Here is a 72,089-nt window from a genome sequence, read left to right on the forward strand (position 1 = left end):
GAGTCTTACTGCCTGACTGATACTGCCTGACTGACAGACTGACTCACTGACTGACTGATACTGACTGACTGACTCACTGACTGACCGAGACTGACTGACTAACTGCCTGACTGACTGAGACTGGACTGACTGACTGACTGACTGACTGACTGACTAACTGACTGACAGAGACTGACTGACTGACTGCTTGACTCTCTGACTGGCTATTTCACTGACTGACTGAATGACTAAATGACTGACTGACACTGACTGACTGACTGCTTGACTACCTGACTGACTGCTTGACTGACTAACTGACTGGACAGGACTGACCGACTGACTGACTGACAGACTGACTGAATAAGGCTGACTGACTGACTGACTGACAGACTGACTGAATAAGGCTGACCGACTGACTGAATAAGGCTGACCGACTGACTGACTGCCTGACTGACTGGCTGACTGAATGACTGACTGACTGACTGACCGAGACTGAATGACTGACTGACTGAGACTGGACTGGACTGACTGACTGACTGACTGAGACTGACTGACTGCTTTAGTGACTAACTGACTGCACAGGACTGACCGACTGACTGACTGACTGACTGCCTGACTGACTGACTGACTGAATGACTGACTGACTGAGACTAAATGACTGACTGCTTGACTGCCTGGCTGAAGGACTAACTGACTGACTGAGTGACTGACTGACTGGACTGACTGACTGAGACTGAGTGACTGAGTGCTTGACTGATTGACTGTCAGACTGACTGACTGACTTCGCAAAAGGGAAAAATAAAAAAAAAAGAATTATAAAATTAGAAAGAAATATTTGCATTTAAGATTTCCTTTCCGGCCGGGACTCGAACCCAGTACCACGCGCTAGGAACCCAACGGTCTAGCCATTAGGCTATCGGAGCTCTGTCGATGGAAGTCTTAAATATAATAAAAACAAAAAATGCACCTTGGTAATTATTGATTCAAACACTTTGAAATTTACAGGTCGAATAATTAAACTGACTCAGAATTTTTCTCCCTACATAAATAATCAATATTCGCTAAAGAGAAAAATTAAAAAAAAAGAAGAAGAAATTTCAAATTAGAAACTAAAAGTATACATTGAAGATTTTCGTTCAGGCTGGGACTCGAACCCAGGGCCACTCGCTTGGAAGCCTAACACTCTAGCCATTAGTCTATGGGAGCTCTGTCGGTGGGAGTTTTAAATATAATAAAAACAAAAAATGCACCTTGGTAATTGTTTATTTAAACACTTTGAAATCTTCGTGTCGAAAAATTAAACTGACTCAGAATTTTCTTCCCTACATAAATAATCAATAATTGCAAAGAAAAGAAATTGAAAAAAAAAAGAATTTTCAAATTAGAAAAGAAATATATACATTGAAGATATTCGCTCCGGCTGGGACTCGAACCCAGGCCACTCGCTTGGAAGACCAGCGGTCTAGCCATTAGGCTATCGGAGTTCTGTCGAGCGGAGTCTTACTGCCTGACTGATACTGCCTGACTGACAGACTGACTCACTGACTGACTGATACTGACTGACTGACTCACTGACTGACCGAGACTGACTGACTAACTGCCTGACTGACTGAGACTGGACTGACTGACTGACTGACTGACTGACGGACTAACTGACTGACTGAGACTGACTGACTGACTGCTTGACTCTCTGACTGGCTATTTCACTGACTGACTGAATGACTAAATGACTGACTGACACTGACTGACTGACTGCTTGACTACCTGACTGACTGCTTGACTGACTAACTGACTGGGCAAGACTGACCGACTGACTGACTGACAGACTGACTGAATAAGGATGACTGACAGACTGACTGAATAAGGCTGACTGACTGACTGACTGACAGACTGACTGAATAAGGCTGACCGACTGACTGACTGCCTGACTGACTGAATGACTGAATGACTGACTGACTGACTGACCGAGACTGACTGACTGACTGACTGAGACTGGACTGGACTGACTGACTGACTGACTGAGACTGACTGACTGCTTTAGTGACTAACTGACTGCACAGGACTGACCGACTGACTGACTGACTGACGGACTGCCTGACTGACTGACTGACTGAATGACTGACTGACTGAGACTAAATGACTGACTGCTTGACTGACAGGCTGAAGGACTAACTGACTGACTGAGTGACTGACTGACTGGACTGACTGACTGAGACTGAATGACTGAGTGCTTGACTGATTGACTGTCAGACTGACTGACTGACTTCGCAAAAGGGAAAAATAAAAAAAAAGAATTATAAAATTAGAAAAAAATATTTGCATTTAAGATTTCCTTTCCGGCCGGGACTCGAACCCAGTACCACGCGCTATGAACCCAACGGTCTAGCCATTAGGCTATCGGAGCTCTGTCGATGGAAGTCTTAAATATAATAAAAACAAAAAATGCACCTTGGTAATTATTGATTCAAACACTTTGAAATTTACAGGTCGAATAATTAAACTGACTCAGAATTTTTCTCCCTACATAAATAATCAATATTCGCAAAAGAGAAAAATTAAAAAAAAAAGAAGAAGAAATTTCAAATTAGAAACTAAAAGTATACATTGAAGATTTTCGTTCAGGCTGGGACTCGAACCCAGGGCCACTCGCTTGGAAGCCTAACACTCTAGCCATTAGTCTATGGGAGCTCTGTCGGTGGGAGTTTTAAATATAATAAAAACAAAAAATGCACCTTGGTAATTGTTTATTTAAACACTTTGAAATCTTCGTGTCGAAAAATTAAACTGACTCAGAATTTTCTTCCCTACATAAATAATCAATAATTGCAAAGGAAAGAAATTGAAAAAAAATAAGAATTTTCAAATTAGAAAAGAAATATATACATTGAAGATATTCGCTCCGGCTGGGACTCGAACCCAGGCCACTCGCTTGGAAGACCAGCGGTCTAGCCATTAGGCTATCGGAGTTCTGTCGAGCGGAGTCTTACTGCCTGACTGATACTGCCTGACTGACAGACTGACTCACTGACTGACTGATACTGACTGACTGACTCACTGACTGACCGAGACTGACTGACTAACTGCCTGACTGACTGAGACTGGACTGACTGACTGACTGACAGACTGACTGACTAACTGACTGACTGAGACTGACTGACTGACTGCTTGACTCTCTGACTGGCTATTTCACTGACTGACTGAGACTGGACTGACTGACTGACTGACAGACTGACTGACTAACTGACTGACTGAGACTGACTGACTGACTGCTTGACTCTCTGACTGGCTATTTCACTGACTGACTGAATGACTAAATGACTGACTGACACTGATTGACTGACTGCTTGACTACCTGACTGACTGCTTGACTGACTAACTGACTGGACAGGACTGACCGACTGACTGACTGACAGACTGACTGAATAAGGCTGACTGACTGACTGACTGACAGACTGACTGAATAAGGCTGACCGACTGACTGAATAAGGCTGACCGACTGACTGACTGCCTGACTGACTGACTGACTGAATGACTGACTGACTGACTGACCGAGACTGACTGACTGACTGACTGAGACTGGACTGGACTGACTGACTGACTGACTGACTGAGACTGACTGACTGCTTTAGTGACTAACTGACTGCACAGGACTGACCGACTGACTGACTGACTGACTGCCTGACTGACTGACTGACTGAATGACTGACTGACTGAGACTAAATGACTGACTGCTTGACTGACTGGCTGACGGACTAACTGACTGACTGAGTGACTGACTGACTGGACTGACTGACTGAGACTGAATGACTGAGTGCTTGACTGATTGACTGTCAGACTGACTGACTGACTTCGCAAAAGGGAAAAATAAAAAAAAAAGAATTATAAAATTAGAAAAAAATATTTGCATTTAAGATTTCCTTTCCGGCCGGGACTCGAACCCAGTACCACGCGCTAGGAACCCAACGGTCTAGCCATTAGGCTATCGGAGCTCTGTCGATGGAAGTCTTAAATATAATAAAAACAAAAAATGCACCTTGGTAATTATTGATTCAAACACTTTGAAATTTACAGGTCGAATAATTAAACTGACTCAGAATTTTTCTCCCTACATAAATAATCAATATTCGCAAAAGAGAAAAATTAAAAAAAAGAAGAAGAAATTTCAAATTAGAAACTAAAAGTATACATTGAAGATTTTCGTTCAGGCTGGGACTCGAACCCAGGGCCACTCGCTTGGAAGCCTAACACTCTAGCCATTAGTCTATGGGAGCTCTGTCGGTGGGAGTTTTAAATATAATAAAAACAAAAAATGCACCTTGGTAATTGTTTATTTAAACACTTTGAAATCTTTATGTCGAAAAATTAAACTGACTCAGAATTTTCTTCCCTACATAAATAATCAATAATTGCAAAGGAAAGAAATTGAAAAAAAAAGAATTTTCAAATTAGAAAAGAAATATATACATTGAAGATATTCGCTCCGGCTGGGACTCGAACCCAGGCCACTCGCTTGGAAGACCAGCGGTCTAGCCATTAGGCTATCGGAGTTCTGTCGAGCGGAGTCTTACTGCCTGACTGATACTGCCTGACTGACAGACTGACTCACTGACTGACTGATACTGACTGACTGACTCACTGACTGACCGAGACTGACTGACTAACTGCCTGACTGACTGAGACTGGACTGACTGACTGACTGACTGACTGACTGACTAACTGACTGACAGAGACTGACTGACTGACTGCTTGACTCTCTGACTGGCTATTTCACTGACTGACTGAATGACTAAATGACTGACTGACACTGACTGACTGACTGCTTGACTACCTGACTGACTGCTTGACTGACTAACTGACTGGACAGGACTGACCGACTGACTGACTGACAGACTGACTGAATAAGGCTGACTGACTGACTGACTGACAGACTGACTGAATAAGGCTGACCGACTGACTGAATAAGGCTGACCGACTGACTGACTGCCTGACTGACTGGCTGACTGAATGACTGACTGACTGACTGACCGAGACTGAATGACTGACTGACTGAGACTGGACTGGACTGACTGACTGACTGACTGAGACTGACTGACTGCTTTAGTGACTAACTGACTGCACAGGACTGACCGACTGACTGACTGACTGACTGCCTGACTGACTGACTGACTGAATGACTGACTGACTGAGACTAAATGACTGACTGCTTGACTGCCTGGCTGAAGGACTAACTGACTGACTGAGTGACTGACTGACTGGACTGACTGACTGAGACTGAGTGACTGAGTGCTTGACTGATTGACTGTCAGACTGACTGACTGACTTCGCAAAAGGGAAAAATAAAAAAAAAAGAATTATAAAATTAGAAAGAAATATTTGCATTTAAGATTTCCTTTCCGGCCGGGACTCGAACCCAGTACCACGCGCTAGGAACCCAACGGTCTAGCCATTAGGCTATCGGAGCTCTGTCGATGGAAGTCTTAAATATAATAAAAACAAAAAATGCACCTTGGTAATTATTGATTCAAACACTTTGAAATTTACAGGTCGAATAATTAAACTGACTCAGAATTTTTCTCCCTACATAAATAATCAATATTCGCAAAAGAGAAAAATTAAAAAAAAAGAAGAAGAAATTTCAAATTAGAAACTAAAAGTATACATTGAAGATTTTCGTTCAGGCTGGGACTCGAACCCAGGGCCACTCGCTTGGAAGCCTAACACTCTAGCCATTAGTCTATGGGAGCTCTGTCGGTGGGAGTTTTAAATATAATAAAAACAAAAAATGCACCTTGGTAATTGTTTATTTAAACACTTTGAAATCTTTATGTCGAAAAATTAAACTGACTCAGAATTTTCTTCCCTACATAAATAATCAATAATTGCAAAGGAAAGAAATTGAAAAAAAAAGAATTTTCAAATTAGAAAAGAAATATATACATTGAAGATATTCGCTCCGGCTGGGACTCGAACCCAGGCCACTCGCTTGGAAGACCAGCGGTCTAGCCATTAGGCTATCGGAGTTCTGTCGAGCGGAGTCTTACTGCCTGACTGATACTGCCTGACTGACAGACTGACTCACTGACTGACTGATACTGACTGACTGACTCACTGACTGACCGAGACTGACTGACTAACTGCCTGACTGACTGAGACTGGACTGACTGACTGACTGACTGACTGACTGACTAACTGACTGACAGAGACTGACTGACTGACTGCTTGACTCTCTGACTGGCTATTTCACTGACTGACTGAATGACTAAATGACTGACTGACACTGACTGACTGACTGCTTGACTACCTGACTGACTGCTTGACTGACTAACTGACTGGACAGGACTGACCGACTGACTGACTGACAGACTGACTGAATAAGGCTGACTGACTGACTGACTGACAGACTGACTGAATAAGGCTGACCGACTGACTGAATAAGGCTGACCGACTGACTGACTGCCTGACTGACTGGCTGACTGAATGACTGACTGACTGACTGACCGAGACTGAATGACTGACTGACTGAGACTGGACTGGACTGACTGACTGACTGACTGAGACTGACTGACTGCTTTAGTGACTAACTGACTGCACAGGACTGACCGACTGACTGACTGACTGACTGCCTGACTGACTGACTGACTGAATGACTGACTGACTGAGACTAAATGACTGACTGCTTGACTGCCTGGCTGAAGGACTAACTGACTGACTGAGTGACTGACTGACTGGACTGACTGACTGAGACTGAGTGACTGAGTGCTTGACTGATTGACTGTCAGACTGACTGACTGACTTCGCAAAAGGGAAAAATAAAAAAAAAAGAATTATAAAATTAGAAAGAAATATTTGCATTTAAGATTTCCTTTCCGGCCGGGACTCGAACCCAGTACCACGCGCTAGGAACCCAACGGTCTAGCCATTAGGCTATCGGAGCTCTGTCGATGGAAGTCTTAAATATAATAAAAACAAAAAATGCACCTTGGTAATTATTGATTCAAACACTTTGAAATTTACAGGTCGAATAATTAAACTGACTCAGAATTTTTCTCCCTACATAAATAATCAATATTCGCAAAAGAGAAAAATTAAAAAAAAAGAAGAAGAAATTTCAAATTAGAAACTAAAAGTATACATTGAAGATTTTCGTTCAGGCTGGGACTCGAACCCAGGGCCACTCGCTTGGAAGCCTAACACTCTAGCCATTAGTCTATGGGAGCTCTGTCGGTGGGAGTTTTAAATATAATAAAAACAAAAAATGCACCTTGGTAATTGTTTATTTAAACACTTTGAAATCTTCGTGTCGAAAAATTAAACTGACTCAGAATTTTCTTCCCTACATAAATAATCAATAATTGCAAAGAAAAGAAATTGAAAAAAAAAAGAATTTTCAAATTAGAAAAGAAATATATACATTGAAGATATTCGCTCCGGCTGGGACTCGAACCCAGGCCACTCGCTTGGAAGACCAGCGGTCTAGCCATTAGGCTATCGGAGTTCTGTCGAGCGGAGTCTTACTGCCTGACTGATACTGCCTGACTGACAGACTGACTCACTGACTGACTGATACTGACTGACTGACTCACTGACTGACCGAGACTGACTGACTAACTGCCTGACTGACTGAGACTGGACTGACTGACTGACTGACTGACTGACGGACTAACTGACTGACTGAGACTGACTGACTGACTGCTTGACTCTCTGACTGGCTATTTCACTGACTGACTGAATGACTAAATGACTGACTGACACTGACTGACTGACTGCTTGACTGACTAACTGACTGGACAGGACTGACCGACTGACTGACTGACAGACTGACTGAATAAGGATGACTGACAGACTGACTGAATAAGGCTGACTGACTGACTGACTGACAGACTGACTGAATAAGGCTGACCGACTGACTGACTGCCTGACTGACTGACTGACTGAATGACTGACTGACTGACTGACCGAGACTGACTGACTGACTGACTGAGACTGGACTGGACTGACTGACTGACTGACTGACTGAGACTGACTGACTGCTTTAGTGAATAACTGACTGCCCAGGACTGACCGACTGACTGACTGACTGACTGCCTGCCTGACTGACTGACTGAATGACTGACTGACTGAGACTAAATGACCGACTGCTTGACTGACTGGCTGAAGGACTAACTGACTGACTGAGTGACTGACTGACTGGACTGACTGACTGACAGACTGACTCACTGACTGACTGATACTGACTGACTGACTCACTGACTGACCGAGACTGACTGACTAACTGCCTGACTGACTGAGACTGGACTGACTGACTGACTGACTGACTGACTGACTAACTGACTGACTGAGACTGACTGACTGACTTCTTGACTCTCTGACTGGCTATTTCACTGACTGACTGAATGACTAAATGACTGACTGACACTGACTGACTGACTGCTTGACTACCTGACTGACTGCTTGACTGACTAACTGACTGGACAGGACAGACCGACTGACTGACTGACAGACTGACTGAATAAGGATGACTGACAGACTGACTGAATAAGGCTGACTGACTGACTGACTGACAGACTGACTGAATAAGGCTGACCGAATGACTGACTGCCTGACTGACTGACTGACTGACTGAATGACTGACTGACTGACCGAGACTGACTGACTGACTGACTGAGACTGGACTGGACTGACTGACTGACTGCTTTAGTGACTAACTGACTGCACAGGACTGACCGACTGACTGACTGACTGACTGCCTGACTGACTGACTGACTGAATGACTGACTGACTGAGACTAAATGACTGACTGCTTGACTGACTGGCTGAAGGACTAACTGACTGACTGAGTGACTGACTGACTGGACTGACTGACTGAGACTGAATGACTGAGTGCTTGACTGATTGACTGTCAGACTGACTGACTGACTTCGCAAAAGGGAAAAATAAAAAAAAAAGAATTATAAAATTAGAAAAAAATATTTGCATTTAAGATTTCCTTTCCGGCCGGGACTCGAACCCAGTACCACGTGCTAGGAACCCAACGGTCTAGCCATTAGGCTATCGGAGCTCTGTCGATGGAAGTCTTAAATATAATAAAAACAAAAAAATGCACCTTGGTAATTATTGATTCAAACACTTTGAAATTTACAGGTCGAATAATTAAACTGACTCAGAATTTTTCTCCCTACATAAATAATCAATATTCGCAAAAGAGAAAAATTAAAAAAAAAAGAAGAAGAAATTTCAAATTAGAAACTAAAAGTATACATTGAAGATTTTCGTTCAGGCTGGGACTCGAACCCAGGGCCACTCGCTTGGAAGCCTAACACTCTAGCCATTAGTCTATGGGAGCTCTGTCGGTGGGAGTTTTAAATATAATAAAAACAAAAAATGCACCTTGGTAATTGTTTATTTAAACACTTTGAAATCTTCGTGTCGAAAAATTAAACTGACTCAGAATTTTCTTCCCTACATAAATAATCAATAATTGCAAAGGAAAGAAATTGAAAAAAAAAAGAATTTTCAAATTAGAAAAGAAATATATACATTGAAGATATTCGCTCCGGCTGGGACTCGAACCCAGGCCACTCGCTTGGAAGACCAGCGGTCTAGCCATTAGGCTATCGGAGTTCTGTCGAGCGGAGTCTTACTGCCTGACTGATACTGCCTGACTGACAGACTGACTCACTGACTGACTGATACTGACTGACTGACTCACTGACTGACCGAGACTGACTGACTAACTGCCTGACTGACTGAGACTGGACTGACTGACTGACTGACTGACTGACTGACTGACTAACTGACTGACTGAGACTGACTGACTGACTTCTTGACTCTCTGACTGGCTATTTCACTGACTGACTGAATGACTAAATGACTGACTGACACTGACTGACTGACTGCTTGACTACCTGACTGACTGCTTGACTGACTAACTGACTGGACAGGACAGACCGACTGACTGACTGACAGACTGACTGAATAAGGATGACTGACAGACTGACTGAATAAGGCTGACTGACTGACTGACTGACAGACTGACTGAATAAGGCTGACCGAATGACTGACTGCCTGACTGACTGACTGACTGACTGAATGACTGACTGACTGACCGAGACTGACTGACTGACTGACTGAGACTGGACTGGACTGACTGACTGACTGCTTTAGTGACTAACTGACTGCACAGGACTGACCGACTGACTGACTGACTGACTGCCTGACTGACTGACTGACTGAATGACTGACTGACTGAGACTAAATGACTGACTGCTTGACTGACTGGCTGAAGGACTAACTGACTGACTGAGTGACTGACTGACTGGACTGACTGACTGAGACTGAATGACTGAGTGCTTGACTGATTGACTGTCAGACTGACTGACTGACTTCGCAAAAGGGAAAAATAAAAAAAAAAGAATTATAAAATTAGAAAAAAATATTTGCATTTAAGATTTCCTTTCCGGCCGGGACTCGAACCCAGTACCACGTGCTAGGAACCCAACGGTCTAGCCATTAGGCTATCGGAGCTCTGTCGATGGAAGTCTTAAATATAATAAAAACAAAAAAATGCACCTTGGTAATTATTGATTCAAACACTTTGAAATTTACAGGTCGAATAATTAAACTGACTCAGAATTTTTCTCCCTACATAAATAATCAATATTCGCAAAAGAGAAAAATTAAAAAAAAAAAGAAGAAGAAATTTCAAATTAGAAACTAAAAGTATACATTGAAGATTTTCGTTCAGGCTGGGACTCGAACCCAGGGCCACTCGCTTGGAAGCCTAACACTCTAGCCATTAGTCTATGGGAGCTCTGTCGGTGGGAGTTTTAAATATAATAAAAACAAAAAATGCACCTTGGTAATTGTTTATTTAAACACTTTGAAATCTTCGTGTCGAAAAATTAAACTGACTCAGAATTTTCTTCCCTACATAAATAATCAATAATTGCAAAGGAAAGAAATTGAAAAAAAAAAGAATTTTCAAATTAGAAAAGAAATATATACATTGAAGATATTCGCTCCGGCTGGGACTCGAACCCAGGCCACTCGCTTGGAAGACCAGCGGTCTAGCCATTAGGCTATCGGAGTTCTGTCGAGCGGAGTCTTACTGCCTGACTGATACTGCCTGACTGACAGACTGACTCACTGACTGACTGATACTGACTGACTGACTCACTGACTGACCGAGACTGACTGACTAACTGCCTGACTGACTGAGACTGGACTGACTGACTGACTGACTGACTGACTGACTAACTGACTGACTGAGACTGACTGACTGACTGCTTGACTCTCTGACTGGCTATTTCACTGACTGACTGAATGACTAAATGACTGACTGACACTGACTGACTGACTGCTTGACTACCTGACTGACTGCTTGACTGACTAACTGACTGGACAGGACTGACCGACTGACTGACTGACAGACTGACTGAATAAGGATGACTGACAGACTGACTGAATAAGGCTGACTGACTGACTGACTGACAGACTGACTGAATAAGGCTGACCGACTGACTGACTGCCTGACTGACTGAATGACTGAATGACTGACTGACTGACTGACCGAGACTGACTGACTGACTGACTGAGACTGGACTGGACTGACTGACTGACTGACTGACTGAGACTGACTGACTGCTTTAGTGACTAACTGACTGCACAGGACTAACCGACTGACTGACTGACTGCCTGACTGACTGACTGACTGAATGACTGACTGACTGAGACTAAATGACTGACTGCTTGACTGACTGGCTGAAGGACTAACTGACTGACTGAGTGACTGACTGACTGGACTGACTGACTGAGACTGAATGACTGAGTGCTTGACTGATTGACTGTCAGACTGACTGACTGACTTCGCAAAAGGGAAAAATAAAAAAAAAGAATTATAAAATTAGAAAAAAATATTTGCATTTAAGATTTCCTTTCCGGCCGGGACTCGAACCCAGTACCACGTGCTAGGAACCCAACAGTCTAGCCATTAGGCTATCGGAGCTCTGTCGATGGAAGTCTTAAATATAATAAAAACAAAAAAATGCACCTTGGTAATTATTGATTCAAACACTTTGAAATTTACAGGTCGAATAATTAAACTGACTCAGAATTTTTCTCCCTACATAAATAATCAATATTCGCAAAAGAGAAAAATTAAAAAAAAAAGAAGAAGAAATTTCAAATTAGAAACTAAAAGTATACATTGAAGATTTTCGTTCAGGCTGGGACTCGAACCCAGGGCCACTCGCTTGGAAGCCTAACACTCTAGCCATTAGTCTATGGGAGCTCTGTCGGTGGGAGTTTTAAATATAATAAAAACAAAAAATGCACCTTGGTAATTGTTTATTTAAACACTTTGAAATCTTCGTGTCGAAAAATTAAACTGACTAAGAATTTTCTTCCCTACATAAATAATCAATAATTGCAAAGGAAAGAAATTGAAAAAAAAAAGAATTTTCAAATTAGAAAAGAAATATTTACATTGAAGATATTCGCTCCGGCTGGGACTCGAACCCAGGCCACTCGCTTGGAAGACCAGCGGTCTAGCCATTAGGCTATCGGAGTTCTGTCGAGCGGAGTCTTACTGCCTGACTGATACTGCCTGACTGACAGACTGACTCACTGACTGACTGATACTGACTGACTGACTCACTGACTGACCGAGACTGACTGACTAACTGCCTGACTGACTGAGACTGGACTGACTGACTGACTGACTGACTGACTGACTAACTGACTGACTGAGACTGACTGACTGACTGCTTGACTCTCTGACTGGCTATTTCACTGACTGACTGAATGACTAAATGACTGACTGACACTGACTGACTGACTGCTTGACTACCTGACTGACTGCTTGACTGACTAACTGACTGGACAGGACTGACCGACTGACTGACTGACAGACTGACTGAATAAGGATGACTGACAGACTGACTGAATAAGGCTGACTGACTGACTGACTGACAGACTGACTGAATAAGGCTGACCGACTGACTGACTGCCTGACTGACTGAATGACTGAATGACTGACTGACTGACTGACCGAGACTGACTGACTGACTGACTGAGACTGGACTGGACTGACTGACTGACCGACTGACTGACTGACTGACTGACTGCCTGACTGACTGACTGACTGAATGACTGACTGACTGAGACTAAATGACTGACTGCTTGACTGACAGGCTGAAGGACTAACTGACTGACTGAGTGACTGACTGACTGGACTGACTGACTGAGACTGAATGACTGAGTGCTTGACTGATTGACTGTCAGACTGACTGACTGACTTCGCAAAAGGGAAAAATAAAAAAAAAGAATTATAAAATTAGAAAAAAATATTTGCATTTAAGATTTCCTTTCCGGCCGGGACTCGAACCCAGTACCACGTGCTAGGAACCCAACAGTCTAGCCATTAGGCTATCGGAGCTCTGTCGATGGAAGTCTTAAATATAATAAAAACAAAAAAATGCACCTTGGTAATTATTGATTCAAACACTTTGAAATTTACAGGTCGAATAATTAAACTGACTCAGAATTTTTCTCCCTACATAAATAATCAATATTCGCAAAAGAGAAAAATTAAAAAAAAAAGAAGAAGAAATTTCAAATTAGAAACTAAAAGTATACATTGAAGATTTTCGTTCAGGCTGGGACTCGAACCCAGGGCCACTCGCTTGGAAGCCTAACACTCTAGCCATTAGTCTATGGGAGCTCTGTCGGTGGGAGTTTTAAATATAATAAGAACAAAAAATGCACCTTGGTAATTGTTTATTTAAACACTTTGAAATCTTCGTGTCGAAAAATTAAACTGACTCAGAATTTTCTTCCCTACATAAATAATCAATAATTGCAAAGGAAAGAAATTGAAAAAAAAAAGAATTTTCAAATTAGAAAAGAAATATATACATTGAAGATATTCGCTCCGGCTGGGACTCGAACCCAGGCCACTCGCTTGGAAGACCAGCGGTCTAGCCATTAGGCTATCGGAGTTCTGTCGAGCGGAGTCTTACTGCCTGACTGATACTGCCTGACTGACAGACTGACTCACTGACTGACTGATACTGACTGACTGACTCACTGACTGACCGAGACTGACTGACTAACTGCCTGACTGACTGAGACTGGACTGACTGACTGACTGACTGACTGACTGACTAACTGACTGACTGAGACTGACTGACTGACTGCTTGACTCTCTGACTGGCTATTTCACTGACTGACTGAATGACTAAATGACTGACTGACACTGACTGACTGACTGCTTGACTACCTGACTGACTGCTTGACTGACTAACTGACTGGACAGGACTGACCGACTGACTGACTGACAGACTGACTGAATAAGGATGACTGACAGACTGACTGAATAAGGCTGACTGACTGACTGACTGACAGACTGACTGAATAAGGCTGACCGACCGACTGACTGCCTGACTGACTGACTGACCGAGACTGATTGACTGACTGACTGAGACTGGACTGGACTGACTGACTGACTGACTGACTGAGACTGACTGACTGCTTTAGTGACTAACTGACTGCACAGGACTGACCGACTGACTGACTGACTGCCTGACTGACTGACTGACTGAATGACTGACTGACTGAGACTAAATGACTGACTGCTTGACTGACTGGCTGAAGGACTAACTGACTGACTGAGTGACTGACTGACTGGACTGACTGACTGAAACTGAATGACTGAGTGCTTGACTGATTGACTGTCAGACTGACTGACTGACTTCGCAAAAGGGAAAAATAAAAAAAAAGAATTATAAAATTAGAAAAAAATATTTGCATTTAAGATTTCCTTTCCGGCCGGGACTCGAACCCAGTACCACGTGCTAGGAACCCAACAGTCTAGCCATTAGGCTATCGGAGCTCTGTCGATGGAAGTCTTAAATATAATAAAAACAAAAAAATGCACCTTGGTAATTATTGATTCAAACACTTTGAAATTTACAGGTCGAATAATTAAACTGACTCAGAATTTTTCTCCCTACATAAATAATCAATATTCGCAAAAGAGAAAAATTAAAAAAAAAAGAAGAAGAAATTTCAAATTAGAAACTAAAAGTATACATTGAAGATTTTCGTTCAGGCTGGGACTCGAACCCAGGGCCACTCGCTTGGAAGCCTAACACTCTAGCCATTAGTCTATGGGAGCTCTGTCGGTGGGAGTTTTAAATATAATAAAAACAAAAAATGCACCTTGGTAATTGTTTATTTAAACACTTTGAAATCTTCGTGTCGAAAAATTAAACTGACTAAGAATTTTCTTCCCTACATAAATAATCAATAATTGCAAAGGAAAGAAATTGAAAAAAAAAAGAATTTTCAAATTAGAAAAGAAATATTTACATTGAAGATATTCGCTCCGGCTGGGACTCGAACCCAGGCCACTCGCTTGGAACACGAGCGGTCTAGCCATTAGGCTTTCGGAGTTCTGTCGAGCGGAGTCTTACTGCCTGACTGATACTGCCTGACTGACAGACTGACTCACTGACTGACTGATACTGACTGACTGACTCACTGACTGACCGAGACTGACTGACTAACTGCCTGACTGACTGAGACTGGACTGACTGACTGACTGACTGACTGACTAACTGACTGACTGAGACTGACTGACTGACTGCTTGACTCTCTGACTGGCTATTTCACTGACTGACTGAATGACTAAATGACTGACTGACACTGACTGACTGACTGCTTGACTACCTGACTGACTGCTTGACTGACTAACTGACTGGACAGGACTGACCGACTGACTGACTGACAGACTGACTGAATAAGGATGACTGACAGACTGACTGAATAAGGCTGACTGACTGACTGACTGACAGACTGACTGAATAAGGCTGACCGACTGACTGACTGCCTGACTGACTGAATGACTGAATGACTGACTGACTGACTGACCGAGACTGACTGACTGACTGACTGAGACTGGACTGGACTGACTGACTGACCGACTGACTGACTGACTGACTGACTGCCTGACTGACTGACTGACTGAATGACTGACTGACTGAGACTAAATGACTGACTGCTTGACTGACAGGCTGAAGGACTAACTGACTGACTGAGTGACTGACTGACTGGACTGACTGACTGAGACTGAATGACTGAGTGCTTGACTGATTGACTGTCAGACTGACTGACTGACTTCGCAAAAGGGAAAAATAAAAAAAAAGAATTATAAAATTAGAAAAAAATATTTGCATTTAAGATTTCCTTTCCGGCCGGGACTCGAACCCAGTACCACGTGCTAGGAACCCAACAGTCTAGCCATTAGGCTATCGGAGCTCTGTCGATGGAAGTCTTAAATATAATAAAAACAAAAAAATGCACCTTGGTAATTATTGATTCAAACACTTTGAAATTTACAGGTCGAATAATTAAACTGACTCAGAATTTTTCTCCCTACATAAATAATCAATATTCGCAAAAGAGAAAAATTAAAAAAAAAGAAGAAGAAATTTCAAATTAGAAACTAAAAGTATACATTGAAGATTTTCGTTCAGGCTGGGACTCGAACCCAGGGCCACTCGCTTGGAAGCCTAACACTCTAGCCATTAGTCTATGGGAGCTCTGTCGGTGGGAGTTTTAAATATAATAAAAACAAAAAATGCACCTTGGTAATTGTTTATTTAAACACTTTGAAATCTTCGTGTCGAAAAATTAAACTGACTAAGAATTTTCTTCCCTACATAAATAATCAATAATTGCAAAGGAAAGAAATTGAAAAAAAAAAGAATTTTCAAATTAGAAAAGAAATATTTACATTGAAGATATTCGCTCCGGCTGGGACTCGAACCCAGGCCACTCGCTTGGAACACGAGCGGTCTAGCCATTAGGCTTTCGGAGTTCTGTCGAGCGGAGTCTTACTGCCTGACTGATACTGCCTGACTGACAGACTGACTCACTGACTGACTGATACTGACTGACTGACTCACTGACTGACCGAGACTGACTGACTAACTGCCTGACTGACTGAGACTGGACTGACTGACTGACTGACTGACTGACTAACTGACTGACTGAGACTGACTGACTGACTGCTTGACTCTCTGACTGGCTATTTCACTGACTGACTGAATGACTAAATGACTGACTGACACTGACTGACTGACTGCTTGACTACCTGACTGACTGCTTGACTGACTAACTGACTGGACAGGACTGACCGACTGACTGACTGACAGACTGACTGAATAAGGATGACTGACAGACTGACTGAATAAGGCTGACTGACTGACTGACTGACAGACTGACTGAATAAGGCTGACCGACTGACTGACTGCCTGACTGACTGAATGACTGAATGACTGACTGACTGACTGACCGAGACTGACTGACTGACTGACTGAGACTGGACTGGACTGACTGACTGACTGACTGACTGAGACTGACTGACTGCTTTAGTGACTAACTGACTGCACAGGACTGACCGACTGACTGACTGACTGACTGACTGCCTGACTGACTGACTGACTGAATGACTGACTGACTGAGACTAAATGACTGACTGCTTGACTGACAGGCTGAAGGACTAACTGACTGACTGAGTGACTGACTGACTGGACTGACTGACTGAGACTGAATGACTGAGTGCTTGACTGATTGACTGTCAGACTGACTGACTGACTTCGAAAAAGGGAAAAATAAAAAAAAAGAATTATAAAATTAGAAAAAAATATTTGCATTTAAGATTTCCTTTCCGGCCGGGACTCGAACCCAGTACCACGCGCTAGGAACCCAACGGTCTAGCCATTAGGCTATCGGAGCTCTGTCGATGGAAGTCTTAAATATAATAAAAACAAAAAATGCACCTTGGTAATTATTGATTCAAACACTTTGAAATTTACAGGTCGAATAATTAAACTGACTCAGAATTTTTCTCCCTACATAAATAATCAATATTCGCAAAAGAGAAAAATTAAAAAAAAAAGAAGAAGAAATTTCAAATTAGAAACTAAAAGTACACATTGAAGATTTTCGTTCAGGCTGGGAGTCGAACCCAGGGCCACTCGCTTGGAAGCCTAACACTCTAGCCATTAGTCTATGGGAGCTCTGTCGGTGGGAGTTTTAAATATATTAAAAACAAAAAATGCACCTTGGTAATTGTTTATTTAAACACTTTGAAATCTTCGTGTCGAAAAATTAAACTGACTCAGAATTTTCTTCCCTACATAAATAATCAATAGTTGCAAAGGAAAGAAATTGAAAAAAAAAGAATTTTCAAATTAGAAAAGAAATATATACATTGAAGATATTCGCTCCGGCTGGGACTCGAACCCAGGCCACTCGCTTGGAAGACCAGCGGTCTAGCCATTAGGCTATCGGAGTTCTGTCGAGCGGAGTCTTACTGCCTGACTGATACTGCCTGACTGACAGACTTACTCACTGACTGACAGATACTGACTGACTGACTCACTGACTGACCGAGACTGACTGACTAACTGCCTGACTGACTGAGACTGGACTGACTGACTGACTGACTGACTGACTGACTGACTAACTGACTGACTGAGACTGACTGACTGACTGCTTGACTCTCTGACTGGCTATTTCACTGACTGACTGAATGACTAACTGACTGACTGACACTGACTGACTGACTGCTTGACTACCTGACTGACTGCTTGACTGACTAACTGACTGGACAGGACTGACCGACTGACTGACTGACAGACTGACTGAATAAGGATGAGTGACAGACTGACTGAATAAGGCTGACTGACTGACTGACTGACAGACTGACTGAATAAGGCTGACCGACTGACTGACTGCCTGACTGACTGACTGACTGAATGACTGACTGACTGACCGAGACTGACTGACTGAGACTGGACTGGACTGACTGACTGACTGACTGACTGAGACTGACTGACTGCTTTAGTGACTAACTGACTGCACAGGACTGACCGACTGACTGACTGACTGACTGCCTGACTGACTGACTGACTGAATGACTGACTGACTGAGACTAAATGACTGACTGCTTGACTGACTGGCTGAAGGACTAACTGACTGACTGAGTGACTGACTGACTGGACTGACTGACTGAGACTGAATGACTGAGTGCTTGACTGATTGACTGTCAGACTGACTGACTGACTTCGAAAAAGGGAAAAATAAAAAAAAAGAATTATAAAATTAGAAAAAAATATTTGCATTTAAGATTTCCTTTCCGGCCGGGACTCGAACCCAGTACCACGCGCTAGGAACCCAACGGTCTAGCCATTAGGCTATCGGAGCTCTGTCGATGGAAGTCTTAAATATAATAAAAACAAAAAATGCACCTTGGTAATTATTGATTCAAACACTTTGAAATTTACAGGTCGAATAATTAAACTGACTCAGAATTTTTCTCCCTACATAAATAATCAATATTCGCAAAAGAGAAAAATTAAAAAAAAAGAAGAAGGAATTTCAAATTAGAAACTAAAAGTATACATTGAAGATTTTCGTTCAGGCTGGGACTCGAACCCAGGGCCACTCGCTTGGAAGCCTAACACTCTAGCCATTAGTCTATGGGAGCTCTGTCGGTGGGAGTTTTAAATATAATAAAAACAAAAAATGCACCTTGGTAGTTGTTTATTTAAACACTTTGAAATCTTCGTGTCGAAAAATTAAACTGACTCAGAATTTTCTTCCCTACATAAATAATCAATAATTGCAAAGGAAAGAAATTGAAAAAAAAAGAATTTTCAAATTAGAAAAGAAATATATACATTGAAGATATTCGCTCCGGCTGGGACTCGAACCCAGGCCACTCGCTTGGAAGACCAGCGGTCTAGCCATTAGGCTATCGGAGTTCTGTCGAGCGGAGTCTTACTGCCTGACTGATACTGCCTGACTGACAGACTGACTCACTGACTGACTGATACTGACTGACTGACTCACTGACTGACCGAGACTGACTGACTAACTGCCTGACTGACTGAGACTGGACTGACTGACTGACTGACTGACTGACTGACTAACTGACTGACTGAGACTGACTGACTGACTGCTTGACTCTCTGACTGGCTATTTCACTGACTGACTGAATGACTAAATGACTGACTGACACTGACTGACTGACTGCTTGACTACCTGACTGACTGCTTGACTGACTAACTGACTGGACAGGTCTGACCGACTGACTGACTGACAGACTGACTGAATAAGGATGACTGACAGACTGACTGAATAAGGCTGACTGACTGACTGACTGAAAGACTGACTGAATAAGGCTGACTGACTGACTGACTGAAAGACTGACTGAATAAGGCTGACCGACTGACTGACTGCCCGACTGACTGACTGACTGAATGACTGACTGACTGACTGACCGAGACTGACTGACTGACTGACTGAGACTGACTGACTGCTTTAGTGACTAACTGACTGCACAGGACTGACCGACTGACTGACTGACTGACTGCCTGACTGACTGACTGACTGAATGAGTGACTGACTGAGACTAAATGACTGACTGCTTGACTGACTGGCTGAAGGACTAACTGACTGACTGAGTGACTGACTGACTGGACTGACTGACTGAGACTGAATGACTGAGTGCTTGACTGATTGACTGTCAGACTGACTGACTGACTTCGAAAAAGGGAAAAATAAAAAAAAAGAATTATAAAATTAGAAAAAAATATTTGCATTTAAGATTTCCTTTCCGGCCGGGACTCGAACCCAGTACCACGCGCTAGGAACCCAACGGTCTAGCCATTAGGCTATCGGAGCTCTGTCGATGGAAGTCTTAAATATAATAAAAACAAAAAATGCACCTTGGTAATTATTGATTCAAACACTTTGAAATTTACAGGTCGAATAATTAAACTGACTCAGAATTTTTCTCCCTACATAAATAATCAATATTCGCAAAAGAGAAAAATTAAAAAAAAAAGAAGAAGGAATTTCAAATTAGAAACTAAAAGTATACATTGAAGATTTTCGTTCAGGCTGGGACTCGAACCCAGGGCCACTCGCTTGGAAGCCTAACACTCTAGCCATTAGTCTATGGGAGCTCTGTCGGTGGGAGTTTTAAATATAATAAAAACAAAAAATGCACCTTGGAAATTGTTTATTTAAACACTTTGAAATCTTCGTGTCGAAAAATTAAACTGACTCAGAATTTTCTTCCCTACATAAATAATCAATAATTGCAAAGGAAAGAAATTGAAAAAAAAAAGAATTTTCAAATTATAAAAGAAATATATACATTGAAGATATTCGCTCCGGCTGGGACTCGAACCCAGGCCACTCGCTTGGAAGACCAGCGGTCTAGCCATTAGGCTATCGGAGTTCTGTCGAGCGGAGTCTTACTGCCTGACTGATACTGCCTGACTGACAGACTGACTCACTGACTGACTGATACTGACTGACTGACTCACTGACTGACCGAGACTGACTGACTAACTGCCTGACTGACTGACTGACTGACTGACTGACTAACTGACTGACTGAGACTGACTGACTGACTGCTTGACTCTCTGACTGGCTATTTCACTGACTGACTGAATGACTAAATGACTGACTGACACTGACTGACTGACTGCTTGACTACCTGACTGACTGCTTGACTGACTAACTGACTGGACAGGACTGACCGACTGACTGACTGACAGACTGACTGAATAAGGATGACTGACAGACTGACTGAATAAGGCTGACTGACTGACTGACTGACAGACTGACTGAATAAGGCTGACCGACTGACTGACTGCCTGACTGACTGACTGACTGAATGACTGACTGACTGACTGACCGAGACTGACTGACTGACTGACTGAGACTGGACTGGACTGACTGACTGACTGACTGACTGAGACTGACTGACTGCTTTAGTGACTAACTGACTGCACAGGACTGACCGACTGACTGACTGACTGCCTGACTGACTGACTGACTGAATGACTGACTGACTGAGACTAAATGACTGACTGCTTGACTGACTTACTGAAGGACTAACTGACTGACTGAGTGACTGACTGACTGAGACTGAATGACTGAGTGCTTGACTGATTGACTGTCAGACTGACTGACTGACTTCGCAAAAGGGAAAAATAAAAAAAAAAGAATTATAAAATTAGAAAAAAATATTTGCATTTAAGATTTCCTTTCCGGCCGGGACTCGAACCCAGTACCACGCGCTAGGAGCCCAACGGTCTAGCCATTAGGCTATCGGAGCTCTGTCGATGGAAGTCTTAAATATAATAAAAACAAAAAATGCACCTTGGTAATTATTGATTCAAACACTTTGAAATTTACAGGTCGAATAATTAAACTGACTCAGAATTTTTCTCCCTACATAAATAATCAATATTCGCAAAAGAGAAAAATTAAAAAAAAAAGAAGAAGAAATTTCAAATTAGAAACTAAAAGTATACATTGAAGATTTTCGTTCAGGCTGGGACTCGAACCCAGGGCCACTCGCTTGGAAGCCTAACACTCTAGCCATTAGTCTTTGGGAGCTCTGTCGGTGGGAGTTTTAAATATAATAAAAACAAAAAATGCACCTTGGTAATTGTTTATTTAAACACTTTGAAATCTTCGTGTCGAAAAATTAAACTGACTCAGAATTTTCTTCCCTACATAAATAATCAATAATTGCAAAGGAAAGAAATTGAAAAAAAAAGAATTTTCAAATTAGAAAAGAAATATATACATTGAAGATATTCGCTCCGGCTGGGACTCGAACCCAGGCCACTCGCTTGGAAGACCAGCGGTCTAGCCATTAGGCTATCGGAGTTCTGTCGTGCGGAGTCTTACTGCCTGACTGATACTGCCTGACTGACAGACTGACTCACTGACTGACTGATACTGACTGACTGACTCACTGACTGACCGAGACTGACTGACTAACTGCCTGACTGACTGAGACTGGACTGACTGACTGACTGACTGACTGACTGACTAACTGACTGACTGAGACTGACTGACTGACTGCTTGACGCTCTGACTGGCTATTTCACTGACTGACTGAATGACTAAATGACTGACTGACACTGACTGACTGACTGCTTGACTACCTGACTGACTGCTTGACTGACTAACTGACTGGACAGGACTGACCGACTGACTGACTGACAGACTGACTGAATAAGGCTGACTGACTGACTGACTGACAGACTGACTGAATAAGGCTGACCGACTGACTGAATAAGGCTGACCGACTGACTGACTGCCTGACTGACTGACTGACTGAATGACTGACTGACTGACTGACCGAGACTGACTGACTGACTGACTGAGACTGGACTGGACTGACTGACTGACTGACTGACTGAGACTGACTGACTGCTTTAGTGACTAACTGACTGCACAGGACTGACCGACTGACTGACTGACTGACTGCCTGACTGACTGACTGACTGAATGACTGACTGACTGAGACTAAATGACTGACTGCTTGACTGACTGGCCGAAGGACTAAATGACTGACTAAGTGACTGACTGACTGGACTGACTGACTGAGACTGAATGACTGAGTGCTTGACTGATTGACTGTCAGACTGACTGACTGACTTCGCAAAAGGGAAAAATAAAAAAAAAAAGAATTATAAAATTAGAAAAAAATATTTGCATTTAAGATTTCCTTTCCGGCCGGGACTCGAACCCAGTACCACGCGCTAGGAACCCAACGGTCTAGCCATTAGGCTATCGGAGCTCTGTCGATGGAAGTCTTAAATATAATAAAAACAAAAAATGCACCTTGGTAATTATTGATTCAAACACTTTGAAATTTATAGGTCGAATAATTAAACTGACTCAGAATTTTTCTCCCTACATAAATAATCAATATTCGCAAAAGAGAAAAATTAAAAAAAAAAGAAGAAGAAATTTCAAATTAGAAACTAAAAGTATACATTGAAGATTTTCGTTCAGGCTGGGACTCGAACCCAGGGCCACTCGCTTGGAAGCCTAACACTCTAGCCATTAGTCTATGGGAGCTCTGTCGGTGGGAGTTTTAAATATAATAAAAACAAAAAATGCACCTTGGTAATTGTTTATTTAAACACTTTGAAATCTTCGTGTCGAAAAATTAAACTGACTTAGAATTTTCTTCCCTTTATAAATAATCAATAATTGCAAAGGAAAGAAATTGAAAAAAAAAAGAATTTTCAAATTAGAAAAGAAATATATACATTGAAGATATTCGCTCCGGCTGGGACTCGAACCCAGGCCACTCGCTTGGAAGACCAGCGGTCTAGCCATTAGGCTATCGGAGTTCTGTCGAGCGGAGTCTTACTGCCTGAACGATACTGCCTGACTGACAGACTGACTCACTGACTGACTGATACTGACTGACTGACTCACTGACTGACCGAGACTGACTGACTAACTGCCTGACTGACTGAGACTGGACTGACTGACTGACTGACTGACTGACTGACTAACTGACTGACTGAGACTGACTGACTGACTGCTTGACTCTCTGACTGGCTATTTCACTGACTGACTGAATGACTAAATGACTGACTGACACTGACTGACTGACTGCTTGACTACCTGACTGACTGCTTGACTGACTAACTGACTGGACAGGACTGACCGACTGACTGACTGACAGACTGACTGAATAAGGATGACTGACAGACTGACTGAATAAGGCTGACTGACTGACTGACTGACAGACTGACTGAATAAGGCTGACCGACTGACTGACTGCCTGACTGACTGACTGACTGAATGACTGACTGACTGACTGACCGAGACTGACTGACTGACTGACTGAGACTGGACTGGACTGACTGACTGACTGACTGACTGAGACTGACTGACTGCTTTAGTGACTAACTGACTGCACAGGACTGACCGACTGACTGACTGACTGCCTGACTGACTGACTGACTGACTGAATGACTGACTGACTGAGATTAAATGACTGACTGCTTGACTGACTGGCTGAAGGACTAACTGACTGACTGAGTGACTGACTGACTGGACTGACTGACTGAGACTGAATGACTGAGTGCTTGACTGATTGACTGTCAGACTGACTGACTGACTTCGCAAAAGGGAAAAATAAAAAAAAAAGAATTATAAAATTAGAAAAAAATATTTGCATTTAAGATTTCCTTTCCGGCCGGGACTCGAACCCAGTACCACGCGCTAGGAGCCCAACGGTCTAGCCATTAGGCTATCGGAGCTCTGTCGATGGAAGTCTTAAATATAATAAAAACATAAAATGCACCTTGGTAATTATTGATTCAAACACTTTGAAATTTACAGGTCGAATAATTAAACTGACTCAGAATTTTTCTCCCTACATAAATAATCAATATTCGCAAAAGAGAAAAAATAAAAAAAAAAGAAGAAGGAATTTCAAATTAGAAACTAAAAGTATACATTGAAGATTTTCGTTCAGGCTGGGACTCGAACCCAGGGCCACTCGCTTGGAAGCCTAACACTCTAGCCATTAGTCTATGGGAGCTCTGTCGGTGGGAGTTTTAAATATAATAAAAACAAAAAATGCACCTTGGTAATTGTTTATTTAAACACTTTGAAATCTTCGTGTCGAAAAATTAAACTGACTCAGAATTTTCTTCCCTACATAAATAATCAATAATTGCAAAGGAAAGAAATTGAAAAAAAAAAGAATTTTCAAATTAGAAAAGAAATATATACATTGAAGATATTCGCTTCGGCTGGGACTCGAACCCAGGCCACTCGCTTGGAAGACCAGCGGTCTAGCCATTAGGCTATCGGAGTTCTGTCGAGCGGAGTCTTACTGCCTGACTGATACTGCCTGACTGACAGACTGACTCACTGACTGACTGATACTGACTGACTGACTCACTGACTGACCGAGACTGACTGACTAACTGCCTGACTGACTGAGACTGGACTGACTGACTGACTGACTGACTGACTGACTAACTGACTGACTGAGACTGACTGACTGACTGCTTGACTCTCTGACTGGCTATTTCACTGACTGACTGAATGACTAAATGACTGACTGACACTGACTGACTGACTGCTTGACTACCTGACTGACTGCTTGACTGACTAACTGACTGGACAGGACTGACCGACTGACTGACTGACAGACTGACTGAATAAGGATGACTGACAGACTGACTGAATAAGGCTGACTGACTGACTGACTGACAGACTGACTGAATAAGGCTGACCGACTGACTGACTGCCTGACTGACTGACTGACTGAATGACTGACTGACTGACTGACCGAGACTGACTGACTGACTGACTGAGACTGGACTGGACTGACTGACTGACTGACTGACTGAGACTGACTGACTGCTTTAGTGACTAACTGACTGCACAGGACTGACCGACTGACTGACTGACTGACTGCCTGACTGACTGACTGACTGAATGACTGACTGACTGAGACTAAATGACTGACTGCTTGACTGACTGGCTGAAGGACTAACTGACTGACTGAGTGACTGACTGACTGGACTGACTGACTGAGACTGAATGACTGAGTGCTTGACTGATTGACTGTCAGACTGACTGACTGACTTCGAAAAAGGGAAAAATAAAAAATAAGAATTATAAAATTAGAAAAAAATATTTGCATTTAAGATTTCCTTTCCGGCCGGGACTCGAACCCAGTACCACGCGCTAGGAACCCAACGGTCTAGCCATTAGGCTATCGGAGCTCTGTCGATGGAAGTCTTAAATATAATAAAAACAAAAAATGCACCTTGGTAATTATTGATTCAAACACTTTGAAATTTACAGGTCGAATAATTAAACTGACTCAGAATTTTTCTCCCTACATAAATAATCAATATTCGCAAAAGAGAAAAATTAAAAAAAAAAAAGAAGAAGGAATTTCAAATTAGAAACTAAAAGTATACATTGAAGATTTTCGTTCAGGCTGGGACTCGAACCCAGGGCCACTCGCTTGGAAGCCTAACACTCTAGCCATCAGTCTATGGGAGGTCTGTCGGTGGGAGTTTTAAATATAATAAAAACAAAAAATGCACCTTGGTAATTGTTTATTTAAACACTTTGAAATCTTTGTGTCGAAAAATTAAACTGACTCAGAATTTTCTTCCCTACATAAATAATCAATAATTGCAAAGGAAAGAAATAGAAAAAAAAAAGAATTTTCAAATTATAAAAGAAATATATACATTGAAGATATTCGCTCCGGCTGGGACTCGAACCCAGGCCACTCGCTTGGAAGACCAGCGGTCTAGCCATTAGGCTATCGGAGTTCTGTCGAGCGGAGTCTTACTGCCTGACTGATACTGCCTGACTGACAGACTGACTCACTGACTGACTGATACTGACTGACTGACTCACTGACTGACCGAGACTGACTGACTAACTGCCTGACTGACTGAGACTGGACTGACTGACTGACTGACTAACTGACTGACTGAGACTGACTGACTGACTGCTTGACTCTCTGACTGGCTATTTCACTGACTGACTGAATGACTAAATGACTGACTGACACTGACTGACTGACTGCTTGACTACCTGACTGACTGCTTGACTGACTAACTGACTGGACAGGACTGACCGACTGACTGACTGACAGACTGACTGAATAAGGATGACTGACAGACTGACTGAATAAGGCTGACTGACTGACTGACTGACAGACTGACTGAATAAGGCTGACCGACTGACTGACTGCCTGACTGACTGACTGACTGAATGACTGACTGACTGACTGACCGAGACTGACTGACTGACTGACTGAGACTGGACTGGACTGACTGACTGACTGCACAGGACTGACCGACTGACTGACTGACTGACTGCCTGACTGACTGACTGACTGAATGACTGACTGACTGAGACTAAATGACTGACTGCTTGACTGACTGGCTGAAGGACTAACTGACTGACTGAGTGACTGACTGACTGGACTGACTGACTGAGACTGAATGACTGAGTGCTTGACTGATTGACTGTCAGACTGACTGACTGACTTCGAAAAAGGGAAAAATAAAAAAAAAGAATTATAAAATTAGAAAAAAATATTTGCATTTAAGATTTCCTTTCCGGCCGGGACTCGAACTCAGTACCACGCGCTAGGAACCCAACGGTCTAGCCATTAGGCTATCGGAGCTCTGTCGATGGAAGTCTTAAATATAATAAAAACAAAAAATGCACCTTGGTAATTATTGATTCAAACACTTTGAAATTTACAGGTCGAATAATTAAACTGACTCAGAATTTTTCTCCCTACATAAATAATCAATATTCGCAAAAGAGAAAAATTAAAAAAAAAAGAAGAAGGAATTTCAAATTAGAAACTAAAAGTATACATTGAAGATTTTCGTTCAGACTGGGACTCGAACCCAGGGCCACTCGCTTGGAAGCCTAACACTCTAGCCATTAGTCTATGGGAGCTCTGTCGGTGGGAGTTTTAAATATAATAAAAACAAAAAATGCACCTTGGTAATTGTTTATTTAAACACTTTGAAATCTTCGTGTCGAAAAATTAAACTGACTCAGAATTTTCTTCCCTACATAAATAATCAATAATTGCAAAGGAAAGAAATTGAAAAAAAAAAGAATTTTCAAATTAGAAAAGAAATATATACATTAAAGATATTCGCTCCGGCTGGGACTCGAACCCAGGCCACTCGCTTGGAAGACCAGCGGTCTAGCCATTAGGCTATCGGAGTTCTGTCGAGCGGAGTCTTACTGCCTGACTGACAGACTGACTCACTGACTGACTGATACTGACTGACTGACTCACTGACTGACCGAGACTGACTGACTAACTGCCTGACTGACTGAGACTGGACTGACTGACTGACTGACTGACTGACTGACTAACTGACTGACTGAGACTGACTGACTGACTGCTTGACTCTCTGACTGGCTATTTCACTGACTGACTGAATGACTAAATGACTGACTGACACTGACTGACTGACTGCTTGACTACCTGACTGACTGCTTGACTGACTAACTGACTGGACAGGACTGACCGACTGACTGACTGACAGACTGACTGAATAAGGATGACTAACAGACTGACTGAATAAGGCTGACTGACTGACTGACTGACAGACTGACTGAATAAGGCTGACCGACTGACTGACTGCCTGACTGACTGACTGACTGAATGACTGACTGACTGACTGACCGAGACTGACTGACTGACTGACTGAGACTGGACTGGACTGACTGACTGACTGACTGACTGAGACTGACTGACTGCTTTAGTGACTAACTGACTGCACAGGACTGACCGACTGACTGACTGACTGACTGACTGCCTGACTGACTGACTGACTGAATGACTGACTGACTGAGACTAAATGACTGACTGCTTGACTGACTGGCTGAAGGACTAACTGACTGACTGAGTGACTGACTGACTGGACTGACTGACTGAGACTGAATGACTGAGTGCTTGACTGATTGACTGTCAGACTGACTGACTGACTTCGAAAAAGGGAAAAATAAAAAAAAAAGAATTATAAAATTAGAAAAAAATATTTGCATTTAAGATTTCCTTTCCGGCCGGGACTCGAACCCAGTACCACGCGCTAGGAACCCAACGGTCTAGCCATTAGGCTATCGGAGCTCTGTCGATGGAAGTCTTAAATATAATAAAAACAAAAAATGCACCTTGGTAATTATTGATTCAAACACTTTGAAATTTACAGGTCGAATAATTAAACTGACTCAGAATTTTTTTCCCTACATAAATAATCAATATTCGCAAAAGAGAAAAATTAAAAAAAAAAGAAGAAGGAATTTCAAATTAGAAACTAAAAGTATACATTGAAGATTTTCGTTCAGGCTGGGACTCGAACCCAGGGCCACTCGCTTGGAAGCCTAACACTCTAGCCATTAGTCTATGGGAGCTCTGTCGGTGGGAGTTTTAAATATAATAAAAACAAAAAATGCACCTTGGTAATTGTTTATTTAAACACTTTGAAATCTTCGTGTCGAAAAATTAAACTGACTCAGAATTTTCTTCCCTACATAAATAATCAATAATTGCAAAGGAAAGAAATTGAAAAAAAAAAGAATTTTCAAATTATAAAAGAAATATATACATTGAAGATATTCGCTCCGGCTGGGACTCGAACCCAGGCCACTCGCTTGGAAGACCAGCGGTCTAGCCATTAGGCTATCGGAGTTCTGTCGAGCGGAGTCTTACTGCCTGACTGATACTGCCTGACTGACAGACTGACTCACTGACTGACTGATACTGACTGACTGACTCACTGACTGACCGAGACTGACTGACTAACTGCCTGACTGACTGAGACTGGACTGACTGACTGACTGACTGACTGACTGACTAACTGACTGACTGAGACTGACTGTCTGACTGCTTGACTCTCTGACTGGCTATTTCACTGACTGACTGAATGACTAAATGACTGACTGACACTGACTGACTGACTGCTTGACTACCTGACTGACTGCTTGACTGACTAACTGACTGGACAGGACTGACCGACTGACTGACTGACAGACTGACTGAATAAGGATGACTGACAGACTGACTGAATAAGGCTGACTGACTGACTGACTGACAGACTGACTGAATAAGGCTGACCGACTGACTGACTGCCTGACTGACTGACTGACTGAATGACTGACTGACTGACTGACCGAGACTGACTGACTGACTGACTGAGACTGGACTGGACTGACTGACTGACTGACTGACTGACACTGACTGACTGCTTTAGTGACTAACTGACTGCACAGGACTGACCGACTGACTGACTGACTGACTGCCTGACTGACTGACTGACTGAATGACTGACTGACTGACTGACCGAGACTGACTGACTGACTGACTGAGACTGGACTGGACTGACTGACTGACTGACTGACTGAGACTGACTGACTGCTTTAGTGACTAACTGACTGCACAGGACTGACCGACTGACTGACTGACTGACTGCCTGACTGACTGACTGACTGAATGACTGACTGACTGAGACTAAATGACTGACTGCTTGACTGACTGGCTGAAGGACTAACTGACTGACTGAGTGACTGACTGACTGGACTGACTGACTGAGACTGAATGACTGAGTGCTTGACTGATTGACTGTCAGACTGACTGACTGACTTCGCAAAAGGGAAAAATAAAAAAAAAAGAATTATAAAATTAGAAAAAAATATTTGCATTTAAGATTTCCTTTCCGGCCGGGACTCGAACCCAGTACCACGCGCTAGGAGCCCAACGGTCTAGCCATTAGGCTATCGGAGCTCTGTCGATGGAAGTCTTAAATATAATAAAAACAAAAAATGCACCTTGGTAATTATTGATTCAAACACTTTGAAATTTACAGGTCGAATAATTAAACTGACTCAGAATTTTTCTCCCTACATAAATAATCAATATTCGCAAAAGAGAAAAATTAAAAAAAAAGAAGAAGAAATTTCAAATTAGAAACTAAAAGTATACATTGAAGATTTTCGTTCAGGCTGGGACTCGAACCCAGGGCCACTCGCTTGGAAGCCTAACACTCTAGCCATTAGTCTATGGGAGCTCTGTCGGTGGGAGTTTTAAATATAATAAAAACAAAAAATGCACCTTGGTAATTGTTTATTTAAACACTTTGAAATCTTCGTGTCGAAAAATTAAACTGACTCAGAATTTTCTTCCCTACATAAATAATCAATAATTGCAAAGGAAAGAAATTGAAAAAAAAAAGAATTTTCAAATTAGAAAAGAAATATATACATTGAAGATATTCGCTCCGGCTGGGACTCGAACCCAGGCCACTCGCTTGGAAGACCAGCGGTCTAGCCATTAGGCTATCGGAGTTCTGTCGTGCGGAGTCTTACTGCCTGACTGATACTGCCTGACTGATACTGCCTGACTGACAGACTGACTCACTGACTGACTGATACTGACTGACTGACTCACTGACTGACCGAGACTGACTGACTAACTGCCTGACTGACTGAGACTGGACTGACTGACTGACTGACTGACTAACTGACTGACTGAGACTGACTGACTGACTGCTTGACGCTCTGACTGGCTATTTCACTGACTGACTGAATGACTAAATGACTGACTGACACTGACTGACTGACTGCTTGACTACCTGACTGACTGCTTGACTGACTAACTGACTGGACAGGACTGACCGACTGACTGACTGACAGACTGACTGAATAAGGATGACTGACAGACTGACTGAATAAGGCTGACTGACTGACTGACTGACAGACTGACTGAATAAGGCTGACCGACTGACTGACTGCCTGACTGACTGACTGACTGAATGACTGACTGACTGACTGACCGAGACTGACTGACTGACTGACTGAGACTGGACTGGACTGACTGACTGACTGACTGACTGAGACTGACTGACTGCTTTAGTGACTAACTGACTGCACAGGACTGACCGACTGACTGACTGACTGACTGCCTGACTGACTGACTGACTGAATGACTGACTGACTGAGACTAAATGACTGACTGCTTGACTGACTGGCTGAAGGACTAACTGACTGACTGAGTGACTGACTGACTGGACTGACTGACTGAGACTGAATGACTGAGTGCTTGACTGATTGACTGTCAGACTGACTGACTGACTTCGCAAAAGGGAAAAATAAAAAAAAAAGAATTATAAAATTAGAAAAAAATATTTGCATTTAAGATTTCCTTTCCGGCCGGGACTCGAACCCAGTACCACGCGCTAGGAACCCAACGGTCTAGCCATTAGGCTATCGGAGCTCTGTCGATGGAAGTCTTAAATATAATAAAAACAAAAAATGCACCTTGGTAATTATTGATTCAAACACTTTGAAATTTACAGGTCGAATAATTAAACTGACTCAGAATTTTTCTCCCTACATAAATAATCAATATTCGCAAAAGAGAAAAATTAAAAAAAAAGAAGAAGGAATTTCAAATTAGAAACTAAAAGTATACATTGAAGATTTTCGTTCAGGCTGGGACTCGAACCCTGGGCCACTCGCTTGGAAGCCTAACACTCTAGCCATTAGTCTATGGGAGCTCTGTCGGTGGGAGTTTTAAATATAATAAAAACAAAAAATGCACCTTGGTAATTGTTTATTTAAACACTTTGAAATCTTCGTGTCGAAAAATTAAACTGACTCAGAATTTTCTTCCCTACATAAATAATCAATAATTGCAAAGGAAAGAAATTGAAAAAAAAAAGAATTTTCAAATTAGAAAAGAAATATATACATTGAAGATATTCGCTCCGGCTGGGACTCGAACCCAGGCCACTCGCTTGGAAGACCAGCGGTCTAGCCATTAGGCTATCGGAGTTCTGTCGAGCGGAGTCTTACTGCCTGACTGATACTGCCTGACTGACAGACTGCCTGACTGACAGACTGACTCACTGACTGACTGATACTGACTGACTGACTCACTGACTGACCGAGACTGACTGACTAACTGCCTGACTGACTGAGACTGGACTGACTGACTGACTGACTGACTGACTGACTAACTGACTGACGGAGACTGACTGACTGACTGCTTGACTCTCTGACTGGCTATTTCACTGACTGACTGAATGACTAAATGACTGACTGACACTGACTGACTGACTGCTTGACTACCTGACTGACTGCTTGACTGACTAACTGACTGGACAGGACTGACCGACTGACTGACTGACTGAATAAGGATGACTGACAGACTGACGGAATAAGGCTGACTGACTGACTGACTGACAGACTGACTGAATAAGGCTGACCGACTGACTGACTGCCTGACTGACTGACTGACTGAATGACTGACTGACTGACTGACCGAGACTGACTGACTGACTGACTGAGACTGGACTGGACTGACTGACTGACTGACTGACTGAGACTGACTGACTGCTTTAGTGACTAACTGACTGCACAGGACTGACCGACTGACTGACTGACTGACTGCCTGACTGACTGACTGACTGAATGACTGACTGACTGAGACTAAATGACTGACTGCTTGACTGACTGGCTGAAGGACTAACTGACTGACTGAGTGACTGACTGACTGGACTGACTGACTGAGACTGAATGACTGAGTGCTTGACTGATTGACTGTCAGACTGACTGACTGACTTCGCAAAAGGGAAAAATAAAAAAAAAAGAATTATAAAATTAGAAAAAAATATTTGCATTTAAGATTTCCTTTCCGGCCGGGACTCGAACCCAGTACCACGCGCTAGGAGCCCAACGGTCTAGCCATTAGGCTATCGGAGCTCTGTCGATGGAAGTCTTAAATATAATAAAATCAAAAAATGCACCTTGGTAATTATTGATTCAAACACTTTGAAATTTACAGGTCGAATAATTAAACTGACTCAGAATTTTTCTCCCTACATAAATAATCAATATTCGCAAAAGAGAAAAATTAAAAAAAAAAAGAAGAAGAAATTTCAAATTAGAAACTAAAAGTATACATTGAAGATTTTCGTTCAGGCTGGGACTCGAACCCAGGGCCACTCGCTTGGAAGCCTAACACTCTAGCCATTAGTCTATGGGAGCTCTGTCGGTGGGAGTTTTAAATATAATAAAAACAAAAAATGCACCTTGGTAATTGTTTATTTAAACACTTTGAAATCTTCGTGTCGAAAAATTAAACTGACTCAGAATTTTCTTCCCTACATAAATAATCAATAATTGCAAAGGAAAGAAATTGAAAAAAAAAGAATTTTCAAATTAGAAAAGAAATATATACATTGAAGATATTCGCTCCGGCTGGGACTCGAACCCAGGCCACTCGCTTGGAAGACCAGCGGTCTAGCCATTAGGCTATCGGAGTTCTGTCGAGCGGAGTCTCACTGCCTGACTGATACTGCCTGACTGACAGACTGACTCACTGACTGACTGATACTGACTGACTGACTCACTGACTGACCGAGACTGACTGACTAACTGCCTGACTGACTGAGACTGGACTGACTGACTGACTGACTGACTGACTGACTAACTGACTGACTGAGACTGACTGACTGACTGAGACTGACTGACTGCTTTAGTGACTAACTGACTGCACAGGACTGACCGACTGACTGACTGACTGACTGCCTGACTGACTGACTGACTGAATGACTGACTGACTGAGACTAAATGACTGACTGCTTGACTGACTGGCTGAAGGACTAACTGACTGACTGAGTGACTGACTGACTGGACTGACTGACTGAGACTGAATGACTGAGTGCTTGACTGATTGACTGTCAGACTGACTGACTGACTTCGCAAAAGGGAAAAATTAAAAAAAAAGAATTATAAAATTAGAAAAAAATATTTGCATTTAAGATTTCCTTTCCGGCAGATACTCGCACCCAGTACCACGCGCTAGGAACCCAACGGTCTAGCTATTAGGCTATCGGAGCTCTGTCGATGGAAGTCTTAAATATAATAAAAACAAAAAATGCACCTTGGTAATTATTGATTCAAACACTTTGAAATTTACAGGTCGAATAATTAAACTGACTCAGAATTTTTCTCCCTACATAAATAATCAATATTCGCAAAAGAGAAAAATTAAAAAAAAAAGAAGAAAAAATTTCAAATTAGAAACTAAAAGTATACATTGAAGATTTTCGTTCAGGCTGGGACTCGAACCCAGGGCCACTCGCTTGGAAGCCTAACACTCTAGCCATTAGTCTATGGGAGCTCTGTCGGTGGGAGTTTTAAATATAATAAAAACAAAAAATGCACCTTGGTAATTGTTTATTTAAACACTTTGAAATCTTCGTGTCGAAAAATTAAACTGACTCAGTATTTTCTTCCCTACATAAATAATCAATAATTGCAAAGGAAAGAAATTGAAAAAAAAAGAATTTTCAAATTAGAAAAGAAATATATACATTGAAGATATTCGCTCCGGCTGGGACTCGAACCCAGGCCACTCGCTTGGAAGACCAGCGGTCTAGCCATTAGGCTATCGGAGTTCTGTCGAGCGGAGTCTTACTGCCTGACTGATACTGCCTGACTGACAGACTGACTCACTGACTGACTGATACTGACTGACTGACTCACTGACTGACCGAGACTGACTGACTAACTGCCTGACTGACTGAGACTGGACTGACTGACTGACTGACTGACTCACTGACTGACCGAGACTGACTGACTAACTGCCTGACTGACTGAGACTGGACTGACTGACTGACTGACTGACTGACTGAATGACTAAATGACTGACTGACACTGACTGACTGACTGCTTGACTACCTGACTGACTGCTTGACTGACTAACTGACTGGACAGGACTGACCGACTGACTGACTGACTGAATAAGGATGACTGACAGACTGACTGAATAAGGCTGACTGACTGACTGACTGACAGACTGACTGAATAAGGCTGACCGACTGACTGACTGCCTGACTGACTGACTGACTGAATGACTGACTGACTGATTGACCGAGACTGACTGACTGACTGACTGAGACTGGACTGGACTGACTGACTGACTGAGACTGACTGACTGCTTTAGTGACTAACTGACTGCACAGGACTGATCGACTGACTGACTGACTGACTGCCTGACTGACTGAATGACTGACTGACTGAGACTAAATGACTGACTGCTTGACTGCCTGGCTGAAGGACTAACTGACTGACTGAGTGACTGACTGACTGGACTGACTGACTGAGACTGAGTGACTGAGTGCTTGACTGATTGACTGTCAGACTGACTGACTGACTTCGCAAAAGGGAAAAATAAAAAAAAAAGAATTATAAAATTAGAAAAAAATATTTGCATTTAAGATTTCCTTTCCGGCCGGGACTCGAACCCAGTACCACGCGCTAGGAACCCAACGGTCTAGCCATTAGGCTATCGGAGCTCTGTCGATGGAAGTCTTAAATATAATAAAAACAAAAAATGCACCTTGGTAATTATTGATTCAAACACTTTGAAATTTACAGGTCGAATAATTAAACTGACTCAGAATTTTTCTCCCTACATAAATAATCAATATTCGCAAAAGAGAAAAATTAAAAAAAAAAGAAGAAGAAATTTGAAATTAGAAACTAAAAGTATACATTGAAGATTTTCGTTCAGGCTGGGACTCGAACCCAGGGCCACTCGCTTGGAAGCCTAACACTCTAGCCATTAGTCTATGGGAGCTCTGTCGGTGGGAGTTTTAAATATAATAAAAACAAAAAATGCACCTTGGTAATTGTTTATTTAAACACTTTGAAACCTTCGTGTCGAAAAATTAAACTGACTCAGAATTTTCTTCCCTACATAAATAATCAATAGTTGCAAAGGAAAGAAATTGAAAAAAAAAAGAATTTTCAAATTAGAAAAGAAATATATACATTGAAGATATTCGCTCCGGCTGGGACTCGAACCCAGGCCACTCGCTTGGAAGACCAGCGGTCTAGCCATTAGGCTATCGGAGTTCTGTCGAGCGGAGTCTTACTGCCCGACTGATACTGCCTGACTGACAGACTGACTCACTGACTGACTGATACTGACTGACTGACTCACTGACTGACCGAGACTGACTGACTAACTGCCTGACTGACTGAGACTGGACTGACTGACTGACTGACTGACTGACTGACTAACTGACTAACTGAGACTGACTGACTGACTGCTTGACTCTCTGACTGGCTATTTCACTGACTGACTGAATGACTAAATGACTGACTGACACTGACTGACTGACTGCTTGACTACCTGACTGACTGCTTGACTGACTAACTGACTGGACAGGACTGACCGACTGACTGACTGACAGACTGACTGAATAAGGATGACTGACAGACTGACTGAATAAGGCTGACTGACTGACTGACTGACAGACTGACTGAAAAAGGCTGACCGACTGACTGACTGCCTGACTGACTGACTGACTGAATGACTGACTGACTGACTGACCGAGACTGACTGACTGACTGACTGAGACTGGACTGGACTGACTGACTGACTGAGACTGACTGACTGCTTTAGTGACTAACTGACTGCACAGGACTGACCGACTGACTGACTGACTGACTGCCTGACTGACTGACTGACTGAATGACTGACTGACTGAGACTAAATGACTGACTGCTTGACTGACTGGCTGAAGGACTAACTGACTGACTGAGTGACTGACTGACTGGACTGACTGACTGAGACTGAATGACTGAGTGCTTGACTGATTGACTGTCAGACTGACTGACTGACTTCGCAAAAGAGAAAAATAAAAAAAAAAGAATTATAAAATTAGAAAAAAATATTTGCATTTAAGATTTCCTTTCCGGCCGGGACTCGAACCCAGTACCACGCGCTAGGAGCCCAACGGTCTAGCCATTAGGCTATCGGAGCTCTGTCGATGGAAGTCTTAAATATAATAAAAACAAAAAATGCACCTTGGTAATTATTGATTCAAACACTTTGAAATTTACAGGTCGAATAATTAAACTGACTCAGAATTTTTCTCCCTACATAAATAATCAATATTCGCAAAAGAGAAAAATTAAAAAAAAAAGAAGAAGAAATTTCAAATTAGAAACTAAAAGTATACATTGAAGATTTTCGTTCAGGCTGGGACTCGAACCCAGGGCCACTCGCTTGGAAGCCTAACACTCTAGCCATTAATCTATGGGAGCTCTGTCGGTGGGAGTTTTAAATATAATAAAAACAAAAAATGCAATTTGGTAATTGTTTATTTAAACACTTTGAAATCTTCGTGTTGAAAAATTAAACTGACTCAGAATTTTCTTCCCTACATAAATAATCAATAATTGCAAAGGAAAGAAATTGAAAAAAAAAAGAATTTTCAAATTAGAAAAGAAATATATACATTGAAGATATTCGCTCCGGCTGGGACTCGAACCCAGGCCACTCGCTTGGAAGACCAGCGGTCTAGCCATTAGGCTATCGGAGTTCTGTCGTGCGGAGTCTTACTGCCTGACTGATACTGCCTGACTGACAGACTGACTCACTGACTGACTGATACTGACTGACTGACTCACTGACTGACCGAGACTGACTGACTAACTGCCTGACTGACTGAGACTGGACTGACTGACTGACTGACTGACTGACTGACTAACTGACTGACTGACTGACTAACTGACTGACTGAGACTGACTGACTGACTGCTTGACTCTCTGACTGGCTATTTCACTGACTGACTGAATGACTAAATGACTGACTGACACTGACTGACTGACTGCTTGACTACCTGACTGACTGCTTGACTGACTAACTGACTGGACAGGACTGACCGACTGACTGACTGACTGAATAAGGATGACTGACAGACTGACTGAATAAGGCTGACTGACTGACTGACTGACAGACTGACTGAATAAGGCTGACCGACTGACTGACTGCCTGACTGACTGACTGACTGAATGACTGACTGACTGACTGACCGAGACTGACTGACTGACTGACTGAGACTGGACTGGACTGACTGACTGACTGACTGACTGAGACTGACTGACTGCTTTAGTGACTAACTGACTGCACAGTACTGACCGACTGACTGACTGACTGCCTGACTGACTGACTGACTGAATGACTGACTGACTGAGACTAAATGACTGACTGCTTGACTGACTGGCTGAAGGACTAACTGACTGACTGAGTGACTGACTGACTGGACTGACTGACTGAGACTGAATGACTGAGTGCTTGACTGATTGACTGTCAGACTGACTGACTGACTTCGCAAAAGGGAAAAATAAAAAAAAAAGAAGTATAAAATTAGAAAAAAATATTTGCATTTAAGATTTCCTTTCCGGCCGGGACTCGAACCCAGTACCACGCGCTAGGAGCCCAACGGTCTAGCCATTAGGCTATCGGAGCTCTGTCGATGGAAGTCTTAAATATAATAAAATCAAAAAATGCACCTTGGTAATTATTGATTCAAACACTTTGAAATTTACAGGTCGAATAATTAAACTGACTCAGAATTTTCCTCCCTACATAAATAATCAATATTCGCAAAAGAGAAAAATTAAAAAAAAAAGAAGAAGAAATTTCAAATTAGAAACTAAAAGTATACATTGAAGATTTTCGTTCAGGCTGGGACTCGAACCCAGGGCCACTCGCTTGGAAGCCTAACACTCTAGCCATTAGTCTATGGGAGCTCTGTCGGTGGGAGTTTTAAATATAATAAAAACAAAAAATGCACCTTGGTAATTGTTTATTTAAACACTTTGAAATCTTCGTGTCGAAAAATTAAACTGACTCAGAATTTTCTTCCCTACATAAATAATCAATAATTGCAAAGGAAAGAAATTGAAAAAAAAAAAGAATTTTCAAATTAGAAAAGAAATATATACATTGAAGATATTCGCTCCGGCTGGGACTCGAACCCAGGCCACTCGCTTGGAAGACCAGCGGTCTAGCCATTAGGCTATCGGAGTTCTGTCGAGCGGAGTCTTACTGCCTGACTGATACTGCCTGACTGACAGACTGACTCACTGACTGACTGATACTGACTGACTGACTGACTCACTGACTGACCGAGACTGACTGACTAACTGCCTGACTGACTGAGACTGGACTGACTGACTGACTGACTGACTGACTGACTGACTGACTGACTAACTGACTGACTGAGACTGACTGACTGACTGAGACTGACTGACTGCTTTAGTGACTAACTGACTGCACAGGACTGACCGACTGACTGACTGACTGACTGCCTGACTGACTGACTGACTGAATGACTGACTGACTGAGACTAAATGACTGACTGCTTGACTGACTGGCTGAAGGACTAACTGACTGACTGAGTGACTGACTGACTGGACTGACTGACTGAGACTGAATGACTGAGTGCTTGACTGATTGACTGTCAGACTGACTGACTGACTTCGCAAAAGGGAAAAATAGAAAAAAAGAATTATAAAATTAGAAAAAAATATTTGCATTTAAGATTTCCTTTCCGGCCGATACTCGAACCCAGTACCACGCGCTAGGAACCCAACGGTCTAGCTATTAGGCTATCGGAGCTCTGTCGATGGAAGTCTTAAATATAATAAAAACAAAAAATGCACCTTGGTAATTATTGATTCAAACACTTTGAAATTTACAGGTCGAATAATTAAACTGACTCAGAATTTTTCTCCCTACATAAATAATCAATTTTCGCAAAAGAGAAAAATTAAAAAAAAAAGAAAAAGAAATTTCAAATTAGAAACTAAAAGTATACATTGAAGATTTTCGTTCAGGCTGGGACTCGAACCCAGGGCCACTCGCTTGGAAGCCTAACACTCTAGCCATTAGTCTATGGGAGCTCTGTCGGTGGGAGTTTTAAATATAATAAAAACAAAAAATGCACCTTGGTAATTGTTTATTTAAACACTTTGAAATCTTCGTGTCGAAAAATTAAACTGACTCAGAATTTTCTTCCCTACATAAATAATCAATAATTGCAAAGGAAAGAAATTGAAAAAAAAAAAAGAATTTTCAAATTAGAAAAGAAATATATACATTGAAGATATTCGCTCCGGCTGGGACTCGAACCCAGGCCACTCGCTTGGAAGACCAGCGGTCTAGCCATTAGGCTATCGGAGTTCTGTCGAGCGGAGTCTTACTGCCTGACTGATACTGCCTGACTGACAGACTGACTCACTGACTGACTGATACTGACTGACTGACTCACTGACTGACCGAGACTGACTGACTGACTGACTGACTGACTAACTGACTGACTGAGACTGACTGACTGACTGCTTGACTCTCTGACTGGCTATTTCACTGACTGACTGAATGACTAAATGACTGACTGACACTGACTGACTGACTGCTTGACTACCTGACTGACTGCTTGACTGACTAACTGACTGGACAGGACTGACCGACTGACTGACTGACAGACTGACTGAATAAGGATGACTGACAGACTGACTGAATAAGGCTGACTGACTGACTGACTGACAGACTGACTGAATAAGGCTGACCGACTGACTGACTGCCTGACTGACTGAGACTGGACTGGACTGACTGACTGACTGACTGACTGAGACTAACTGACTGCTTTAGTGACTAACTGACTGCACAGGACTGACCGACTGACTGACTGACTGACTGCCTGACTGACTGACTGCCTGACTGACTGACTGACTGAATGACTGACTGACTGACTGACCGAGACTGACTGACTGACTGACTGAGACTGGACTGGACTGACTGACTGACTGACTGACTGAGACTGACTGACTGCTTTAGTTACTAACTGACTGCACAGGACTGACCGACTGACTGACTGACTGACTGCCTGACTGACTGACTGACTGAATGACTGACTGACTGAGACTAAATGACTGACTGCTTGACTGACTGGCTGAAGGACTGACTGACGGACTGAGTGACTGACTGACTGGACTGACTGACTGAGACTGAATGACTGAGTGCTTGACTGATTGACTGTCAGACTGACTGACTGACTTCGCAAAAGGGAAAAATAAAAAAAAAAAAGAATTATAAAATTAGAAAAAAATATTTGCATTTAAGATTTCCTTTCCGGCCGGGACTCGAACCCAGTACCACGCGCTAGGAACCCAACGGTCTATCCATTAGGCTATCGGAGCTCTGTCGATGGAAGTCTTAAATATAATAAAAACAAAAAATGCACCTTGGTAATTATTGATTCAAACACTTTGAAATTTACAGGTCGAATAATTAAACTGACTCAGAATTTTACTCCCTACATAAATAATCAATATTCGCAAAAGAGAAAAATTAAAAAAAAAAAGAAGAAGAAATTTCAAATTAGAAACTAAAAGTATACATTGAAGATTTTCGTTCAGGCTGGGACTCGAACCCAGGGCCACTCGCTTGGAAGCCTAACACTCTAGCCATTAGTCTATGGGAGCTCTGTCGGTGGGAGTTTTAAATATAATAAAAACAAAAAATGCACCTTGGTAATTGTTTATTTAAACACTTTGAAATCTTCGTGTCGAAAAATTAAACTGACTCAGAATTTTTCTCCCTACATAAATAATCAATATTCGCAAAAGAGAAAAATTAAAAAAAAAGAAGAAGAAATTTCAAATTAGAAACTAAAAGTGTACATTGAAGATTTTCGTTCAGGCTGGGACTCGAACCCAGGGCCACTCGCTTGGAAGCCTAACACTCTAGCCATTAGTCTATGGGAGCTCTGTCGGTGGGAGTTTTAAATATAATAAAAACAAAAAATGCACCTTGGTAATTGTTTATTTAAACACTTTGAAATCTTCGTGTCGAAAAATTAAACTGACTCAGAATTTTCTTCCCTACATAAATAATCAATAATTGCAAAGGAAAGAAATTGAAAAAAAAAAGAATTTTCAAATTAGAAAAGAAATATATACATTGAAGATATTCGCTCCGGCTGAGACTCGAACCCAGGCCACTCGCTTGGAAGACCAGCGGTCTAGCCATTAGGCTATCGGAGTTCTGTCGAGCGGAGTCTTACTGCCTGACTGATACTGCCTGACTGACAGACTGACTCACTGACTGACTGATACTGACTGACTGACTCACTGACTGACCGAGACTGACTGACTAACTGCCTGACTGACTGAGACTGGACTGACTGACTGACTGACTGACTAACTGACTGACTGAGACTGACTGACTGACTGCTTGACTCTCTGACTGGCTATTTCACTGACTGACTGAATGACTAAATGACTGACTGACACTGACTGACTGACTGCTTGACTACCTGACTGACTGCTTGACTACCTGACTGACTGCTTGACTGACTAACTGACTGGACAGGACTGACCGACTGACTGACTGACAGACTGACTGAATAAGGATGACTGACAGACTGACTGAATAAGGCTGACTGACTGACTGACTGACAGACTGACTGAATGAGGCTGACCGACTGACTGACTGACTGACTGACTGACTGACTGAATGACTGACTGACTGACTGACCGAGACTGACTGACTGACTGACTGAGACTGCACTGGACTGACTGACTGACTGACTGAGACTGACTGACTGCTTTAGTGACTAACTGACTGCACAGGACTGACCGACTGACTGACTGACTGACTGCCTGACTGACTGACTGACTGAATGACTGACTGACTGAGACTAAATGACTGACTGCTTGACTGACTGGCTGAAGGACTAACTGACTGACTGAGTGACTGACTGACTGGACTGACTGACTGAGACTGAATGACTGAGTGCTTGACTGATTGACTGTCAGACTGACTGACTGACTTCGCAAAAGGGAAAAATAAAAAAAAAAGAATTTTAAAATTAGAAAAAAATATTCGCATTTAAGATTTCCTTTCCGGCCGGGACTCGAACCCAGTACCACGCGGTAGGAACCCAACGGTCTATCCATTAGGCTATCGGAGCTCTGTCGATGGAAGTCTTAAATATAATAAAAACAAAAAATGCACCTTGGTAATTATTGATTCAAACACTTTGAAATTTACAGGTCGAATAATTAAACTGACTCAGAATTTTTCTCCCTACATAAATAATCAATATTCGCAAAAGAGAAAAATTAAAAAAAAAGAAGAAGAAATTTCAAATTAGAAACTAAAAGTATACATTGAAGATTTTCGTTCAGGCTGGGACTCGAACCCAGGCCACTCGCTTGGAAGCCTAACACTCTAGCCATTAGTCTATGGGAGCTCTGTCGGTGGGAGTTTTAAATAAAATAAAAAGAAAAAATGCACCTTGGTAATTGTTTATTTAAACACTTTGAAATCTTCGTGTCGAAAAATTAAACTGACTCAGAATTTTTCTCCTTACATAAATAATCAATAATTGCAAAGGAAAGAAATTGAAAAAAAAAAAGAATTTTCAAATTAGAAAAGAAATATATACATTGAAGATATTCGCTCCGGCTGAGACTCGAACCCAGGCCACTCGCTTGGAAGACCAGCGGTCTAGCCATTAGGCTATCGGAGTTCTGTCGAGCGGAGTCTTACTGCCTGACTGATAGTGCCTGACTGACAGACTGACTCACTGACTGACTGATACTGACTGACTGACTCACTGACTGACCGAGACTGACTGACTAACTGCCTGACTGACTGAGACTGGACTGACTGACTGACTGACTGACTGACTGACTAACTGACTGACTGAGACTGACTGACTGCTTGACTCTTTGACTGGCTATTTCACTGACTGACTGAATGACTAAATGACTGACTGACACTGACTGACTGACTGCTTGACTACCTGACTGACTGCTTGACTGACTAACTGACTGGACAGGACTGACCGACTGACTGACTGACAGACTGACTGAATAAGGATGACTGACAGACTGACTGAATAAGGCTGACTGACTGACTGACTGACAGACTGACTGAATAAGGCTGACCGACTGACTGACTGCCTGACTGACTGACTGACTGAATGACTGACTGACTGACTGACCGAGACTGACTGACTGACTGACTGAGACTGGACTGGACTGACTGACTGACTGACTGACTGAGACTGACTGACTGCTTTAGTGACTAACTGACTGCACAGGACTGACCGACTGACTGACTGACTGACTGCCTGACTGACTGACTGACTGAATGACTGACTGACTGAGACTAAATGACTGACTGCTTGACTGATTGGCTGAAGGACTAACTGACTGACTGAGTGACTGACTGACTGAGACTGAATGACTGAGTGCTTGACTGATTGACTGTCAGACTGACTGACTGACTTCGCAAAAGGGAAAAATAAAAAAAAAAGAATTTTAAAATTAGAAAAAAATATTCGCATTTAAGATTTCCTTTCCGGCCGGGACTCGAACCCAGTACCACGCGGTAGGAACCCAACGGTCTATCCATTAGGCTATCGGAGCTCTGTCGATGGAAGTCTTAAATATAATAAAAACAAAAAATGCACCTTGGTAATTATTGATTCAAACACTTTGAAATTTACAGGTCGAATAATTAAACTGACTCAGAATTTTTCTCCCTACATAAATAATCAATATTCGCAAAAGAGAAAAATTAAAAAAAAAAGAAGAAGAAATTTCAAATTAGAAACTAAAAGTATACATTGAAGATTTTCGTTCAGGCTGGGACTCGAACCCAGGCCACTCGCTTGGAAGCCTAACACTCTAGCCATTAGTCTATGGGAGCTCTGTCGGTGGGAGTTTTAAATAAAATAAAAACAAAAAATGCACCTTGGTAATTGTTTATTTAAACACTTTGAAATCTTCGTGTCGAAAAATTAAACTGACTCAGAATTTTTCTCCTTACATAAATAATCAATAATTGCAAAGGAAAGAAATTGAAAAAAAAAAAGAATTTTCAAATTAGAAAAGAAATATATACATTGAAGATATTCGCTCCGGCTGAGACTCGAACCCAGGCCACTCGCTTGGAAGACCAGCGGTCTAGCCATTAGGCTATCGGAGTTCTGTCGAGCGGAGTCTTACTGCCTGACTGATAGTGCCTGACTGACAGACTGACTCACTGACTGACTGATACTGACTGACTGACTCACTGACTGACCGAGACTGACTGACTAACTGCCTGACTGACTGAGACTGGACTGACTGACTGACTGACTGACTGACTGACTAACTGACTGACTGAGACTGACTGACTGCTTGACTCTTTGACTGGCTATTTCACTGACTGACTGAATGACTAAATGACTGACTGACACTGACTGACTGACTGCTTGACTACCTGACTGACTGCTTGACTGACTAACTGACTGGACAGGACTGACCGACTGACTGACTGACAGACTGACTGAATAAGGATGACTGACAGACTGACTGAATAAGGCTGACTGACTGACTGACTGACAGACTGACTGAATAAGGCTGACCGACTGACTGACTGCCTGACTGACTGACTGACTGAATGACTGACTGACTGACTGACCGAGACTGACTGACTGACTGACTGAGACTGGACTGGACTGACTGACTGACTGACTGACTGAGACTGACTGACTGCTTTAGTGACTAACTGACTGCACAGGACTGACCGACTGACTGACTGACTGACTGCCTGACTGACTGACTGACTGAATGACTGACTGACTGAGACTAAATGACTGACTGCTTGACTGATTGGCTGAAGGACTAACTGACTGACTGAGTGACTGACTGACTGGACTGACTGACTGAGACTGAATGACTGAGTGCTTGACTGATTGACTGTCAGACTGACTGACTGACTTCGCAAAAGGGAAAAATTAAAAAAAAAAGAATTATAAAATTAGAAAAAAATATTTGCATTTAAGATTTCCTTTCCGGCCGGGACTCGAACCCAGTACCACGCGCTAGGAACCCAACGGTCTAGCCATTAGGCTATCGGAGCTCTGTCGATGGAAGTCTTAAATATAATAAAAACAAAAAATGCACCTTGGTAATTATTGATTCAAACACTTTGAAATTTACAGGTCGAATAATTAAACTGACTCAGAATTTTTCTCCCTACATAAATAATCAATATTCGCAAAAGAGAAAAATTAAAAAAAAAAAGAAGAAGAAATTTCAAATTAGAAACTAAAAGTATACATTGAAGATTTTCGTTCAGGCTGGGACTCGAACCCAGGGCCACTCGCTTGGAAGCCTAACACTCTAGCCATTAGTCTATGGGAGCTCTGTCGGTGGGAGTTTTAAATATAGTAAAAACAAAAAATGCACCTTGGTAATTGTTTATTTAAACACTTTGAAATCTTCGTGTCGAAAAATTAAACTGACTCAGAATTTTCTTCCCTACATAAATAATCAATAATTGCAAAGGAAAGAAATTGAAAAAAAAAAAGAATTTTCAAATTAGAAAAGAAATATATACATTGAAGATATTCGCTCCGGCTGGGACTCGAACCCAGGCCACTCGCTTGGAAGACCAGCGGTCTAGCCATTAGTCTATCGGAGTTCTGTCGAGCGGAGTCTTACTGCCTGACTGATACTGCCTGACTGACAGACTGACTCACTGACTGACTGATACTGACTGACTGACTCACTGACTGACCGAGACTGACTGACTAACTGCCTGACTGACTGAGACTGGACTGACTGACTGACTGACTGACTGACTGACTAACTGACTGACTGAGACTGACTGACTGCTTGACTCTTTGACTGGCTATTTCACTGACTGACTGAATGACTAAATGACTGACTGACACTGACTGACTGACTGCTTGACTACCTGACTGACTGCTTGACTGACTAACTGACTGGACAGGACTGACCGACTGACTGACTGACAGACTGACTGAATAAGGATGACTGACAGACTGACTGAATAAGGCTGACTGACTGACTGACTGACAGACTGACTGAATAAGGCTGACCGACTGACTGACTGCCTGACTGACTGACTGACTGAATGACTGACTGACTGACTGACCGAGACTGACTGACTGACTGACTGAGACTGGACTGGACTGACTGACTGACTGACTGACTGAGACTGACTGACTGCTTTAGTGACTAACTGACTGCACAGGACTGACCGACTGACTGACTGACTGACTGCCTGACTGACTGACTGACTGAATGACTGACTGACTGAGACTAAATGACTGACTGCTTGACTGATTGGCTGAAGGACTAACTGACTGACTGAGTGACTGACTGACTGGACTGACTGACTGAGACTGAATGACTGAGTGCTTGACTGATTGACTGTCAGACTGACTGACTGACTTCGCAAAAGGGAAAAATAAAAAAAAAAAGAATTATAAAATTAGAAAAAAATATTTGCATTTAAGATTTCCTTTCCGGCCGGGACTCGAACCCAGTACCACGCGCTAGGAACCCAACGGTCTAGCCATTAGGCTATCGGAGCTCTGTCGATGGAAGTCTTAAATATAATAAAAACAAAAAATGCACCTTGGTAATTATTGATTCAAACACTTTGAAATTTACAGGTCGAATAATTAAACTGACTCAGAATTTTTCTCCCTACATAAATAATCAATATTCGCAAAAGAGAAAAATTAAAAAAAAAAGAAGAAGAAATTTCAAATTAGAAACTAAAAGTATACATTGAAGATTTTCGTTCAGGCTGGGACTCGAACCCAGGGCCACTCGCTTGGAAGCCTAACACTCTAGCCATTAGTCTATGGGAGCTCTGTCGGTGGGAGTTTTAAATATAGTAAAAACAAAAAATGCACCTTGGTAATTGTTTATTTAAACACTTTGAAATCTTCGTGTCGAAAAATTAAACTGACTCAGAATTTTCTTCCCTACATAAATAATCAATAATTGCAAAGGAAAGAAATTGAAAAAAAAAAAGAATTTTCAAATTAGAAAAGAAATATATACATTGAAGATATTCGCTCCGGCTGGGACTCGAACCCAGGCCACTCGCTTGGAAGACCAGCGGTCTAGCCATTAGTCTATCGGAGTTCTGTCGAGCGGAGTCTTACTGCCTGACTGATACTGCCTGACTGACAGACTGACTCACTGACTGACTGATACTGACTGACTGACTCACTGACTGACCGAGACTGACTGACTAACTGCCTGACTGACTGAGACTGGACTGACTGACTGACTGACTGACTGATTGACTAACTGACTGACTGAGACTGACTGACTGACTGCTTGACACTCTGACTGGCTATTTCACTGACTGACTGAATGACTAAATGACTGACTGACACTGACTGACTGACTGCTTGACTACCTGACTGACTGCTTGACTGACTAACTGACTGGACAGGACTGACCGACTGACTGACTGACAGACTGACTGAATAAGGATGACTGACAGACTGACTGAATAAGGCTGACTGACTGACTGACTGACAGACTGACTGAATGAGGCTGACCGACTGACTGACTGACTGACTGACTGACTGACTGAATGACTGACTGACTGACTGACCGAGACTGACTGACTGACTGACTGAGACTGGACTGGACTGACTGACTGACTGACTGACTGAGACTGACTGACTGCTTTAGTGACTAACTGACTGCACAGTACTGACCGACTGACTGACTGACTGACTGCCTGACTGACTGACTGACTGAATGACTGACTGACTGAGACTAAATGACTGACTGCTTGACTGACTGGCTGAAGGACTAACTGACTGACTGAGTGACTGACTGACTGGACTGACTGACTGAGACTGAATGACTGAGTGCTTGACTGATTGACTGTCAGACTAACTGACTGACTTCGCAAAAGGGAAAAATAAAAAAAAAAGAATTATAAAATTAGAAAAAAATATTTGCATTTAAGATTTCCTTTCCGGCCGGGACTCGAACCCAGTACCACGCGCTAGGAGCCCAACGGTCTAGCCATTAGGCTATCGGAGCTCTGTCGATGGAAGTCTTAAATATAATAAAATCAAAAAATGCACCTTGGTAATTATTGATTCAAACACTTTGAAATTTACAGGTCGAATAATTAAACTGACTCAGAATTTTCCTCCCTACATAAATAATCAATATTCGCAAAAGAGAAAAATTAAAAAAAAGAAGAAGAAATTTCAAATTAGAAACTAAAAGTATACATTGAAGATTTTCGTTCAGGCTGGGACTCGAACCCAGGGCCACTCGCTTGGAAGCCTAACACTCTAGCCATTAGTCTATGGGAGCTCTGTCGGTGGGAGTTTTAAATATAATAAAAACAAAAAATGCACCTTGGTAATTGTTTATTTAAACACTTTGAAATCTTTGTGTCGAAAAATTAAACTGACTCAGAATTTTCTTCCCTACATAAATAATCAATAATTGCAAAGGAAAGAAATTGAAAAAAAAAGAATTTTCAAATTAGAAAAGAAATATATACATTGAAGATATTCGCTCCGGCTGGGACTCGAACCCAGGCCACTCGCTTGGAAGACCAGCGGTCTAGCCATTAGGCTATCGGAGTTCTGTCGAGCGGAGTCTTACTGCCTGACTGATACTGCCTGACTGACAGACTGACTCACTGACTGACTGATACTGACTGACTGACTCACTGACTGACCGAGACTGACTGACTAACTGCCTGACTGACTGAGACTGGACTGACTGACTGACTGACTGACTGACTGACTAACTGACTGACTGAGACTGACTGACTGACTGCTTGACTCTCTGACTGGCTATTTCACTGACTGACTGAATGACTAAATGACTGACTGACACTGACTGACTGACTGCTTGACTACCTGACTGACTGCTTGACTGACTAACTGACTGGACAGGACTGACCGACTGACTGACTGACAGACTGACTGAATAAGGATGACTGACAGACTGACTGAATAAGGCTGACTGACTGACTGACTGACAGACTGACTGAATGAGGCTGACCGACTGACTGACTGACTGACTGACTGACTGACTGAATGACTGACTGACTGACTGACCGAGACTGACTGACTGACTGACTGAGACTGGACTGGACTGACTGACTGACTGAGACTGACTGACTGCTTTAGTGACTAACTGACTGCACAGTACTGACCGACTGACTGACTGACTGACTGCCTGACTGACTGACTGACTGAATGACTGACTGACTGAGACTAAATGACTGACTGCTTGACTGACTGGCTGAAGGACTAACTGACTGACTGAGTGACTGACTGACTGGACTGACTGACTGAGACTGAATGACTGAGTGCTTGACTGATTGACTGTCAGACTGACTGACTGACTTCGCAAAAGGGAAAAATAAAAAAAAAGAATTATAAAATTAGAAAAAAATATTTGCATTTAAGATTTCCTTTCCGGCCGGGACTCGAACCCAGTACCACGCGCTAGGAGCCCAACGGTCTAGCCATTAGGCTATCGGCGCTCTGTCGATGGAAGTCTTAAATATAATAAAATCAAAAAATGCACCTTGGTAATTATTGATTCAAACACTTTGAAATTTACAGGTCGAATAATTAAACTGACTCAGAATTTTCCTCCCTACATAAATAATCAATATTCGCAAAAGAGAAAAATTAAAAAAAAAAGAAGAAGAAATTTCAAATTAGAAACTAAAAGTATACATTGAAGATTTTCGTTCAGGCTGGGACTCGAACCCAGGGCCACTCGCTTGGAAGCCTAACACTCTAGCCATTAGTCTATGGGAGCTCTGTCGGTGGGAGTTTTAAATATAATAAAAACAAAAAATGCACCTTGGTAATTGTTTATTTAAACACTTTGAAATCTTTGTGTCGAAAAATTAAACTGACTCAGAATTTTCTTCCCTACATAAATAATCAATAATTGCAAAGGAAAGAAATTGAAAAAAAAAAGAATTTTCAAATTAGAAAAGAAATATATACATTGAAGATATTCGCTCCGGCTGGGACTCGAACCCAGGCCACTCGCTTGGAAGACCAGCGGTCTAGCCATTAGGCTATCGGAGTTCTGTCGAGCGGAGTCTTACTGCCTGACTGATACTGCCTGACTGACAGACTGACTCACTGACTGACTGATACTGACTGACTGACTCACTGACTGACCGAGACTGACTGACTAACTGCCTGACTGACTGAGACTGGACTGACTGACTGACTGACTGACTGACTGACTAACTGACTGACTGAGACTGACTGACTGACTGAGACTGACTGACTGCTTTAGTGACTAACTGACTGCACAGGACTGACCGACTGACTGACTGACTGACTGCCTGACTGACTGACTGACTGAATGACTGACTGACTGAGACTAAATGACTGACTGCTTGACTGACTGGCTGAAGGACTAACTGACTGACTGAGTGACTGACTGACTGGACTGACTGACTGAGACTGAATGACTGAGTGCTTGACTGATTGACTGTCAGACTGACTGACTGACTTCGCAAAAGGGAAAAATAAAAAAAAAGAATTATAAAATTAGAAAAAAATATTTGCATTTAAGATTTCCTTTCCGGCCGATACTCGAACCCAGTACCACGCGCTAGGAACCCAACGGTCTAGCTATTAGGCTATCGGAGCTCTGTCGATGGAAGTCTTAAATATAATAAAAACAAAAAATGCACCTTGGTAATTATTGATTCAAACACTTTGAAATTTACAGGTCGAATAATTAAACTGACTCAGAATTTTTCTCCCTACATAAATAATCAATATTCGCAAAAGAGAAAAATTAAAAAAAAAAGAAGAAGAAATTTCAAATTAGAAACTAAAAGTATACATTGAAGATTTTCGTTCAGGCTGGGACTCGAACCCAGGGCCACTCGCTTGGAAGCCTAACACTCTAGCCATTAGTCTATGGGAGCTCTGTCGGTGGGAGTTTTAAATATAATAAAAACAAAAAATGCACCTTGGTAATTGTTTATTTAAACACTTTGAAATCTTCGTGTCGAAAAATTAAACTGACTCAGAATTTTCTTCCCTACATAAATAATCAATAATTGCAAAGGAAAGAAATTGAAAAAAAAAAGAATTTTCAAATTAGAAAAGAAATATATACATTGAAGATATTCGCTCCGGCTGGGACTCGAACCCAGGCCACTCGCTTGGAAGACCAGCGGTCTAGCCATTAGGCTATCGGAGTTCTGTCGAGCGGAGTCTTACTGCCTGACTGATACTGCCTGACTGACAGACTGACTCACTGACTGACTGATACTGACTGACTGACTCACTGACTGACCGAGACTGACTGACTAACTGCCTGACTGACTGAGACTGGACTGACTGACTGACTGACTGACTGACTGACTAACTGACTGACTGAGACTGACTGACTGACTGCTTGACTCTCTGACTGGCTATTTCACTGACTGACTGAATGACTAAATGACTGACTGACACTGACTGACTGACTGCTTGACTACCTGACTGACTGCTTGACTGACTAACTGACTGGACAGGACTGACCGACTGACTGACTGACAGACTGACTGAATAAGGATGACTGACAGACTGACTGAATGAGGCTGACCGACTGACTGACTGACTGACTGACTGACTGACTGAATGACTGACTGACTGACTGACCGAGACTGACTGACTGACTGACTGAGACTGGACTGGACTGACTGACTGACTGACTGACTGAGACTGACTGACTGCTTTAGTGACTAACTGACTGCACAGTACTGACCGACTGACTGACTGACTGACTGCCTGACTGACTGACTGACTGAATGACTGACTGACTGAGACTAAATGACTGACTGCTTGACTGACTGGCTGAAGGACTAACTGACTGACTGAGTGACTGACTGACTGGACTGACTGACTGAGACTGAATGACTGAGTGCTTGACTGATTGACTGTCAGACTGACTGACTGACTTCGCAAAAGGGAAAAATAAAAAAAAAAAGAATTATAAAATTAGAAAAAAATATTTGCATTTAAGATTTCCTTTCCGGCCGGGACTCGAACCCAGTACCACGCGCTAGGAGCCCAACGGTCTAGCCATTAGGCTATCGGAGCTCTGTCGATGGAAGTCTTAAATATAATAAAAACAAAAAATGCACCTTGGTAATTATTGATTCAAACACTTTGAAATTTACAGGTCGAATAATTAAACTGACTCAGAATTTTTCTCCCTACATAAATAATCAATATTCGCAAAAGAGAAAAATTAAAAAAAAAAGAAGAAGAAATTTCAAATTAGAAACTAAAAGTATACATTGAAGATTTTCGTTCAGGCTGGGACTCGAACCCAGGGCCACTCGCTTGGAAGCCTAACACTCTAGCCATTAGTCTATGGGAGCTCTGTCGGTGGGAGTTTTAAATATAATAAAAACAAAAAATGCACCTTGGTAATTGTTTATTTAAACACTTTGAAATCTTCGTGTCGAAAAGTTAAACTGACTCAGAATTTTCTTCCCTACATAAATAATCAATAATTGCAAAGGAAAGAAATTGAAAAAAAAAAAGAATTTTCAAATTAGAAAAGAAATATATACATTGAAGATATTCGCTCCGGCTGGGACTCGAACCCAGGCCACTCGCTTGGAAGACCAGCGGTCTAGCCATTAGGCTATCGGAGTTCTGTCGAGCGGAGTCTTACTGCCTGACTGATACTGCCTGACTGACAGACTGACTCACTGACTGACTGATACTGACTGACTGACTCACTGACTGACCGAGACTGACTGACTAACTGCCTGACTGACTGAGACTGGACTGACTGACTGACTGACTGACTGACTGACTAACTGACTGACTGAGACTGACTGACTGACTGCTTGACTCTCTGACTGACTGCTTGACTGACTAACTGACTGGACAGGACTGACCGACTGACTGACTGACAGACTGACTGAATAAGGCTGACTGACTGACTGACTGACAGACTGACTGAATAAGGCTGACCGACTGACTGACTGCCTGACTGACTGACTGACTGACTGAATGACTGACTGACTGACTGACCGAGACTGACTGACTGACTGACTGAGACTGGACTGGACTGACTGACTGACTGACTGACTGAGACTGACTGACTGCTTTAGTGACTAACTGACTGCACAGGACTGACCGACTGACTGACTGACTGACTGCCTGACTGACTGACTGACTGAATGACTGACTGACTGAGACTAAATGACTGACTGCTTGACTGACTGGCTGAAGGAATAACTAACTGACTGAGTGACTGACTGACTGGACTGACTGACTGAGACTGAATGACTGAGTGCTTGACTGATTGACTGTCAGACTGACTGACTGACTTCGCAAAAGGGAAAAATAAAAAGAAAAGAATTATAAAATTAGAAAAAAATATTTGCATTTAAGATTTCCTTTCCGGCCGGGACTCGAACCCAGTACCACGCGCTAGGAACCCAACGGTCTAGCCATTAGGCTATCGGAGCTCTGTCGACGGAAGTCTTAAATATAATAAAAACAAAAAATGCACCTTGGTAATTATTGATTCAAACACTTTGAAATTTACAGGTCGAATAATTAAACTGACTCAGAGTTTTTCTCCCTACATAAATAATCAATATTCGCAAAAGAGAAAAATTAAAAAAAAAAGAAGAAATTTCAAATTAGAAACTAAAAGTATACATTGAAGATTTTCGTTCAGGCTGGGACTAGAACCCAGGGCCACTCGCTTGGAAGCCTAACACTCTAGCCATTAGTCTATGGGAGCTCTGTCGGTGGGAGTTTTAAATATAATAAAAACAAAAAATGCACCTTGGTAATTGTTTATTTAAACACTTTGAAATCTTCGTGTCGAAAAATTAAACTGACTCAGAATTTTCTTCCCTACATAAATAATCAATAATTGCAAAAGAAAGAAATTGAAAAAAAAAAGAATTTTCAAATTAGAAAAGAAATATATACATTGAAGATATTCGCTCCAGTTGGGACTCAAACCCAGGCCACTCGCTTGGAAGACCAGCGGTCTAGCCATTAGGCTATCGGAGTTCTGTCGAGCGGAGTCTTACTGCCTGACTGATACTGCCTGACTGACAGACTGACTCACTGACTGACTGATACTGACTGACTGACTCACTGACTGACCGAGACTGACTGACTAACTGCCTGACTGACTGAGACTGGACTGACTGACTGACTGACTGACTAACTGACTGACTGAGACTGACTGACTGACTGCTTGACTCTCTGACTGGCTATTTCACTGACTGACTGAATGACTAAATGACTGACTGACACTGACTGACTGACTGCTTGACTACCTGACTGACTGCTTGACTGACTAACTGACTGGACAGGACTGACCGACTGACTGACTGACAGACTGACTGAATAAGGATGACTGACAGACTGACTGAATAAGGCTGACTGACTGACTGACTGACAGACTGACTGAATGAGGCTGACCGACTGACTGACTGACTGACTGACTGACTGACTGAATGACTGACTGACTGACTGACCGAGACTGACTGACTGACTGACTGAGACTGGACTGGACTGACTGACTGACTGACTGAGACTGACTGACTGCTTTAGTGACTAACTGACTGCACAGGACTGACCGACTGACTGACTGACTGACTGCCTGACTGACTGACTGACTGAATGACTGACTGACTGAGACTAAATGACTGACTGCTTGACTGACTGGCTGAAGGACTAACTGACTGACTGAGTGACTGACTGACTGGACTGACTGACTGAGACTGAATGACTGAGTGCTTGACTGATTGACTGTCAGACGGACTGACTGACTTCGCAAAAGGGAAAAATAAAAAAAAAGAATTATAAAATTAGAAAAAAATATTTGCATTTAAGATTTCCTTTCCGGCCGGGACTCGAACCCAGTACCATGCGCTAGGAACCCAACGGTCTAGCCATTAGGCTATCGGAGCTCTGTCGATGGAAGTCTGAAATATAATAAAAACAAAAAATGCACCTTGGTAATTATTGATTTAAACACTTTGAAATTTACAGGTCGAATAATTAAACTGACTCAGAATTTTTCTCCCTACATAAATAATCAATATTCGCAAGAGAGAAAAATTAAAAAAAAAGAAGAAGAAATTTCAAATTAGAAACTAAAAGTATACATTGAAGATTTTCGTTCAGGCTGGGACTCGAACCCAGGGCCACTCGCTTGGAAGCCTAACACTCTAGCCATTAGTCTATGGGAGCTCTGTCGGTGGGTGTTTTAAATATAATAAAAACAAAAAATGCACCTTGGTAATTGTTTATTTAAACACTTTGAAATCTTCGTGTCGAAAAATTAAACTGACTCAGAATTTTCTTCCCTACATAAATAATCAATAATTGCAAAGGAAAGAAATTGAAAAAAAAAAGAATTTTCAAATTAGAAAAGAAATATATACATTGAAGATATTCGCTCCGGCTGGGACTCGAACCCAGGCCACTCGCTTGGAAGACCAGCGGTCTAGCCATTAGGCTATCGGAGTTCTGTCGAGCGGAGTCTTACTGCCTGACTGATACTGCCTGACTGACAGACTGACTCACTGACTGACTGATACTGACTGACTGAATCACTGACTGACCGAGACTGACTGACTAACTGCCTGACTGACTGAGACTGGACTGACTGACTGACTGACTGACTGACTAACTGACTGACTGAGACTGACTGACTGACTGCTTGACTCTCTGACTGGCTATTTCACTGACTGACTGAATGACTAAATGACTGACTGACACTGACTGACTGACTGCTTGACTACCTGACTGACTGCTTGACTGACTAACTGACTGGACAGGACTGACCGACTGACTGACTGACAGACTGACTGAATAAGGCTGACTGACTGACTGACTGACAGACTGACTGAATAAGGCTGACCGACTGACTGACTGCCTGACTGACTGCTTGACTGACTAACTGACTGGACAGGACTGACCGACTGACTGACTGACAGACTGACTGAATAAGGATGACTGACAGACTGACTGAATAAGGCTGACTGACTGACTGACTGACAGACTGACTGAATAAGGCTGACCGACTGACTGACTGCCTGACTGACTGAGTGACTGACTGACTGGACTGACTGACTGAGACGGAATGACTGAGTGCTTGACTGATTGACTGTCAGACTGACTGACTGACTTCGCAAAAGGGAAAAATAAAAAAAAAGAATTATAAAATTAGAAAAAAATATTTGCATTTAAGATTTCCTTTCCGGCCGATACTCGAACCCAGTACCACGCGCTAGGAACCCAACGGTCTAGCTATTAGGCTATCGGAGCTCTGTCGATGGAAGTCTTAAATATAATAAAAACAAAAAATGCACCTTGGTAATTATTGATTCAAACACTTTGAAATTTACAGGTCGAATAATTAAACTGACTCAGAATTTTTCTCCCTACATAAATAATCAATATTCGCAAAAGAGAAAAATTAAAAAAAAAAGAAGAAGAAATTTCAAATTAGAAACTAAAAGTATACATTGAAGATTTTCGTTCAGGCTGGGACTCGAACCCAGGGCCACTCGCTTGGAAGCCTAACACTCTAGCCATTAGTCTATGGGAGCTCTGTCGGTGGGAGTTTTAAATATAATAAAAACAAAAAATGCACCTTGGTAATTGTTTATTTAAACACTTTGAAATCTTCGTGTCGAAAAATTAAACTGACTCAGAATTTTCTTCCCTACATAAATAATCAATAATTGCAAAGGAAAGAAATTGAAAAAAAAAAAGAATTTTCAAATTAGAAAAGAAATATATACATTGAAGATACTCGCTCCGGCTGGGACTCGAACCCAGGCCACTCGCTTGGAAGACCAGCGGTCTAGCCATTAGGCTATCGGAGTTCTGTCGAGCGGAGTCTTACTGCCTGACTGATACTGCCTGACTGACAGACTGACTCACTGACTGACTGATACTGACTGACTGACTCACTGACTGACCGAGACTGACTGACTAACTGCCTGACTGACTGAGACTGGACTGACTGACTGACTGACTGACTGACTGACTAACTGACTGACTGAGACTGACTGACTGACTGCTTGACTCTCTGACTGGCTATTTCACTGACTGACTGAATGACTAAATGACTGACTGACACTGACTGACTGACTGCTTGACTACCTGACTGACTGCTTGACTGACTAACTGACTGGACAGGACTGACCGACTGACTGACTGACAGACTGACTGAATAAGGATGACTGACAGACTGACTGAATGAGGCTGACCGACTGACTGACTGACTGACTGACTGACTGACTGAATGACTGACTGACTGACTGACCGAGACTGACTGACTGACTGACTGAGACTGGACTGGACTGACTGACTGACTGACTGACTGAGACTGACTGACTGCTTTAGTGACTAACTGACTGCACAGTACTGACCGACTGACTGACTGACTGACTGCCTGACTGACTGACTGACTGAATGACTGACTGACTGAGACTAAATGACTGACTGCTTGACTGACTGGCTGAAGGACTAACTGACTGACTGAGTGACTGACTGACTGGACTGACTGACTGAGACTGAATGACTGAGTGCTTGACTGATTGACTGTCAGACTGACTGACTGACTTCGCAAAAGGGAAAAATAAAAAAAAAAAGAATTATAAAATTAGAAAAAAATATTTGCATTTAAGATTTCCTTTCCGGCCGGGACTCGAACCCAGTACCACGCGCTAGGAGCCCAACGGTCTTGCCATTAGGCTATCGGAGCTCTGTCGATGGAAGTCTTAAATATAATAAAAACAAAAAATGCACCTTGGTAATTATTGATTCAAACACTTTGAAATTTACAGGTCGAATAATTAAACTGACTCAGAATTTTTCTCCCTACATAAATAATCAATATTCGCAAAAGAGAAAAATTAAAAAAAAAAGAAGAAGAAATTTCAAATTAGAAACTAAAAGTATACATTGAAGATTTTCGTTCAGGCTGGGACTCGAACCCAGGGCCACTCGCTTGGAAGCCTAACACTCTAGCCATTAGTCTATGGGAGCTCTGTCGGTGGGAGTTTTAAATATAATAAAAACAAAAAATGCACCTTGGTAATTGTTTATTTAAACACTTTGAAATCTTCGTGTCGAAAAATTAAACTGACTCAGAATTTTCTTCCCTACATAAATAATCAATAATTGCAAAGGAAAGAAATTGAAAAAAAAAAAGAATTTTCAAATTAGAAAAGAAATATATACATTGAAGATATTCGCTCCGGCTGGGACTCGAACCCAGGCCACTCGCTTGGAAGACCAGCGGTCTAGCCATTAGGCTATCGGAGTTCTGTCGAGCGGAGTCTTACTGCCTGACTGATACTGCCTGACTGACAGACTGACTCACTGACTGACTGATACTGACTGACTGACTCACTGACTGACCGAGACTGACTGACTAACTGCCTGACTGACTGAGACTGGACTGACTGACTGACTGACTGACTGACTGACTAACTGACTGACTGAGACTGACTGACTGACTGCTTGACTCTCTGACTGACTGCTTGACTGACTAACTGACTGGACAGGACTGACCGACTGACTGACTGACAGACTGACTGAATAAGGCTGACTGACTGACTGACTGACAGACTGACTGAATAAGGCTGACCGACTGACTGACTGCCTGACTGACTGACTGACTGACTGAATGACTGACTGACTGACTGACCGAGACTGACTGACTGACTGACTGAGACTGGACTGGACTGACTGACTGACTGACTGACTGAGACTGACTGACTGCTTTAGTGACTAACTGACTGCACAGGACTGACCGACTGACTGACTGACTGACTGCCTGACTGACTGACTGACTGAATGACTGACTGACTGAGACTAAATGACTGACTGCTTGACTGACTGGCTGAAGGACTAACTGACTGACTGAGTGACTGACTGACTGGACTGACTGACTGAGACTGAATGACTGAGTGCTTGACTGATTGACTGTCAGACTGACTGACTGACTTCGCAAAAGGGAAAAATAAAAAAAAAAGAATTATAAAATTAGAAAAAAATATTTGCATTTAAGATTTCCTTTCCGGCCGGGACTCGAACCCAGTACCACGCGCTAGGAACCCAACGGTCTAGCCATTAGGCTATCGGAGCTCTGTCGACGGAAGTCTTAAATATAATAAAAACAAAAAATGCACCTTGGTAATTATTGATTCAAACACTTTGAAATTTACAGGTCGAATAATTAAACTGACTCAGAGTTTTTCTCCCTACATAAATAATCAATATTCGCAAAAGAGAAAAATTAAAAAAAAAAGAAGAAATTTCAAATTAGAAACTAAAAGTATACATTGAAGATTTTCGTTCAGGCTGGGACTAGAACCCAGGGCCACTCGCTTGGAAGCCTAACACTCTAGCCATTAGTCTATGGGAGCTCTGTCGGTGGGAGTTTTAAATATAATAAAAACAAAAAATGCACCTTGGTAATTGTTTATTTAAACACTTTGAAATCTTCGTGTCGAAAAATTAAACTGACTCAGAATTTTCTTCCCTACATAAATAATCAATAATTGCAAAGGAAAGAAATTGAAAAAAAAAAGAATTTTCAAATTAGAAAAGAAATATATACATTGAAGATACTCGCTCCGGCTGGGACTCGAACCCAGGCCACTCGCTTGGAAGACCAGCGGTCTAGCCATTAGGCTATCGGAGTTCTGTCGAGCGGAGTCTTACTGCCTGACTGATACTGCCTGACTGACAGACTGACTCACTGACTGACTGATACTGACTGACTGACTCACTGACTGACCGAGACTGACTGACTAACTGCCTGACTGACTGAGACTGGACTGACTGACTGACTGACTGACTGACTGACTAACTGACTGACTGAGACTGACTGACTGACTGCTTGACTCTCTGACTGGCTATTTCACTGACTGACTGAATGACTAAATGACTGACTGACACTGACTGACTGACTGCTTGACTACCTGACTGACTGCTTGACTGACTAACTGACTGGACAGGACTGACCGACTGACTGACTGACAGACTGACTGAATAAGGATGACTGACAGACTGACTGAATGAGGCTGACCGACTGACTGACTGACTGACTGACTGAATGACTGACTGACTGACTGACCGAGACTGACTGACTGACTGACTGAGACTGGACTGGACTGACTGACTGACTGACTGACTGAGACTGACTGACTGCTTTAGTGACTAACTGACTGCACAGTACTGACCGACTGACTGACTGACTGACTGCCTGACTGACTGACTGACTGAATGACTGACTGACTGAGACTAAATGACTGACTGCTTGACTGACTGGCTGAAGGACTAACTGACTGACTGAGTGACTGACTGACTGGACTGACTGACTGAGACTGAATGACTGAGTGCTTGACTGATTGACTGTCAGACTGACTGACTGACTTCGCAAAAGGGAAAAATAAAAAAAAAAAGAATTATAAAATTAGAAAAAAATATTTGCATTTAAGATTTCCTTTCCGGCCGGGACTCGAACCCAGTACCACGCGCTAGGAGCCCAACGGTCTTGCCATTAGGCTATCGGAGCTCTGTCGATGGAAGTCTTAAATATAATAAAAACAAAAAATGCACCTTGGTAATTATTGATTCAAACACTTTGAAATTTACAGGTCGAATAATTAAACTGACTCAGAATTTTTCTCCCTACATAAATAATCAATATTCGCAAAAGAGAAAAATTAAAAAAAAAAGAAGAAGAAATTTCAAATTAGAAACTAAAAGTATACATTGAAGATTTTCGTTCAGGCTGGGACTCGAACCCAGGGCCACTCGCTTGGAAGCCTAACACTCTAGCCATTAGTCTATGGGAGCTCTGTCGGTGGGAGTTTTAAATATAATAAAAACAAAAAATGCACCTTGGTAATTGTTTATTTAAACACTTTGAAATCTTCGTGTCGAAAAATTAAACTGACTCAGAATTTTCTTCCCTACATAAATAATCAATAATTGCAAAGGAAAGAAATTGAAAAAAAAAAAGAATTTTCAAATTAGAAAAGAAATATATACATTGAAGATATTCGCTCCGGCTGGGACTCGAACCCAGGCCACTCGCTTGGAAGACCAGCGGTCTAGCCATTAGGCTATCGGAGTTCTGTCGAGCGGAGTCTTACTGCCTGACTGATACTGCCTGACTGACAGACTGACTCACTGACTGACTGATACTGACTGACTGACTCACTGACTGACCGAGACTGACTGACTAACTGCCTGACTGACTGAGACTGGACTGACTGACTGACTGACTGACTGACTGACTAACTGACTGACTGAGACTGACTGACTGACTGCTTGACTCTCTGACTGACTGCTTGACTGACTAACTGACTGGACAGGACTGACCGACTGACTGACTGACAGACTGACTGAATAAGGCTGACTGACTGACTGACTGACAGACTGACTGAATAAGGCTGACCGACTGACTGACTGCCTGACTGACTGACTGACTGACTGAATGACTGACTGACTGACTGACCGAGACTGACTGACTGACTGACTGAGACTGGACTGGACTGACTGACTGACTGACTGACTGAGACTGACTGACTGCTTTAGTGACTAACTGACTGCACAGGACTGACCGACTGACTGACTGACTGACTGCCTGACTGACTGACTGACTGAATGACTGACTGACTGAGACTAAATGACTGACTGCTTGACTGACTGGCTGAAGGACTAACTGACTGACTGAGTGACTGACTGACTGGACTGACTGACTGAGACTGAATGACTGAGTGCTTGACTGATTGACTGTCAGACTGACTGACTGACTTCGCAAAAGGGAAAAATAAAAAAAAAAGAATTATAAAATTAGAAAAAAATATTTGCATTTAAGATTTCCTTTCCGGCCGGGACTCGAACCCAGTACCACGCGCTAGGAACCCAACGGTCTAGCCATTAGGCTATCGGAGCTCTGTCGACGGAAGTCTTAAATATAATAAAAACAAAAAATGCACCTTGGTAATTATTGATTCAAACACTTTGAAATTTACAGGTCGAATAATTAAACTGACTCAGAGTTTTTCTCCCTACATAAATAATCAATATTCGCAAAAGAGAAAAATTAAAAAAAAAAGAAGAAATTTCAAATTAGAAACTAAAAGTATACATTGAAGATTTTCGTTCAGGCTGGGACTAGAACCCAGGGCCACTCGCTTGGAAGCCTAACACTCTAGCCATTAGTCTATGGGAGCTCTGTCGGTGGGAGTTTTAAATATAATAAAAACAAAAAATGCACCTTGGTAATTGTTTATTTAAACACTTTGAAATCTTTGTGTCGAAAAATTAAACTGACTCAGAATTTTCTTCCCTACATAAATAATCAATAATTGCAAAAGAAAGAAATTGAAAAAAAAAAGAATTTTCAAATTAGAAAAGAAATATATACATTGAAGATATTCGCTCCAGTTGGGACTCAAACCCAGGCCACTCGCTTGGAAGACCAGCGGTCTAGCCATTAGGCTATCGGAGTTCTGTCGAGCGGAGTCTTACTGCCTGACTGATACTGCCTGACTGACAGACTGACTCACTGACTGACTGATACTGACTGACTGACTCACTGACTGACCGAGACTGACTGACTAACTGCCTGACTGACTGAGACTGGACTGACTGACTGACTGACTGACTAACTGACTGACTGAGACTGACTGACTGACTGCTTGACTCTCTGACTGGCTATTTCACTGACTGACTGAATGACTAAATGACTGACTGACACTGACTGACTGACTGCTTGACTACCTGACTGACTGCTTGACTGACTAACTGACTGGACAGGACTGACCGACTGACTGACTGACAGACTGACTGAATAAGGATGACTGACAGACTGACTGAATGAGGCTGACCGACTGACTGACTGACTGACTGACTGACTGACTGAATGACTGACTGACTGACTGACCGAGACTGACTGACTGACTGACTGAGACTGGACTGGACTGACTGACTGACTGACTGACTGAGACTGACTGACTGCTTTAGTGACTAACTGACTGCACAGTACTGACCGACTGACTGACTGACTGACTGCCTGACTGACTGACTGACTGAATGACTGACTGACTGAGACTAAATGACTGACTGCTTGACTGACTCGCTGAAGGACTAACTGACTGACTGAGTGACTGACTGACTGGACTGACTGACTGAGACTGAATGACTGAGTGCTTGACTGATTGACTGTCAGACTGACTGACTGACTTCGCAAAAGGGAAAAATAAAAAAAAAAGAATTATAAAATTAGAAAAAAATATTTGCATTTAAGATTTCCTTTCCGGCCGGGACTCGAACCCAGTACCACGCGCTAGGAGCCCAACGGTCTTGCCATTAGGCTATCGGAGCTCTGTCGATGGAAGTCTTAAATATAATAAAAACAAAAAATGCACCTTGGTAATTATTGATTCAAACACTTTGAAATTTACAGGTCGAATAATTAAACTGACTCAGAATTTTTCTCCCTACATAAATAATCAATATTCGCAAAAGAGAAAAATTAAAAAAAAAAGAAGAAGAAATTTCAAATTAGAAACTAAAAGTATACATTGAAGATTTTCGTTCAGGCTGGGACTCGAACCCAGGGCCACTCGCTTGGAAGCCTAACACTCTAGCCATTAGTCTATGGGAGCTCTGTCGGTGGGAGTTTTAAATATAATAAAAACAAAAAATGCACCTTGGTAATTGTTTATTTAAACACTTTGAAATCTTCGTGTCGAAAAATTAAACTGACTCAGAATTTTCTTCCCTACATAAATAATCAATAATTGCAAAGGAAAGAAATTGAAAAAAAAAAAGAATTTTCAAATTAGAAAAGAAATATATACATTGAAGATATTCGCTCCGGCTGGGACTCGAACCCAGGCCACTCGCTTGGAAGACCAGCGGTCTAGCCATTAGGCTATCGGAGTTCTGTCGAGCGGAGTCTTACTGCCTGACTGATACTGCCTGACTGACAGACTGACTCACTGACTGACTGATACTGACTGACTGACTCACTGACTGACCGAGACTGACTGACTAACTGCCTGACTGACTGAGACTGGACTGACTGACTGACTGACTGACTGACTGACTAACTGACTGACTGAGACTGACTGACTGACTGCTTGACTCTCTGACTGACTGCTTGACTGACTAACTGACTGGACAGGACTGACCGACTGACTGACTGACAGACTGACTGAATAAGGCTGACTGACTGACTGACTGACAGACTGACTGAATAAGGCTGACCGACTGACTGACTGCCTGACTGACTGACTGACTGACTGAATGACTGACTGACTGACTGACCGAGACTGACTGACTGACTGACTGAGACTGGACTGGACTGACTGACTGACTGACTGACTGAGACTGACTGACTGCTTTAGTGACTAACTGACTGCACAGGACTGACCGACTGACTGACTGACTGACTGCCTGACTGACTGACTGACTGAATGACTGACTGACTGAGACTAAATGACTGACTGCTTGACTGACTGGCTGAAGGACTAACTGACTGACTGAGTGACTGACTGACTGGACTGACTGACTGAGACTGAATGACTGAGTGCTTGACTGATTGACTGTCAGACTGACTGACTGACTTCGCAAAAGGGAAAAATAAAAAAAAAAGAATTATAAAATTAGAAAAAAATATTTGCATTTAAGATTTCCTTTCCGGCCGGGACTCGAACCCAGTACCACGCGCTAGGAACCCAACGGTCTAGCCATTAGGCTATCGGAGCTCTGTCGACGGAAGTCTTAAATATAATAAAAACAAAAAATGCACCTTGGTAATTATTGATTCAAACACTTTGAAATTTACAGGTCGAATAATTAAACTGACTCAGAGTTTTTCTCCCTACATAAATAATCAATATTCGCAAAAGAGAAAAATTAAAAAAAAAAAGAAGAAATTTCAAATTAGAAACTAAAAGTATACATTGAAGATTTTCGTTCAGGCTGGGACTAGAACCCAGGGCCACTCGCTTGGAAGCCTAACACTCTAGCCATTAGTCTATGGGAGCTCTGTCGGTGGGAGTTTTAAATATAATAAAAACAAAAAATGCACCTTGGTAATTGTTTATTTAAACACTTTGAAATCTTTGTGTCGAAAAATTAAACTGACTCAGAATTTTCTTCCCTACATAAATAATCAATAATTGCAAAAGAAAGAAATTGAAAAAAAAAAAGAATTTTCAAATTAGAAAAGAAATATATACATTGAAGATATTCGCTCCAGTTGGGACTCAAACCCAGGCCACTCGCTTGGAAGACCAGCGGTCTAGCCATTAGGCTATCGGAGTTCTGTCGAGCGGAGTCTTACTGCCTGACTGATACTGCCTGACTGACAGACTGACTCACTGACTGACTGATACTGACTGACTGACTCACTGACTGACCGAGACTGACTGACTAACTGCCTGACTGACTGAGACTGGACTGACTGACTGACTGACTGACTAACTGACTGACTGAGACTGACTGACTGACTGCTTGACTCTCTGACTGGCTATTTCACTGACTGACTGAATGACTAAATGACTGACTGACACTGACTGACTGACTGCTTGACTACCTGACTGACTGCTTGACTGACTAACTGACTGGACAGGACTGACCGACTGACTGACTGACAGACTGACTGAATAAGGATGACTGACAGACTGACTGAATAAGGCTGACTGACTGACTGACTGACAGACTGACTGAATGAGGCTGACCGACTGACTGACTGACTGACTGACTGACTGACTGAATGACTGACTGACTGACTGACCGAGACTGACTGACTGACTGACTGAGACTGGACTGGACTGACTGACTGACTGACTGAGACTGACTGACTGCTTTAGTGACTAACTGACTGCACTGGACTGACCGACTGACTGACTGACTGACTGCCTGACTGACTGACTGACTGAATGACTGACTGACTGAGACTAAATGACTGACTGCTTGACTGACTGGCTGAAGGACTAACTGACTGACTGAGTGACTGACTGACTGGACTGACTGACTGAGACTGAATGACTGAGTGCTTGACTGATTGACTGTCAGACGGACTGACTGACTTCGCAAAAGGGAAAAATAAAAAAAAAGAATTATAAAATTAGAAAAAAATATTTGCATTTAAGATTTCCTTTCCGGCCGGGACTCGAACCCAGTACCATGCGCTAGGAACCCAACGGTCTAGCCATTAGGCTATCGGAGCTCTGTCGATGGAAGTCTTAAATATAATAAAAACAAAAAATGCACCTTGGTAATTATTGATTTAAACACTTTGAAATTTACAGGTCGAATAATTAAACTGACTCAGAATTTTTCTCCCTACATAAATAATCAATATTCGCAAGAGAGAAAAATTAAAAAAAAAGAAGAAGAAATTTCAAATTAGAAACTAAAAGTATACATTGAAGATTTTCGTTCAGGCTGGGACTCGAACCCAGGGCCACTCGCTTGGAAGCCTAACACTCTAGCCATTAGTCTATGGGAGCTCTGTCGGTGGGTGTTTTAAATATAATAAAAACAAAAAATGCACCTTGGTAATTGTTTATTTAAACACTTTGAAATCTTCGTGTCGAAAAATTAAACTGACTCAGAATTTTCTTCCCTACATAAATAATCAATAATTGCAAAGGAAAGAAATTGAAAAAAAAAAGAATTTTCAAATTAGAAAAGAAATATATACATTGAAGATATTCGCTCCGGCTGGGACTCGAACCCAGGCCACTCGCTTGGAAGACCAGCGGTCTAGCCATTAGGCTATCGGAGTTCTGTCGAGCGGAGTCTTACTGCCTGACTGATACTGCCTGACTGACAGACTGACTCACTGACTGACTGATACTGACTGACTGAATCACTGACTGACCGAGACTGACTGACTAACTGCCTGACTGACTGAGACTGGACTGACTGACTGACTGACTGACTGACTAACTGACTGACTGAGACTGACTGACTGACTGCTTGACTCTCTGACTGGCTATTTCACTGACTGACTGAATGACTAAATGACTGACTGACACTGACTGACTGACTGCTTGACTACCTGACTGACTGCTTGACTGACTAACTGACTGGACAGGACTGACCGACTGACTGACTGACAGACTGACTGAATAAGGCTGACTGACTGACTGACTGACAGACTGACTGAATAAGGCTGACCGACTGACTGACTGCCTGACTGACTGACTGCTTGACTCTCTGACTGGCTATTTCACTGACTGACTGAATGACTAAATGACTGACTGACACTGACTGACTGACTGCTTGACTACCTGACTGACTGCTTGACTGACTAACTGACTGGACAGGACTGACCGACTGACTGACTGACAGACTGACTGAATAAGGATGACTGACAGACTGACTGAATAAGGCTGACTGACTGACTGACTGACAGACTGACTGAATAAGGCTGACCGACTGACTGACTGCCTGACTGACTGAGTGACTGACTGACTGGACTGACTGACTGAGACTGAATGACTGAGTGCTTGACTGATTGACTGTCAGACTGACTGACTGACTTCGCAAAAGGGAAAAATAAAAAAAAAAGAATTATAAAATTAGAAAAAAATATTTGCATTTAAGATTTCCTTTCCGGCTGGGATTTGAACCCAGGGCGACACTCATGGAAGCCCAACGCTCTCGCCAATATACTATCGGATCTCTGTTGATCGGTGTCTTAATTATAATAAAAACAAAAAATGCACCTTAGTAATTATTGATCTAAAATCTTTGAAATCTAAAGGTCGAATGATTAAACTGACTCAGAATTTTCTTCCGTACATAAATAATCCATATTTGCAAAAGAAAGAAATTGAAAAAAAAAAGAATCTTCAAATTAGAAGAGAAATATATACATGGAAGATTTTCGTTCCGGCCGGGACTCGAACCCAGTACCACGCGCTTGGAACCCAACGGTCTAGCCATTAGGCTATCGGAGCTCTGTCGATGGAAGTCTTAAATATAATAAAAACAAAAAATGCACCTTGGTAATTATTGATTCAAACACTTTGAAATTTACAGGTCGAAAAATTAAACTGACTCAGAATTTTTCTCCCTACATAAATAATCAATATTCGCAAAAGAGAAAAATTAAAAAAAAAGAAGAAGAAATTTCAAATTAGAAACTAAAAGTATACATTGAAAATTTTCGTTCAGGCTGGGACTCGAACCCAGGGCCACTCGCTTGGAAGCCTAACACTCTAGCCATTAGTCTATGGGAGCTCTGTCGGTGGGAGTTTTAAATATAATAAAAACAAAAAATGCACCTTGGTAATTGTTTATTTAAACACTTTGAAATCTTCGTGTCGAAAAATTAAACTGACCCAGAATTTTCTTCCCTACATAAATAATCAATAATTGCAAAGGAAAGAAATTGAAAAAAAAAAGAATTTTCAAATTAGAAAAGAAATATATACATTGAAGATATTCGCTCCGGCTGGGACTCGAACCCAGGCCACTCGCTTGGAAGACCAGCGGTCTAGCCATTAGGCTATCGGAGTTCTGTCGAGCGGAGTCTTACTGCCTGACTGATACTGCCTGACTGACAGACTGACTCACTGACTGACTGATACTGACTGACTGACACACTGACTGACCGAGACTGACTGACTAACTGCCTGACTGACTGAGACTGGACTGACTGACTGACTGACTGACTGACTGACTAACTGACTGACTGAGACTGACTGACTGACTGCTTGACTCTCTGACTGGCTATTTCACTGACTGAGACTGACTGACTGACTGCTTGACTCTCTGACTGGCTATTTCACTGACTGACTGAATGACTAAATGACTGACTGACACTGACTGACTGACTGCTTGACTACCTGACTGACTGCTTGACTGACTAACTGACTGGACAGGACTGACCGACTGACTGACTGACAGACTGACTGAATAAGGATGACTGACAGACTGACTGAATAAGGCTGACTGACTGACTGACTGACAGACTGACTGAATAAGGCTGACCGACTGACTGACTGCCTGACTGACTGACTGACTGAATGACTGACTGACTGACTGACCGAGACTGACTGACTGACTGACTGAGACTGGACTGGACTGACTGACTGACTGACTGACTGAGACTGACTGACAGCTTTAGTGACTAACTGACTGCACAGGACTGACCGACTGACTGACTGACTGACTGACTGACTGAATGACTGACTGACTGAGACTAAATGACTGACTGCTTGACTGACTGGCTGAAGGACTAACTGACTGACTGAGTGACTGACTGACTGAGACTGAATGACTGAGTGCTTGACTGATTGACTGTCAGACTGACTGACTGACTTCGCAAAAGGGAAAAATAAAAAAAAAAAGAATTATAAAATTAGAAAAAAATATTTGCATTTAAGATTTCCTTTCCGGCTGGGATTTAAACCCAGGGCGACACTCATGGAAGCCCAACGCTCTCGCCAATATACTATCGGATCTCTGTTGATCGGTGTCTTAATTATAATAAAAACAAAAAATGCACCTTAGTAATTATTGATCTAAAATCTTTGAAATCTAAAGGTCGAATGATTAAACTGACTCAGAATTTTCTTCCGTACATAAATAATCCATATTTGCAAAAGAAAGAAATTGAAAAAAAAAAAGAATCTTCAAATTAGAAGAGAAATATATACATGGAAGATTTTCGTTCCGGCCGGGACTCCAACCCAGTACCACGCGCTTGGAACCCAACGGTCTAGCCATTAGGCTATCGGAGCTCTGTCGATGGAAGTCTTAAATATAATAAAAACAAAAAATGCACCTTGGTAATTATTGATTCAAACACTTTGAAATTTACAGGTCGAATAATTAAACTGACTCAGAATTTTTCTCCCTACATAAATAATCAATATTCGCAAAAGAGAAAAATTAAAAAAAAAAAGAAGAAGAAATTTCAAATTAGAAACTAAA

Source organism: Uloborus diversus, unplaced genomic scaffold (assembly GCF_026930045.1).
Source record: "Uloborus diversus isolate 005 unplaced genomic scaffold, Udiv.v.3.1 scaffold_31, whole genome shotgun sequence".
Taxonomy (NCBI): domain Eukaryota; kingdom Metazoa; phylum Arthropoda; class Arachnida; order Araneae; family Uloboridae; genus Uloborus; species Uloborus diversus.